At 41.4% G+C, this 72,089-nt stretch overlaps 1 protein-coding gene across 1 annotated transcript; it reads right to left on the bottom strand.

Moving 5' to 3' along the window:
- Positions 1–14,689: 14,689 nt before the first annotated feature.
- On the bottom strand, positions 14,690–69,572 carry Nox3 (NADPH oxidase 3). The gene is made up of 14 exons (XM_015498693.1): positions 69,524–69,572; positions 68,839–68,934; positions 68,626–68,736; positions 67,617–67,701; positions 59,454–59,599; positions 56,897–57,078; positions 53,333–53,462; positions 48,284–48,376; positions 45,662–45,915; positions 40,060–40,222; positions 29,748–29,894; positions 26,298–26,422; positions 16,210–16,363; positions 14,690–14,895 (listed from the first exon to the last, which is right to left on the bottom strand). Exons 1-13 carry the CDS (start codon positions 69,569–69,571, stop codon positions 16,237–16,239), a joined length of 1,707 nt encoding a protein of 568 aa, XP_015354179.1. The 5' UTR covers position 69,572; the 3' UTR covers positions 14,690–14,895; positions 16,210–16,236.
- Positions 69,573–72,089: the final 2,517 nt, after the last annotated feature.

Here is a 72,089-nt window from a genome sequence, read left to right as displayed (position 1 = left end):
TAACAGTGGTTCTGCAACACATATTTTGTAATAGAAAACATCTCTCCTGATACTTGAAATTCTTAGGTGATGAAGAGTTCAAGAAGGTTCCTGAGAGGGCCTCTTCCAGGATATAGATATTACAACAGTGAGATGTACGTTAGCATTTCTCCAAACCATCAAAAAATTAATTATTACGGGACCTGCTAACTCCACGCTTGTGGCCCAGAAGGCTTTGTTCTCCCTCTTTTTCAGTTGAAGGATAGATGCCCAGGAGACCTGGTGGCAATTTCACCCTTCACTTGGCTTCGCTCAGAGTGTGCTCCAACCTGGAAATTTCTTGACTGTCAGACTCACAGAAGACCTGTTTGCCCAGTTCTATAAACTTGATATCTAGCAGCACACAGTTTATCAAGCTTTTTAAAAACATGCAGAACTGAAATCTCAAATCAACTGTGTTTTACTAAAATACAGGCACATCTCAATCATTTCTGAATGACTCACGGGGCGGAGCGTGTGTTGGTTTACACGGAAGACCTGGGGAAGAGTTCAGCTCACTAGAAAAACCAGGCTTAGATATTAGGGTTTGAGGAAATTAAAAGATAATGTCTTCTTATCCAACCCTTGTCTAAGTTCTAAACTAAATGATAAGCAGGAGAGAGAGAGAGAGAGAGAGAGAGAGAGAGAGAGAGATGGGAGATGGAAGGGAAAGTGTTAATTTTATTGCAAAACTGGAAAACATGTGAGAGAGTGGACTTCCACTTTGAACCTCAGAATCAGACAAATTGACCTGCCAGTCACAGGCAGAGCCAAGGCCCTGGCTGTCGGGACGGAACATTTGCCATTAGGTGTTGGCATGTGGCAACAGACCCAGAGGTCCTGACCTGCCTTGGCAGGGCCCCGGCTGCCTATGTCTGGCGCTTGCTCCCAAATTTGCCCATAAGTGATCCTCTTTCTACAGGAAGGGCGGGCGAGGAGGCAAAAAGTTTCCAGAGGGACCTGTCGCTTGTTGCTCCTTCCTGTGGGAGCATGAGGCCAGGGTCAGGAGCCTCACCCTCCTGTAGCACAGCTTGCTGGCCGGCGCTGAGCAGCTGTGGTTTTGCATTGACCACATTGCTTGCCACTCAGGTCTGGTCCCTGTGGAAGAGGCTGCGTTTAGAGCAACAAAAAACCTCAAAGAGAAGGTAGCAAAAACCCACATCATGGAGGGTACAGGCCCTAGCAATACTGGCTTCTCCAGGCTGGGGAGGCACTGGAGACGATACCCCACATTGGTCATCTCTGCTCTGGACTGTGGGTGGCAGCAGCCTTCATGGTAATGCCAGCGGGCATCAGTAGCAGGGATGACAGCTTGGAAATAATAAAAACAACCATAATGATAAAAGCCAATATTAACAAGCATTGACTGTGTGCCAGGCATTCTGATAAACAATCCACACGCATCATCTCATCCTTTTAAATTTTCTTGTTATGACTGAAAAGTAGATTCTGAAGAAGAATTACCCACCGACCCTTCACCTCACCTAGTAACTATTCACCTTTTGCTGTATTTGTGTCATTTTTATTTTCAGTGGAAATATTTTAAACCAAGTTATAGAGACCATGACAATTTACTCCTAAATATTTCAATACACACCTCTGAGAAATAAGGACACCTACTACATAATCATGCCATCATTATCCTTGACAAAATTAGGAATTCTCCAACATCATCTAGTACCCAGCTATATTCAAATTTCCCCAATTCTCTCCAACAAATGTCTTTTATAGCTCATTTGCTTAAGCCTGAATCAAATTAAATGTCACATTTGACTCTGATGTCTCTTAAATATCTTTTAATATGGAAAAATCTTCCTTCTTTTTATTTTTTAAGGTATCAACATTGCCTTAAAAAAATCATAACATTGGCTTTTGAAGAGACTAGAAACTATGTCCTTCCTAATGTCCCTCCTTCCATCTTTGTCTGATTGTTTTCTTGTGGTGTCATTTAACCCACCCTTATATCCCCTGTAATGAGGGGATAGATTAAGACTTGACATGTTGGAAAGAATACTTTATAGCATTTTGTACCTGTATTTCATCTGGTATCACGTTGGGAGGTACCTTACTTCTGGTTGTCTCACCATTAGTGACACTAGAATTGATGGCTGGTTAGGATGGTGAGGGCCTGGTCTCTCCAAGGGTGCACTGTATCAGCCACGCCCACCACCATGGTCATCATCTGCACGAGACTGTGGTGGGGCTGCAGCCTCCCACCTGGGTATTCAGGCTCACCCCTTGCTTGTCCTGACTCCTATCTCAGCGTTGGGAACGCCCATTTTTTCCTTACAGTACCCGGGATTGAACCCAGGGCTTCACTCAGGCTAAGCAAGTGCTTGACCACTGAGCCACAGCCCCAGTCCTTTCTGACATTTCATTTTGAAACAGGGTCTTGAAAAATAAATTCCCCAGGCTGACTCTGAACTTGTGATCTGCCTCTTCTCCTGAGTTTCTTGGGATTACAGGAGTGTGCCACTGTGCCTGGTTATGGCTGACCTTAGTGAGTGCCCCTTCTTACCACAGTGATCTGGTGTAAGGGGAGAAGGAAAACCACAGAACTAATCTGGAAATTCCCAGAATCACTAATAGGAAGGCAAGAGAGAAAAATAAAAAAAATATATTTTTGTAAACTGGCATTATACATTTGAGGATTTTTTGGCTTGTATATTCACTCAGGTTAAAACCCATGGTTAGGGGCTGGGGTTGTGTCTCAGCGGTAGAGCGCTCACCTAGCACGTGCGAGGCCCTGGGTTCGATCCTCAGCACTATATAAAAAATAAATAAGTAAATAAAGGTATTGTGTCAACCACAACTAAAAAATATTAAAAAAACAACAACAACAACAACATGGTTACATAAACCCAAATGTGTTTGTAGCCACTTTCCTTCCCACCAGGGACATAGGTGTGTGAGCGAGTTGCTAGTGCTAGTGGAAGGTTGGAAAGCGAAAGGTAGGGCCAGGGATATCATCCGTCAGACACTCCCTGTGCTGACTCTACGTTCGGTTAATTTCGCAGAGATTTGGGTCATGCGTTGTTGTTCTTTGTCTGCAAAGTGTCGTTTCCTTCTGAGTGTAAGCCCTGTGAGGACAGGTGTGGTCTTTTTGTCTTTTAGAAGCTCATCTTTGGAGCCAGGCCTAATTAGTCTTGAACATGGGTCATTGAGTAGATTCTCCACATGGCTGCGTGCCAGTCAGTCCACCTCTGAGTTTAAGTCTCCTGGTCAGGAAGGTAGGAGGCGAGTGAGACACACCTGGAAGATCTGCTCTAAGGATTCGTTCACTCCACAAGTATTTTCCAGCATGATCTATCTGCCAAGCCCTGTCTAGGCAGGAGGAATTCAGCGTCCACCCCAAGACCAAGTCCCTGATTGTGAAACTTTCATGAATCAAATGACGGAACAGGTAAGACACTGAGCAGAGTTCTAGCTCACGATGAGAGCTCAGAAAGGGTCATGTGCTTTGTTCCCCTTTGTACCACCGTCTGGGTCCAGTGCCGTCTTACAGCATCAAGGGGAGTCCAGGCAACCTGAGCTGACAGTGAAAGCATTTGTGGACTCACACCTAGGGCCGTGGGTGGGGTGCAAATGCACAGGTGCCCACTGGCTTTCCCTTCTGGGTCATGGCGGAGATTTGACAGGGAGAAAGTCACAGCAATAAGGAAATGGAAACTTCCTCATTGAGCATGTTCAGGGAAAATGTAAAAATACACATCACATACCATGCCAAAATAAAAATGTTTATATATGAATATATGTATATAAACACACATTCTAGAGAGAGAGTGAGTAGCTAGATTCCTAGAATATTTTGCTTAGAGTTTGGATCATTTCAGCAATTCATTTAAAATCTGCCCTCCTATTTCTAACAGTCCCTGTGTGTGTGTGTGTGTGTGTGTGTGTGTGTGCGTGTGTATTTCACCTGCCCCCTGTGGACTCTAAGCTCCCTGTGGACAGTGCTGCTGTTTATATGACGTCTTACCAGACACCGTGGTGGGGCATAATTAGTGCTCAAGGACTGCTAAGGCCAGCACCATAATAGAGGCTGCACCTTGCACCCCTCTGCAGACCCCAGGGTCTGGTCAGCCTTGCAGCGTCTCTGATGGACGCACACTTTCCACCTCAGACTAAGCCGGCATAGTTCTTTTCCACTCTGTATTTTGGTCACAGGTTGCTATTCCACACCTCCAAGCACTTTCTGCTAAAGAAGCTGACTGAGCAAACCCGGGAAGGTATTTTTCATTTCCTTTGATGGAGCATAATGCTTTCGTATATAAACACAATAACACAGTCATTACATATGCGCTTACATTATTGTAGTGGCTGTGCGTTCAGCAATCCTCCCAGCCAGGCAGGGAGCCCAATAGTTCTCTTTTCCATTCTGATCTAAATTATGTTCATAATAAAAGAGTTTTCAATCAAGGTAAATACAATTTCATCCTTGCCTAACATCTATATTCCTGTTCTCTCCTCCTTTTATTTTTTTATTTTTTTCCCCTAGAAATTCCTTTCCTTTTTATTCTAGGTCACTCACCCTGATATGCATGAGATTGTCCTCTGGTGGAATAACAGCCGTGCTCCTCAATGAGCTATAACAACGGCCCTAAATGCATCTCCTGTAACATACCTCTGTGATTTGCAAAAGTGGGAATAAATCAAAGCAGGGAAGAGATGCCACGTTAAGCCAGAAGCGAAATGTTGCATCATGTAGCAGGAGGCTGGGGGAGCGAGGCTGCTAGTCCTGGCAGCGCCGATATCTTTGTGCTTGTTACCTCCGCTGCAGCCCCATTAAAACAATCATTCTGAATCTGTGGGAAATTGTCACCTCTTTCTTTCCTGCCATGGCAGCTGGTATTGGAGGCTGCAGACGCTGCTCATTCCCTTCAAGGTTCTTAACACACATGCAAAAAAAAAAAAGAAAACGAAGCTTAATTTATTAAAAAAAAAAGTGTCAGTGTACCCTCAGGCTCAGCGCAGGCACCAGGGAAAAAAGAAAAGATAAATGCCTCTAGGTGAACTGGCAGCGACTGCAATTCTCCCCTCTCAGTGCAGCTCCACTGTATGCATCACATTAATCATGCAGGATGGGGAGGCATTTCAAAAACTTAAGCAATTTTAAAACAAAGACGCACCATTTTTAAAACACAATAACATGGCTTTATTTTGTGATTCTTTCTTTGCAATGGCGTTGAATCTGAAAAATGTGCTGCAGATGTGAGTATAAATAATTAATTCCCCGGGTGGGGGCAAGCAGGAGAGGCTGGAGGAAACAGAGCAGGCGGAAGAGGGGCCCCTGCTGCCTCCCTGTCCCCTCCATCACCCTCCCCAGACCGCAGAGCCAGGCCAGGTCTTCCTGGGCACAGAGAGGCTCAGCTTTGCCTGGCACCTGGAGGGATCCAGTCCACGGATGCACGGCCTTGAAACACCTCCATCCCCTGGAGTTCCAAGGTCGTGGTGCACACCCAGGAGCCCAGTGATGACCCTGCAGTCCTGGGGGCCCTCACCTGAAGCTGAGCGCTGCTGTGGTCGCTCTACCTTGCCCTGCTCATTCGAGTCTCCTGATGTCCAGCCCCATGGCAGTGCCCTGGCTCCTGTGTTGTGTGTTGCCCTTCCTCATAGTGAGGAGTGAGTGTGTGTGTGTGTGTTTGTGTGTGTGTGGTGAGGAAGGGCTGAGGTGCCAGGGACTGGGTCTTTTTCTTTTAATACTAGGAATTAAACCCAAAGGCACCTTTCCCTGAGCCACCATCACAGCCCTTTTTATTTTTATTTTGAGATAGGGTCTCACCAAGTGGTTTAGGTCCTCGCTAAATTGCTGAGGCTGGCCTCCAACTTGTGTTCCTCCTGCCTCAGCCTCCCGAGTCCCTGGGATTATAGGCGTGCACCAGTGTCCCTGCTGAGACTGGGTCTTTTTCAGTCAGGCTGTGGGAGTTTCCAAGACACCCATCCCTGAGAAACAAGTCAAGGTCCCTTGTCACAAACACAATGACAAGACGCACCATTTTAAAAACACTGTTTTTGATTTATTCACACTTTTGCAAATCACAGAGGTATGTTAAAAATACTCTCCCTGTTTCTAGAAAACCAAGTGTCCAAAATGTCACCTGTAATTGATGGCATAGATGACAGAATGTCATCAGGAGGGAACTGGGGAAACCCCAGGCATTGAGGAGAAGCTGTCTGTCCCAGTGATAACTTGGGGAATCGCCCCTCGCCTAACAGCAAAAATCTACTAGGAATTTTCCCCTTCAGATTTATTTTTTTTTCAGGTAACTTTCCTTTTATTTTTAATTTGAAAAATATTGTGTATATTTATGGGATAAAATGTGAGGTATACATTATAGAAAGATTCAGTCAAGTTCATTAATCTATCTACCACCAGCTTATCATTTTTGTGGTGAGACTCTTAAAAACCCATTCTCCTAGCAATTTTGAAATATAAAATACATTATTTTTAACTACAGCCATCACCGCAGTAGGATACATGACAAAGACTCATTCCTCCCATCTGACACTTTGTATCCTTTCATCATCTTTTCTTTCTCCATTCTTCTCCCTCCTCCACACCCTCTGTGGGTGGGTAACCACTATTGTACTCAGTGTCTATGAGATAAAATTCTTAAAATTTCACATTAGTGCCATTGTACTGGATTTGTCTTTCTGTGCCTGCCTTAGTTCACATTGTCTTCTAGTGCCCTTCATATTTTTACAAATGACAGAAACTTCCTTTTTAATGGCTATATAACATTCCATTGTGTATACATATATATACACAATGGAATGCTTTCCTTTATTTATCCACATTTTTTTATCCATCCATTGATGGATTGTTTCTGTATCTTGGCTATTGAGGTAATGGTGAGGTAAACGTGAGTACAGGTGTATCTTTAACATACTGATCCCAATTGCACTGGATATATACTTGAAGTGGGATTGCTGGGTCATATACTCGTATTTCCAGTTGTTTTGAGGAACTTCTATATGGTTTCTATAATGGCTGCACTAATTTACATTCCTACCTTCAGTATGTAATGGATCCCTTTTCTCCACAACTTCACCAATACTTGTTAGTATTTGTCTTTTTTAATAACAGCAATTCTGACATAGCTTTAGGATGTTTCATTTCCATTTTTATGACCACAAAATATTTTAAAATTTATTTTAATTTCTTCTTAATTACTCAAAAGTATTTTGTTTAATTTCTACTTATTTGTGAGTTTTCCAAGATTCCTTCTGTTATTAATTTCAAGTTTCATGCCATCATGGTCAGAAAAGATAGATACATAATATTGGTTCAGGCTCTTAAATTTGTTAAGATGTGTTATATGGCCTAACATGATCTATCCTGAAGAATCCAAGAATGTTCTCATATTATTAAATATATCAGGTATATACAAAACTCCATCTTATGTACTACAAATTAAAAAGCCAGTTTAAGAAATAAATATTGAGGACACTATTTCAGTCTCTTTTTAAAAATACCTTATATACAAACAGAGATATGAAAAATTGTGGTATATATGTGTATTAAGAATTGTAATGCAAAAAAGTACATGTATAATGGCATAAATTTATATGAACATACTTTATGTACAGAGATACAAAATATGAAATATTGTGCTCTATATGTGTAATAGGGATTGTAATTAATTCCACTGTTGTCGTGTATTAAAAAAATAATAAAATCAGTTAAAAAATAAAAAAAATAAAAATATCTGATTCCAGTCTCTCTTTGCTCTCATCATAAATAATTTGGGGCTTAATTTCTGGAGAGTTCTGTCCACTTATAATATGTGTGGACATATTGTGATTGTGTGTATGTGTGTGTGTGTGTGTGTATATAAATAATATTGTTTTGCTTGCCTTGCAATTTTATTTAGTGGTTCCACTCTATACGTATTCTTCCACAATTTTCCCCTTAATATTATTATAAAGTGGATCCGTGTTGTTTTAATTCTGGGATCAGCCAACTGTGGCCTGTGGGCCAATCCACCTGCTGGTTTGTTTTTATACAATTCAGAATAAGCTAGGAATGATTTACATTATAAAAGCTTTGGTTACAAAATAAAGTCAAAGAAGTAAGTGTGAGGGAAGCCATATGTGTCCAAGAAAGTCTTCAACATTAATTATCTGGACCTTTATAGAAAAATCTGATGCCTCCTTCTCTTCCATCTTGTTAATCTTGTTAATCGGTCCCTTGGTTTGTGCCATTTCACCTGGCACAAGCCAACAAGTGTGACTTTTTCTTTTCAGTTAATATAATTTAAGTTCTAAAACTTGCATTTGGTTCCTTTTATATCTTCTGTTTCTCTGCTGAGAATATTTTTGTCGTGTGTTTCATGAGTGATTTTAATTGTCTGGTGGAATGTTTTTTTATAATAGCTATTTTTAAAAGTCTTTGTCCAACATTTGTGTCATCTTGGTGTTGGCATCTGTTGACTTTCTCCTTTTGAGTTGAGCTTTCCTTGTTCTATGTGTGACAAAACTCTTGGATTACATCCTGTGCATTTTGAGTACAATGCTGCGACACTCCGTTTCTCATTTAGATCTCCTATTTTAGCAGGCCCTTAGCAGGTTTAGGTTCAGAATACACATCTTGGCCCACTTTTGTGGTCTGTGGCTCAAATATCAACTTAGTTTTCAAAGGCTCTGCAGTGCTATTTTGGTATGCTCTACTTGTGTGTAACCCAGAGGCCAATTTGAAACCTGGGCTGTATTGTTCACCAGAGTTCAACGCTCCAATCATTGGCTGTGTTGATTCTGGTTGGTTTCACACACTGGCCCCTTGGGAAACCACCTAGGACTTCATACGCAGATTTAAAGAATTCTTTTCTTCACTTCTCTTGTCTCTGTAGCCCCCAGCCCCAGCACACACACTCTTTGGCCTCTGACAGATATTTCCAAAGTGCAAGACAGGAATAATTGACAGGTCTTTACCCATAGTCGCCCAGGGCAGAGACAGGGTAGAGAACGGCAGCATCTCTGTTCATCTTAGCAGGCGGCAGGTTTAATAGAGTTTATAGTCATTTTCTTTGATGAGATTTCACATATTTTGTTAAAATTATTTATTGGCACCTTATATTTTTAATGCTGTTCTTACACTTTAAGCATTTTTTAAAAAGTCAATTTGACTTTGGAGGTAAGTTGACTGAATATTTGAAGGGTGTGGCACAAGATTATTATGTAAGTATGTAATGATGGTGTTCCTTTCCGTAGTTAGGGATTTACCTAAGGAAATCACTAAACGGAGACGGCAGCATTATTGAGCTGTTCTCTTTAAGACCAATGGGACTTTTGGAAGTAATTTGAAGGTGTGTGAAATTGATAAAGACTTCTTAAAGCAACTTTTCTTTTGTTCAGTTTGGGAAGAAGGACTGGGAAAAAGTAACTGGGAGGGCTGTGGATTTTCTTATGGAAATTAATAGGGGGAACCGCTTAAGATTGCAGAATAGGAAAACACGGAGAGAAAACAAAATCCAACATGATAATAGCTGGTGGGTGTGTAAGAAGCTGCTTCAGGTTGTTCGGTTGTGAGTGACCTCTGTGGATGAAACATGCTGACCCAGGCGCCTGAGTCAGGCCCACCTCCTAGAGCAGGGAAGGTCTGGTAGCCTGGTGAGCAGCGCTTTTGTGGCAATAGTGTGCGTGGACTTTGCTTGTGAGTATGCAGTTACCCTGAAGGTGGATTGGACAAAAGCGATGGTGTTAACTTAGAAATTTCTATTGTTCCTATTGGAGCCCACAAAAGCAAAATCTAGCCAGGCGTGGTGGCACACACTTGTAATCACAGTGGCCCCAGAAGTTGAGGCAGGAGGATCTCAAATTCAAAGCCAGCCTCAGCAACTTAGCTAAGCTCCAAACTCCTTGGAGAGATTCTGTCTCAAAATAAAATGTAAAAAAGGGGCCAAGGAGGACTAAGCGGTTAAGCATCCCTGGGTTCAATCCTCGTAACAACAACTACAAGAAAGCAAAATCCACGATTTTCTGAAATGTTTATTAGAAAAGGTGCAACAAATGAAATTATGGAGCAGTAATTTAGTGCAGGCTTTGGAGTGTGATGAGGTTTCAATGTCTTCAGCTGAGGCATTTTGGTAGCTGATGGTGCAACAGCAGAAGACAAGTGGAGGGGGAGCAGGATTGTGAGGTGGCCCAGGGTTTGGGTTTGGATATGTAAACTTGGGGCTGCTGCTGCTTCTTCCAATGGTGAAGTAGGAGGTGAAATACCAGACTGGAAGGCAGGGGAGAAGGCTAGGTTAGAGTTTCAATTTGGGGTCTTATCTGGAAACAGATGATGTTTGAAGCGACAGGATTACCCAGCTCGGGAGGCTAAGGCAGGAGGATTGCGAGTTCAAAGGCAGCCTCAGCAACAGTGAGGCTCTAAGCCACTCAGTGACACCCTGTCTCTAAATAAAATACAAAATAGGGCTGGGGATGTGGTCGAGTGCCCCCAAGTTCAATCCTTAGCATAAAAAAAAATAGTTGTCTTTCTCTGCTGGAAGAGAATTTCAGTGTTGCACTTTGTTGGGGGAAAGATTCGAAGTTTCAAAGTCTGGGAGCCTCTCCTCAAGGAAATATATGATGTACCCTCCCTTATCCCATTAATGGAGTCAACCAAGGCACAGGGCAGTCAATATGATCCCAGAAGATTGAATGGGGCTTATAAATCTGACATAGGCTCTGAACCACTAAACCAAGTTCCTCTTAAACAGCACTCCATGCAGTTGGTGTTCTCTCAATCTATAGAAAGACGGATAACACACGAGACACCCAGGCCAAAACCACGGTCCACACCAAAGCTTGTAGGTGAATGTCTATAGCAGCAGTATTCATAACGGCCCCAAAGTGGGAGCAACTCAAAGGCCATCGACCGGTGAATGGAAATGAACTGTGGCGTATTCCTACAACGGAATATTGTTTGACACCAACATAGGAACAAGGCCCCGGTGCTTGCAGCAACACGGATGGATTTTGAAAACATGCTAAGAGGAAGAAACAAGTCGTGAAAGACTACATATGGTAGAATTCCATTTATGTGAAATGTCCAGAAAGGGCCAGTCTACTCAGATGGCGAGCAGATTAGTGGTTGTCTGAGGCTGAGGCACTGGGGGACTGGGGGGACTGTCTGCTGATGGATAAAGGCTTCCTTGTTGGAATGATGAAACCATTCTAAAATTGATGATGGTAATGGTTAGACAACTCTACAGATGTACCAAAAACGATTGAATGGTATACTTCAAATGGGTCAATTTTATAAATTATATGTCAATAAAGCTTTATAGTTAGAAAGGTAACAGACAGCAGGGGTCGGGTGGGGTGGGGAGAACAACATCAACAAAAAAGATAAAAAGAAAGAAAACATGGTCTTAGAGATCGTGTGTGTGTGTGTGTGTGTGTGTGTGTGTGTGTAAACAACCCACAATAACCCACAATTTATTCATAAAACCTATAAAATGCTTGGGCAATTAACTAACATAAGGTTAAAAAAAAAGCACCAGGGATACATAGCAACTGTGAAAAGGTACTACAGGATGAAAGGGGAAAAGCCACGCAGAGAAGAGGGTCCCCCAGCTGGCAGAAGCCGTCACTCAGCCATCCCTCCCTATTTGTTTGTATTATGGAGAACTTCATGAGAACATTAGCGAGAGAAAGAAGATAAAAGGACCAAACAAATACAGGACCAAAACGAAACACTGAGAGATCCAAAGGGACATTACAGGTCTAAGGTCATACATCAAGGCTCAAAGCAGCATCTTTATAGAATGAATTAAAAAACTTATCAACATAAGGAAAAGAATAGACATTTCTAAAAGCTCAATTTCAAGTCCAAATCCCTCCTTCATATGAAATTCCCAAGTTTAAGTAACTATGAAAACTGAGTAGTTTTTTTTTTTTAATTTATTCTTTTGGTAACCCACTTGGAGGCATAACATGTCCTGAACAGATGTGAAGTTATTTATAAGCTTTGTTTTTTCAATGTAACTTGGATATTCATATTCATAGTTTTCTTTGAAAAAACATTAATGCTTCTGAACACTGCCCAGACTCCATTGGGAATATTACATAACATGTGGAATATGCATTTGTTATTTTCTAAAATATGAAATCATTTTGAATTCCAAAATATATCTTGTTCCAAGGATTTCAGAAGGGATTATGAGTCAGTAACCAATTAGGAGAAATGACCGTCTTAAGAAAATGGGGCGGGGGGGAAACTTAATTAAAAAAACTAACAGGTCAGAGAAAAGAAAAACCAGTGATCAACTGTAAGAACAATTGATGTGTATACCATGTCAAAATACACTTTACTGTTAGGTATAACTAAACAGAACAAATATAAAAAATAATTGATGCTTCTGAAATAAGGAAACAAAGAGCTATAAATGTATTCAAAGACCTAATGCAAGAAAATTTTTCTGAAGTGCACAAAATAATGTTGTTCAAAAATCACACGGGAATATGAATAAAATTCATGAGAAATATTCAATTACAGAAGAGTTATGAGCCCAAAAGATAAGGGAAGAATTATTTAGGCATCCAGGAAAAAGAAAAGTAATTTATTTACAAAGGGAAGAGGATGAAGTTGGCCTCATACTTCACTGCAGCAGTATTCAATGACATTAGAAGTACTTTGTCATTGAACCGTACAAAGTTCTGAAAGGAAGAGAATATGGTCCACAAATACTAAATACTGCCAGATTATCACTTGGCAAAAAAATGTGGCAGACTGACATTCTCATGTATGAGTTAAAGCAGAGGAAGTAACAAGAACTTCTTCCAACACTGCTTGACCTCCCACAGATCAGAAGCTTGGGTTCAATAAAAACTGAAGACTAGAGAAGCTGTGTTAGAGGGGGTGGTGGTGAGCAATGAATCCATTTCAAATTATCTTTTTCCCCCCAGTGATGGAGATCAAACCTAGAGCTTCCATCTTGCCGGGTAAGCACTTAACCACTGAGTCACATCCCCAACCCTGAAGTTCTCTCTTTTAATTAACTTACAGAACCTAACAAAGGCTATACTTAATCAATAGTTCTTTCACTCTCCTGAACAATGTGTGGACCTTGGGGTGCCCTAGTTCCGGTGCCACCCTCCATCTCTCATATTATTCTTGTCTAGTACTTTAGTTCTACTTTTAAAAATGTTCCTTCTAAAGTAACCACTCATTTTCTCTTGCCATCAATGCTTAGAGATTTTGACAAAAGATTTTTCAATTTCTTTGCTGATCACTGCTTATTGTATTCCATTAATTGAATTTCCTTTTCTTAAATAGATCCTTTTGTAGTTATTTCAGAGAGGGAGGTAAATTTTAGGTTTTTGATGTTTGGAAATATCTAGATTTTTGCCTTGACCTTTGAATACTAATTTCACCGAGCCCCAAATTCTCCACTGATAGTTACGTTCCCTCAGCACTTTGAAGATAGTATTTTGTTATCACCTGGTGTCCGGTGATGCTTTGGGAAGGTCAATGTCAAAGTTACTGTTGGTCACTTGTAGATACAGCCTCTCCTCTCTGGTTGCTCTAGGGTCTTCTGTTTCAAGATGACTCTTCTCATGGAATTTCTTCCTTTCTTCTTCCCCCCTCACCCCCACCATCATCTTCTTTTTCTTTCCTTTCCTTTGTTTCCATTCTTCTCTTTTTCCATTTTTAAAATTTATTTTTTGCTTGTCTTTGTTATGCCCTCTCCAAAATAAACTTTGAAATATCTTCCATTTAGAGAGAGAGAGAGAGAGAGAGAGAGAGAGGTTTAAAATCCAGAATTTCTTTCAGCCTACCAATTTGGAACAATTTAACATCTTAGTATATTTAATGTTCACATTTGGAAATCTGCTACTTCTACTCACTTGAAAATGTCTCTCTGTAATTGTTTATTCATTTGTCAAACAATCTCGCATAATTTTTGTTAAGTGAATTTATAGGTTTGCTACATTTTTTGTTTCTATTTTGAAGTGAGAATTTCCTTTTTAAAACCTACATTTTCTATTTGGTTATTACTAAACTAAATAAATCTACTGGTTACTATTATTATTTTTCTCCTGGATAGGTCAGATTCTATATAGTATGTCACGTGAGTAACATAAAGATTGAATAGCATCTCCAGAAGTCAAAAGATGAGGTAAATCTATTTTTAAGGACAAGAATATTTTATTTTATTAGACAAAAACTGGATGATCAAAAAGTACATTTGATTTTCAAGAAGGCAAGGGAAGAAAAGTAATAACTAGATATGAACAAGAGAAAAAATTTTGATGTATAAGTTTTTCTGCTAGACATTAGATCTGACTACAGAAATTTCTAGTTTAAAGTCTGAATCAAACTAAAATGGCGGAAACAATTACACAAATGACTGAGTATATTAAACTTAGTAGAGTTTGAATGATTTGCATCAAGTGACACTTAAAAATACTGAGAAATTCCAATGCAGGGTACTAGAAATCATTTTAGAGACATAATTGAATATATTCATCTTTTTTTTCTTTAGGGTAAATTTAAAATATACCTCAGAAATTATAGAATTAGTATCAAATGTTGAGAATAATGTAAAACAAATGATTAGGTCATCTTTTAGAAAAACTTGGAAGAGTGTATGTGGCTGCCTGATTTTGTAAAAGCAAATCATGTCAGACCAGTTTAGTTCTGTTTTATGACAGGATAACAGTCTACAAACATAATAGGCATTTGAAAAACATAATTCCTTTTAATTTCAGTAAATGTTTTCTTCTATTGTATATGACATATTATTCATAGGCTAAGAAAATATGGCTTGGTGTAGTGTTCTCAGTGGCTAGCTATCATTAACCAGTTTCCAACTGGATGCTGACATTAACAGGTGCTCACAGGAATTCCTGGTGGATTTCTTTGAAGGCAATAACTTGGTTGTAAACCTAAACAAAAGATTTGAGATGTTACTAATTAAACCTGTAGGTACTACTAAGCTACATACTGTTTTTGGTCTCTGGGTCTAAACTTCAGAACAATCTTGAAATATTAGAAGGAAAACTTCAGAAACATTAACCAACAACTAAGTAAGAAAACTAAGATGTGAGGAATGTCTTGGAATCCTTTGGGGGTGAAACAGCTGCATGGTATGAAAAACTGGCCAGATGGAATTTAAAATTAAAATGAAGATCCCAGTTATCTTGTGGGGCAGAAGTTGAGTTGGGATGTAAGAGTCAGGATCACTGTAGACAGAAATGTGATAATAATGAAAAGTATTTGTTAAAAGAGAACAAGAAAGAAATAAGGAAGGAGGGGAGGAAGGGAACGAGGGAGGAGGCAAACACAGAGTTTAATGTCCTGTATGTGGCCTATAAGATCCATGAAAGTCACTTCTGCCCAGGACTGGTCATGCAGTTATTAGAACATAATGTCTCATTTTCGTCCACACTTTTAGAGTGGATGTAAGTGATTTTGAAGAAGAGCAATGAGAAGAATTGAAGAGCTAGAATGTACATCCTGGGCTGAAAGGCTAAAAATTTAGAGTTGTTTGGATTAGATAAGGGATAGCCAGGGAATAGCTTCGTTATCATTTTCACGTAAACGGTTTTGTAGAAGATAACCCCCATTGGTGACTTCTCTGGTCCTCACAGGATGAAAAAGAGCACAAAGATGCTTAATTTCAAATCTGAAAAGAGCGGATTTGGACCTAAACGCAGATGTCAGTCATCAGGGTAAAGTAACTTTGAAATGGTTTCTAAAGGAGGTTCAGGCCAAGTAGCAACGTGTCTCCAGACTGGATATAATGTTAAGTGTGACATCGAGTCTGAGAAAGATGACCTGAGTCATAGGGTAAGCTATATCCCACAGGCCAAGTTGGACCCACCACCTGATTTTTGTTTGTATGTGGTGCTGAGGATCGAACCCGGGCCGCACGCATGCCAGGCGAGCGCGCTACTGCTTGAGCCACATCCCCAGCCCTCAACCACCTGATTTTTGGATGATCCATTAGCTAACTATGACTTTTACATTTGAAAGTAGTTGAAAATAAAAATTTTGTAACAAAAGAAAATTACGTAAAATTCACCTTCGGTGTCCGTGAATAAAGTTGTACTGGAACACAACCACACCCATCCCTTGGTGTTCTTGTTGGTGGCTCCTTGGGCCCCTAACCATGGCAGAACTGAGTAGCTGAGATTGAGACGGTAGGTCCACAAAGCCTGGCTATTTGGGACCCTGACCTAGATGATCACAGCACTTGCACAATGTGTAGATTTTACCTCCAACATCTAGAAGCTTTCCTTGTTGTAAAAAAAATGAACACCTCTGGGGTCAGCTGATGAATACAGGCAGCACATCCTTTGAAGGGTTTTTGACAGGGCTTTGGGTCCACAGAAGAACACACCGATGCTGCTGCTGGAGGGGTAGGAAAAGGGAGCAGTGTTACCCAGGGCGAGGCCAAGACAATTGCAGAGCTCGGAGGGGCTGTGGATGTAGGCTGCTTATTCATTTACTGACCTGCATCCATCTACCTCCTTTTTCCTTAGATTCCCTCTTCCTATTTTCAGCACCTTGCTCCCTCCCAGATTCAGGGGTTCACCCAGATGGCTGTGCAGGAGGTTTTGAGAGAGAGAGGGTGTCACCTGGATTTTTGATCAGGTGACCTTGATTAGCATCTTCTTGGATCCATGGCTAGAATATAAGCTTCCTGAGAGCAGAAACCTGATCTGGTATGATCCCAGCCCTCAGGACAGTGCCCAGCATATAAGACAGTCAACACATCTTTGTTGAAGAAGAAGGTCAAGTTGAGTATGATTTCTATGCTCTTGGGCAAGACCTGAGATGTTATTTTCCATAGATATAAAACCAAGACAATAATTACATGATATGTTTTATTTACATTATATGTTTTATGGAAAGCAAAATGAGATAATGCATCCAAAATGGTTTTAAAAGGGTGAGTTAGTACTAACATTCTGCTCAACCCTGCCTTTTTTATAGATAATAAAATTTATACAGAAGTAATAGCAACTTGATTTATTTCTTCTGTTGGAATTACTTTAATTTTCCAAGAAGTCCAAAACAAAGAGATGGAAGGAAAAAAGACATTGCTGAAAATGTGGTCAACAAACGCAGTCCTCTACAATTATGACATCTTGGATAACATGGCTGAGGAGATATTTTTACATATGGTGACTATTCCAGGGCGGCTCAAATCCCTTGTGACATCACAGCGCCAGCCTTCAGCTTGTCTCTGGAAGTTGTGATGTTTGTGGGTCTAGAGGGAGTTACAGAGATGATGTCTTTTTTTCCCTTGTTTTGAATATTATTATGCCCTGTAGCATTTTTCCAGTCTTTGGCATGAGCCAAATTAGTTACTCTAGTCCAGATCAAAAATTCTCCAACTTTACCATGCTTCAAGTCATCTAGGAAGATGGTTAGAATGCAGATTCCTTGGCTCCAAGGAATGCATGGTTAACATGGAGCCTGGGTAATATTGACACACAATGTCCTGGGAGCTCCCTTTGAGGAACTGTCTTAGGAACATTCTTCAGACCCAGGACCAGTGCACTCTCCGGTCGTATTCCTTCAGATCTGGCTTTTGTTGGGGAATGCCTACATAGCCTAGTTCATCTTAGCTGACACAGAAGCAGGGTTCTCTGCCGTATCAGAGCCACCTTTTAATTATGTGTTCCAGAACTGTAATAACCATGGTGGAAGTCGATGGTTTAATGATATTTTAGACTAGCTTCAAAAGAACTTATCAAATGGCTTCATTTGTAAATGACAATATGTTTAAAATGTGTAAGTACGACTCTCAAAGATATCATTCCCCACAGCTAAATTTGACAAAGTAATTTTTCAGAAAATATTCCCTAGCCTGAAAAATATGACTTAATGAAGCAATTTACAGGGGGTTGCAGAGCGAAAGGACAGGGTCAGGGTGCTGTTGGTTCCACCACTTGGCTGCTGGGTGACTTTGGGCATATTAATTATCTTCTCAAAGCCCCCATCACCTCATCTGTAAATTGAGGAGCATAAATCTAGTTTCCAGCTCCTGGAATCTCTTCTGCTCTCGTAGCATCGCTGTGAAGACCAGGTTGGCTGCTGCAGGTCCAGCTTTTGGCCTCAAGTGTGGCATGTGGTGATTTCTCAGTGACTCTTAGCTTATCTTCGTCATTATGACACACTGTGTCTGCAGGACTCTGCCTACTCCACGTAGCTGAACAGGAGTGGGAGGGAGGGAGGGAGGGAGGTATTAACTCGGAGGCGATGATAGACTTACTTGAATCAGCACTATGTCTTTTGAGCTCTGGAATGAAACATTTTGAGTGATGCATGAGTCAGGTAAAACCCTTTCCAATGAGAAGTCACAGCTCTGCTTTGTGTCTGATGCCCAGAGGGACCCTTGCATCCATTTTTCAAAGATGCTGTTATGGGTGGTGATATTTTTCCATTAGTGTAGATGTCACCAAAGAGATTGCCCACTGGCCCACTCCCAACAGGCTAAGATGTCCTTTCGTTTACAGCCACAGTCACTGTTTGCAGGAGCCAATGGTGCTCTTTGATGCTCTGCCTTTAAAACTCCATTTCAAAGGCTTCTGATTGCTGGCTGCCAGGTGTACCACTGGGTCCCCAGCGGTTCACAGCTCCCCTGCCCCTTTGAAGTGATGGCTATTACACTGCACAGCTAAGTGCATACTTTTCTGTACTCAGGGTCCATAACTGTCATGGCTATGCGATTGCCAAAAAGTCTTACAAAGGCCATTCATTATCTATCTTTGCTTTGACCAAAAGGTCAGCCCTTCACCAGCTGGCTGCACATCACTGTCCCCAAGCAAGGCATTCTGTTGCCTGCCTGCTGTTGCCCTCTTGGCATTTACAATTCCAAGTATGAAGATTTCTTGTCACGAATGCCTACCGTGAACCACGGGGCTGAGATTCCGTGAAAAGCGGTTAAGGCGTAGACGTGGCAGTTTTAATTTTTTTATTTTTCTTTTATGAGGCAATGGACAAATGCAAAGGAACCCTAATGGGGTTGGTAAAGAAAAAAAAAATTCTTCTATAAAATTTAATTACCCACAATTGCTCAGAATTAAAAAAAAAGATTCTCTGCAAAAGAAGTATAAAACCACGAGACACTATTTATTCTTGGGTTTACAGCTGCAAGCCGTGGAGTTTGCACAGGCGAGAGGAGCTGGATCAGGGACAATGTTAATGGCATTGATCAGTCTGGGCTGCTGACTTTGATGAGAAAAGGACACATTTCACATGGGCTGCAAAGATGGTTAACATTCACAGCATTATTTTTAGCTCTGATAAACAGTAAGGAAAATCCTCCTTTCTCCTTCTATATTTGCTAAATAACTACTGTGCTCTTCTCTGTGGAGCTGGTGTATTTTTCAAAACAGGGCAGCGATACCATGCATGAAAGGCATCCAAAATATCACCCGCCAGGAGATTTCAGCCAGCAGATATATGGGAGTGTGGGTGCGCCTGGGAGTAATCCCACCACCTTGCAGGATTCCCAGGTTCTGCTGCCGTGAGCTCTTCTCTCTTTAAATTGTGTGTTTGTTTTTATGTGTTGGCTTTTATGCTTGGTAAGTTATAACCCTGTAGGGGCAGACCCTAAACCCCATTTTAAAAAAATCAAATTACTTTATACCCTGAGTGCATTCTGCAAATAAAATCGATAAACAGAAGGTTCCCGTGGATTTATGGAGACTTAGAAGGCACCGAGAGCTATAGACCCTGTTTCACACAATGGACACAACTTCTGGTTAATCTTTCCTAGTGAGTGTTTTTCATTAGAAAACCCTCCAAATGATTTATCACATAATTATAGTTTATACAACACCTTCTTTTTCATAAGCACAGATGATAATTGTGCTGGCCAGCTTTTTTTTTTTTTTAAACCTATCTTCCAGTCCGTTGTAGCTGCTGGCTGCATGACTTTCCTCTGTGTGTTAATTACTGGGCTGTTCATGACTTGCTGCAGACCCACCTAACAGTGCTCTGGTGTGACTCTTCTGCCCACTTCCCACCAGCTTCATCTTCTTTGGCAGGCTGAGATGTCTGGCTAGGACTCTGGTCCTAGCTTTCTCCTCCATCTCTCCATCTCTCCTCTTGCTCATGCTGGCTACTGCCAGGCTCTGAGGTGTATGGATAAAACTGCTGCCCTTGAGGGACTTAGGATCTTATAAGGGAGAAAAATAAAAGCAGCTAACTTGGAAGCTTTGGATTTCTGAAACTGGTAGAGCCATTTCCCCCCAATCCTATTCTCCTCCTCTACCCCAACAAAGCACTAAAATATATACACTTCATGCATAAATAACCTGCTGCCACAGCTCATAATTTGATAGATAACATCATCAAAGCAGCTTTGCAAAGCAATAAAGAAACCACCTTCTACTTTCTTACTCTCCTCCCTAATCCCCCCAACCACACGTAGAGTAATTCTAGTAATTTTTGTTGTATTTTCACTTGGTTCTAATCAGAGAGGCAGATGCCCTCTGGTGGGAAGGTACTATTTAAATATGCTGACAGTATTCGCATCCTCAGTTTACAGTGGCTTTATTTTTCTCACAAAGCTATAATTTATCATGTGTTGGATTTTCATGTAAGTCTACTTCTTTGAGTGTTCTGAATATTTTAGTCATATAATGAATGTTTAAGATATCCTGTTAGATAAAAGACCTTGTGTGCTAGCCTCTGAATGCTAATGTCTTAAAAATATCATTGAAAAACATTTTGCACATATGCACGTACAAATGAGAATTGAAGGGTGTGCACACAAGCAAATGTGGTTCCAGATGGACACATTTACTCCATTTAGTATAAAGGTATTTTTACATTTCTGAAAACAATGGGTGGTCTAAAATACATTCATGCCATGTGGATCCGAAGCCCCCAATCATGTGGCAAGTTGACACCTCTTTTCATTGTTGGGTTGGGTCGAACTGCTTTAAAAAGGGATGTCATATGCTTATTCTTCCCGTCAAGATAAAAGAAACACTTCTGAAGTTTCCAAAAGTGGCCAGAGCTTTAAAGTTGTTATGATAATTAATTACATAAAGTTTACACCTAGGAGGCACGGCCAAGTTATTAGCAGATAAGTCAAAAGCAGCAAACTATAAATATTATCTGAAGCGTAAGATCAAACGCGGAAGCCCTATGGAAAAAGCTCATATTCAATTAATTAAAAACAGCTGATCCAGAAATTCAGAAGGTTGAGCACATACACAAAATGTGCGTTTGACAAAGGAGTAGCTTGATGTGACAAAGCTATATTTATTTTCATTCTGTCTACCTTCTTGGCAATGATCAGCTGACTCCTGAATACTCGTCTGTAGCTTGGGAACATATTGAGGGTGTTGACCAAAACAATGAAATTTAGCTTCCCCTTGGTAAAAGACACATTTCTATAGATTAATAAGACATAGATGTCAGTGCATTATTTAATTAGCCTACTATATTTTAATTAGGAGAATGATTTTCATTGTTTTTGTTTAGAGTGCTTTTTTGTGTTTGTCTAATTGAAGCAATAAACAACAATTATCACAGGCATGTGAGTTTGGTAATAGCAATAAAAGACATTATTTTATACATATACTTACTATTTGCTGATTGCCTTTTAAAGCTATTCTTTTGTTTTTGCAAATTCAGCTGATATAATTACCAATATTAATGACAAATAAAAACAATAGATACGCTTTCCTTTTTTCTATTTCCAGCCTTTGATCTATTTTTAATTTCTCTCCCCTCTTCCTTATTTGTATTCGTTTTGATGCCATCAATTTGTTTCTCTATTACTGTTATTTTTGCAATTTTCTGTTTCCTTTAGAGCTTGCCCAACTCTCTTTGATCTGCTTCCCTTCAAGCTTTATTTTTGGTGCTGTTTTTCATGTTCTATAAAAAATACTTTTGCCCCTCTTCCCTTTATTCTTTTGATTTAACTCCTTCTCAGAACAAGAACCAACTCTAGCTTTGAGTGAACAGGTAAATGTCTTTTCAAGAGCAAGTCCTGAGAATCCTCGGCTTTGCACTGATGAATAGACATGGTGGAGAGCCTACTTCAAAGGCCCTCGAGAACAAAGGACCTTTCTGAGACCACTAGCAAATCTACCAATTCCTTCTGAACCCTCTTTGCCAAAAGATAGGAGCTAACACAGGACAAGCCTGTCTGCAGGAGTGGCCAAGTGGGCTTAGGAACAAACATATCCTTGACATAATAAGGGGAAAACATACTGTTTATCTCTTTAATAAGCATCCTGAGGAAAATTAATGTGACTTTGTCCTTTGTGCAGAACAGTAATTGGATTGTGTGTTTCATTTCTATCTGGACAAAGGCCAGGATATTGAAATACTTTTCAATATTAGATTTTCTTGTTTAAAAATTAGATTTTATTGGCATTCTCTTTCCGAGATTTCTTCATTAAAAGCTTCATTAAACATAAATCTCCTTTTACACAGCAGAAAACAAAAATTATTGCAACGAGGTCATTTTGAACGTCTTCTAGAAGGGCGGGGACAGCTTCCTTGCTGGAGACTCCTCTCTCCCAGGGACAAAGTAACAACTGACTTTGTGGGCATGAGTCTGATATTTGTCATATTGAGGTTTGAAACTATATAACAAGTTGCTGTGTTCTAGAGTCTTAGGCTATTCCAAATATGGTATTTTAAGAAAATCTAGTTGGATGTGGTGAAGCATACCTGTAATCCCAGTGGCTCAGGAAACTGAGGCAGGAGGATTGCAAGTTCAAAGCCAGCCTCAACAACTTAGTGAGGTCCTAAACAACTCAGTGAGACCCTGTCCTAAATAAAATACAAAAAAAAGGTGTGTGTGTGGGATGCTGTGGTTAAGGGCCCCGAAATTCAATCCCAGTACCAAAAAAAAAAAAAAAAATTGGGCTAGGAAGTATGCTGTAGAGGCTTGATTCAACGACATGCAAACCTGGGGGCCTCTTCTCTCCTGAAAGATGCAAAGTCATCCGTGGGGGAGAGAGAGTTTGAAAAGCTAATGTGCTGAAAAATGCAACTGGACATCAAATACATTTCTGCACTTCGATTCCAGCTTCTAGAAAGAAATGAACACACTCCTGACAAGGCAAGTGGGGAGAGGGACAGCCACAGTTTTCCCAGCTTAAAACTGTTTTTGCTGCTCACTCCCTGCAAAAATTGGACAGACTCACTTCTCAGCCCTGCAAAGCATAATTTTCTGGGCAGAGTTTGTGCAAACCCAGTCTTACCCTCAGTCTCCTGACGCACCGTGTTTCTGGCTCACACTTTCTGAGGGGAGAGAGATAATGAAATGGTTTGGTTTGAAAGGCCTTCCCCACTGGGCTGCAGACTTCATGTGTAACAGAAATAAACAAATGCGCTGTGGGATGTCAGTAGGAGAGGAGCCTAATAAAGAGCCGGACTATCTATAAGAGCTTACAAGATATATAGATCCCTGTTTAACGCCTGCAAAGTGGGAAAATTCCTTTTGTGATAATTGAAAACTGAGTGCAAAACATTGGTCAAAAATAAACTTTCACCAAAAGGTGAAAGTAGGAATAACCCACCCCCCAACCCCAAAACCCTAGTGATCATATATGAGCTTTGGACCTCTTAATTTCTACCTCTAAGTATTTTAAGGAATCTGTAGATGAAATTAACTTGTTTCTGCACTGGACAAGAACTGGATGGGGGTAAGGTGACCGGTGGTGACTCTCAGGGCTCAAAGAGACTTGGGCTCCAGGATCCAGGAACAGGTGTTGAGAAAGGAGCCCAGAGGAACTGGATTCAGAGGATCTAGAAGGTAGGATGGGTTGGCAAAACCTGCTGGAGAGAAGGTGGCGCTCCAGCCCTGGAGTCTAGGCCAGGTGTCCACAAAAGCCAAGGCTAGAGGCAAAGGGGAACAAGTGGACTCGTGGATGAGGGGCCTGGAAAGAGCCTCCAAGGCCACTTGCCACAGGTTGGCAGCTCTTCTGGGGCATCTAAGGCTGAGCCCCTGGAGTAAAAGTGAGACTTTGAAATTGATTGTGCAGCTGGTCCACTTCCACCCCAACCTTGAAGCTAAAAGTTGTTGTTTTTTGTTTTTAACTTTCTTGTTGGAAATCTGTTGCTCTCAGATGACTCAAGGTCAGGAGGAAATTTCCACAGACATTCCCTCAGCCTGTTTTTTACCCAGGGCTGTGGGCTCAGGAGCCTCCTCAATGAATACTCTTGTCTTGGGTGCAGGCTTTCTCAGGCAGGCTGTCCAGGAAGCAGGGCTCAGGGAGAGCTGGGGCAGCTGAAGTCAGAGTGACTTCACACAGAAGGAGGACACTGGAACTGTATGCCTAGGAACCCCGAGGGCCTCTGGTTACTTCTTCCACGCTTCTCTCTTCACAAAGCTCCTTCAATAATGATCCAAAGAAGTCTCACAATGTAGTGACAAATAATAAAGAGTGAAATGGATAGTTCTGGCACAAACAGACTACATGCAAAAAAATAAAAATGTAAGAAGGAGCTGAACTGACCTAAATAATATTCACCAAAAAAAAAAAATTCTATGGAGCAGAAATAAATACTAGGAAGCTACAAAAAGGTTAATAAAGCATAACTCCTATGAAAGAAGACCAGAGAGCAGAAATGTAAGGAAGCTGCATGGAGAAGTCACAGGTGATAGAGATGTAGTCAGAAGAACCCTAGGATGTTTTAATTTACTTCTGATAAAGTGGACAGAAAGAAGGTTGGGCTATGGAAGACCTAAGTAGCATGGTTAATAAGGTAGATAAGAATAAGATTTATTCAACTTTGGGACCTGCACAGGAGAAGGCTTTTCCCTACCCTCCAAATGTTGTGGGTTTTGGAACTCTTGTTGATCTCTCTCTACTGCATTGGTCATCTCATTTGGTGTTATGGCCTCCAACCCAGCTCCTGCCCTGAAATCATGATGCGTACTCACTGCCTACTTGACGCCAGTATGTGTAACAGGAATCTTCAGCTGAACATGTCAAAGAAAAAAGTCCTGAAAGCCTCTGACTGACAACCAGAACGCTTACAGTGCCATCCAGGTAGAAATGGGGACTTCATCCTGGTTTGGCTCATGCCTCATATCCAACCCATCAGCAAATCAGGTCAGCTCCCTTTGCAACCTGCCCAGGATGTAAGGGCCTCTCAACACCTCCACTGCCACGCCCCGCCTCCACCAAGCTACCTCCACTGCCCACTGCCTGCCTCTCCACTTCTGTCCAAGGCCCTACTATTCCTTAAAGCAGCCAGAGAGATCTCATGTCACTCCTGGGTTCAAACCTCTAAAAGGCTTCTCCTCTGTGAATAAAATTCAAAGTCTATGATGATCTGCAACTGTCCTTTCTCCTAAATGCAACCCCCGGTTACTCTCCCTCTCATGTCCTCTGTCCCAAACTACTGGCCTCCTGGATCATGGCGTCTCCTGCCTCGGGACTTTGCTTGTTCCCAGATGCCCACTTGTTACACTCCCTCACTTCCTTCAGTTTTGCCTCAGATAGAGAAAATGTTCTGCCTTGATGACAATATTAGAATCTACTGACGTTCAAGAGCCATAGATGATGAGGGTTCACTTAGGGAGTTAGAAGAGCAATGATCACTGTTTGTGTTACTGCTTTATACTTAACTTCTTAACATACTGTATAATTTTAAAAATATGAAGACAACACCATGAATATTATCATCTATATTTTACAGTGGGGCACAAAACCTCAACCAAGCTGGCTTGTCCAAGCTCACCTACCTAGAAACTTCTAGAACCAGGAAATATAGGCTTCACTCCAGAGCAAGTGCTCTTTCTTCTTTACATTACAATTTATTATATAATGATAATAATAACATTAATCCTTGAAACAATAATAGTAATATCAGCAGCGGCAGCTAAGCTCATGGAGCACTGTGTAGTGAGCACTATTTTAGGCACCTTACATTCATTCATTCACTCCACACCTAGGTTCTTGGGCTCCAGTTCCTGAGTCCTTAACCACTACCTTAACTCCCTGCTCAGTCTTAGAACATGTTCTCTCTGCTTTTGCTAGACATGCTAGATACGCTGTACGGTTGGACATAAGTGAATTCTCCAGTTGGGTAATTAGAGATAACTGTGCTCACCAAAGTTTTCTTGAAGGCATATGTTGTTTAAGAAATATCATCTTTAAATTGAGGTTAAGTGTGAAAATTTTCAACATAATCAATAATTGTCAGAGGCTGTAAGCCAGTTAAGCAGAAGTTTGTGGTTCTCTAAAGGAGATGTGCAGTACCGACTTCAGATTCACTTCCCGAGTCAGCAGTAACTTGCATTTCTCCGGGGAGGCTCCCAGCAGGCAGAGGAAAGAGAGCTCGCCTTACTCACCTGGGGTGGTGGTAGGCTATCTGCTTGAACTCGTTGTTCCAGTTGGGTCTCCCGTAGAAGGTTTTCTGCTTTAAGCCTGTAATCACATCGGTGTTCTCATCCCAATGTAAAGCTATGTGAATAGCCTAAAATAAGAATTGTGGTATCAGATGACATTTAGAACAAAAAGTAGGAGCCTCCTATAAATAAAGGATCATTAAGCTCATGTGTAGATTTGATACAAAAAGCCTTTTTTACAGGACTGGAAATGCTTATCATTATTAGCAGATACCATTGATGTTGCATTTTAGGACAGGTATCATATTTCATGTATCTTTGCATTGAACCTACTGAAACGGTACATAGTAGGTATGCAATAATATTAGCCTAAGAAGGATATTTTTCTTTGAAAGGATGAGAGCCATACAGCAAATGTGGCTAAGGGAAAGCAACACTAAATGATTTCCCTTTTTTTTCTGCCAGACTTCTTAAAAATTAATCTCCACCTGCTGTCCCGTTTTGCTTCATATTAAATCCTGAGGATTTGAGAAGGGCATTGCCAGATTAACGTGCCATGAAATGTCCAGGAAGAAGATGGGTCTCACGGTCAGATCTGCCTACTGGGTTGAAACAGTTTGATGTACAGTCGTTCCTTGAAATCCTTGGGGGACTGGTTCCAGGACTGCCCCTTCCCTGCAGATACCAAAGACTGAGGATGATGAAACCCTTTATAGAAAATGGCACAGTATTTGCATATAACCTATGCAGATTCTCTAGTATTCTTTGCATCATCTCTTGATTACTTATATATAGTATCTACTAGGTTGAAATCTGCACTTACAGTTGTGGAACCTATGAATAGGGAAAGCTGATCTTATACTGAGAGCCTTCAAATACTGGGAGGCTGTTGAGGCTGGCAGATAGGACATGGAGGCCAGAGCACAGAAAGGGGCATGGTGGGAGCTCTGTGCCCAAGCACTTGCCTTCGAATTCAGCGAATCCACTACTGCATCATGTCAGCCAATGAATAAGCAAGCGATTGAGGTGTATGGTTCCCTCGTGAGAGTGTTTTCAGTGGCTGTCATTGTTTTAGCTCCTGCTGAATTCTGGTAGCTACCCCGTCCTTTCCTCATGGGTGTGTGACCTGCACTACCCTTAGACCCATCACAAACCTTTGTGCTCACTTGTCTACACTTTGGTGCTTGATTGGCTTCACCTTCTGACTCTTCCTAATCCTGAAAGTCTGGGTAACAGACAACTCATGCCCAAGTTCCCACTGCACGGCCTTTTTCCTTGTCTGAGAAAGAGACCTGGGCCATCGAGGTTCTGCTGGGAATAACGGAAGTGGCCCCAACAGGCCAGCAGATAATGGCAAACTGGAATTTCAGAACTCCAAGCTACAGGAGGTTTCCATCAAGCAAGTTTGACTCCAGGTAGCAAGACCACTAATGGAGAAGAGTTTGGGATTAGCATTCCAGGCAAACAGAGAATGGGGAAGAAAATGGCAGAGGTTTCTGAGTGACCTGTCAGGGAGGGGGACCATTAAGAACAAAAACATGGTTGTTTTGAAACATCAATGGCAGGATGTGCAGCCACATGTTCTGCAGCCCTGGCACCAGAGGAAACAGATGGGGCTTGATGGAGCTAGGTCAGGTTGGGAAGGGCCTTCAGCACTTGCTAAGAAGTTTGGACATTATTTCGTGAAGGCCTTACTTCTCTTTGTAGTGCCGCCAATCACTGATGTTCAAACATTTGGAATTATATTTGTTCCATATTTCTCAGCCCAATGTTCAATTAATCTCCAAACTCTTTTGATTTGCCCTTCATAATACTTCTTCCATCTGTCCCTTCTGTTCTTGTCATTTTGCCACTTTGAGGTTGTTGAATTCAGTCTAACAATTGGCTATTTCTATAACAGCCTCTTGATGCTTGATTTACTGACAGAATGCACCAATTATTTTTTCCTTAAATGTTGAGATTAGTGATTTCTTGCCTGAAACTTGGGAGTCTAAAGGATGTCCAACATGTCATGGGAAAAATTTAAGAAAATATCTATTTTAATTTACTTTTATTTAGGAAAAAATATATACTCTATTCTACTCTTGGAAGTGGCAGAGATAGGAAGGAGAGTGCAGGGTTGCATTGGCACCAAATTGACTTCAGATCTCAGCTGGGAGAACCCAAGTCTCATAACTCCCAAAAGACAGGAGATGTCTAAGCAGACACTGGGGATCAATTTTCTTTAGAAGTAGAAGATAAGGCATAGTTTTGGAAAAGAAAAGTCAAAAGCTGTCTCTATACTTCACCAAATGGATCATCAGTCAAAGATCCCACTTGAATAAGGGAAATGTTTGTTTAGAAAACATAATTAACACTATATAATTCATTAAGATGTTTTAATCTTAGTTTCCAAGAAACTCGCATTTCAAATTATCCCAGAGGATTAAATATTTAAGAAGGACTGTAAATAAGACCATAAAAATTCATAAAGCTACTGAAATCCAAGGAAAGTCTATTCATTTGCAGAAGGACAAAGCCAAATTATAGCAATGTTCTACAAGTGTGTGTGTGTTTGTGTGTGTGTGTGTGTGTGCATGCTTGTACTGACACACACAGAGCATTGATTTATAAATTTAGTGATTAATCAAAACTCATTGGCTCAGACTCACTTCCTTGGAGGTAAACATCAATGATAGTTGCAACTGAGATGCTGATTAGAATATATATTTTATAGCCTAGTAATCACTTTATTGTAAACTCTAATATTTGAGGAGTTGAACTGGATTCACATGTACTTGTCATCATTCAATATTATAACATTGACCTATTACTGTGGTCCATGTTTTAATATACATTATTTTCGGTAAACTCAGACTCAGTATTTCATTAATACCATGGATTGCAGAACATCTGCCTAAGCAAAGATCATCTTCATCTCAGGTAAACAGACACATACATACACCCACAGTTTCTAAGAACACCTTAAAGAAAAGAAATCTCCAGATAAACCATGCATCCCTTATTATTTTCTGTAGTTACTCAGATACTTTTCAATGAAAAAGGTTCAATATAAATACCTGGGAATCTTTTCTGTTTAATTCTGAACAGCTCAAAGAATGGAATTAAAATCAATTATGAACTCAACAGATGATATAACCAATCAATATTTGCTTGATGTCACTCTTAAAGTGACAAATGCAAACTTCTTTGGGATTTCCAATCTGGATTGTCCTCTGCTGTCCAACCTGTTTATCTTCTTTTCTATTCCACGGTAAGATAACTATAGGTCCTTTTATTGCTACGATTTATAGTTCTTTTTAATCTGTTTTTATTTTACTCTCCTTTCCTTTTTAGGAACATAAAGATAATTCTTTCATGCTGCCAGATAACTAGATAGCTCATTACTGAAACTGTTCCTTTTGTGTTAAGCAAGCCAGGTAATGATGCTCATTCTCAAAATCTTATCGATACCTGATTTTCATCCCAGCCAGTAAGAAATATATGATAACTCAGAAAGTGGGCTCTCCCCTGCTCGCTCATCCGTGTTTCCAGTGAGAGTAAGAGATCAGCAAACCATTCAAATGCCCTTGCATCCCGGCAAATCCAGTAGAAATACACCTGTCAGGAGAGAAGGCAGAACTGAGCCATCTCTTTTTTCATAATGTGCTGATAATCACAGACTACTTTATCTCCATTAAATTATTTGAGCCCAAATGGGCACTTCTGCAAAAATAACATGCTTTTCTTTGCCAGTGAACAAACTGTCACACTGTGATTTCTTTTGAAAAAATTCACATTGTGTTTGAAAAGGCCCAGAGTGAATTCAGAGTCAGGAGCCCGTGGGCTGTGCCAGTTCCTCTGGATGAGGATCAACTCACCACATTTCTGGCTGTGTTTCTTCTGAACAAGATTAATAATCATAACTAGCTGTGCCTTTCACTGCTCCCCAAAGGGGATAAGCCGTTAGACCAACCCCCTTCATCTTTACTTATGACCTAAGCTCGGGATTTCAACTCTCTTCTCCAGAGACCCCGAAGGCTTGGGCACTAATCCACTTCACCAGCCGAGGCCTCTGGAGAATGGAGATTATGGTAATTGTGGAATCAAGCCACACAGGCCAGAAATCTCTGCTCAGTGAGACATATCAGTGTCCAGAAAGGCTGGTGCGTGGGGGCTGTGCCTGTGTGTCAACTGCTGTAGTGAAATTATGTCCAGGGAGATGACTTTAAAAAAAAAAAAATCAACAGCTCACTGGATTGAGCAAATGGCAAGTGACAAGGAGAGTTTTCTAAAACAAAGGCTTAGTTTTTGGGCTGTGAGTTTCAGAAAAATGCATCTAGAAGAAACCATGGGAGAAAAATCTGTTAATTCTCTGCATTTTCCTCATACTCCTACCCATTGCTGATACTACTCTTTCCTGCACCAAGAGATATCCCAGGAGGTATCTCCAGGCCTTAACAACATCTGTGGGGCTGGACTCGACCCCAGGCACTGCCAGGTGTGTCTCCAAAGGCCAGTGTTCTCCCTCTGTGCCAGCCTGCCTGCAAGCTCACAATCATGCCATCAGATTTATAGATGAGATTTAACTAATAGATCAAATACACGAGGAAAAGGAAATTGCGGAATGTGTACAAGGCTAGACATCTCATCAATCCTCTTCAGATTTTTACAGAAATCTACAATATTAATAGGAAGAGCAAAAGCTGGCAGAGTAAGACCCTTCCACTCAAGAATTAGAGACATGTTTGTTGGGCAGCTCCTGCTCAGAAGACACTTAAAATATTAATCCCAGGACAAATGATTCCTCAGTCCCTAAACACAAAGGATCCTCCTTCCTGCACCCTGATGAAAAAGAAAAAAAAAAAAAAAAGAGGATTGCCTCTCTCTTCCTGGCTCCCACCACTTCCTGGAGATTAAAATACACAGTCCTGCAGAACCCAGCCAATGACTCCCTCTGGTGAATGCCCTGAGAATCCCCACTAACGGGGTGTCTGTCATCCACTCGATCACAGACTCAACAGATACATACTGAATGCTCACTAGTGTCCAGGCCATTCTGTGTTCTGGAACAATCAAGATGAGCAAGAGAGAGACACACAAAATCCCTGACCTCATGCGGGGGGAGTCTACATGTTAGAGGGAGAAGAAAGATGACAGGTAAATATGCAAAACAGAATATGCCAGATGATGATAAGTGCTGTGGGGACACACAGGAAGACCAGGAAGGGTTGTGACATCAAGCCCAATGGCCAAGGGAGGTCTCGCTGGAAGGGGGCTTTGAGCAAAGATCTGAGGAGGTAAGAGAGTCAAATGGGGGATCTGAGGATGGTGGGGCAGAAGTGTAGAGGCCCTGAGACCTCTCAAGGAAGAGCCAGGGGGCTGCAGTGGAGGGCAAGCAGCAGGGGAGGAGAGAGAACAGGGGCTGTTCTATGGTTCTGGGGCCATGTTGACTTGAGTGGGCCAGGAAGGCCCTGCAGGGCCTCGCAGAGGAATGCCACCATCCCCGGCCTGTGGAAGGGTCTCCCTGGCTGCTGTGTCGAGAGAAGACTGGGGACTGTGGGAAGCAGTGGGGGCAGAATGGAGGCTGTTTGGGAGTCTGATCTGATGTCCTGTTGGTGATGAAATCTGCGACCTTCATCTTCCCTCCATGAGACAGTACATCTAAACTATTCCTGAGTACCTTTGCCCCTACTTTAACTTGCTTTGCTCTCAGGGGAAATGGAAAACCTGTTGACTGAATTGGACGCCTGCTCCACCGTGCACCCCCACCCCTTCCTGACCGGTCAGTTGTCTTCCCTCAGAATGAAGGGGGCATTTGGCACAGGCGAAACGCCATTGATTTCCTTCCTATTATTTCGCACCCGTGAAGGGGCGTACGTAAAATGCATTCACACCTGGACAATAAGCCATTCCAACGGTCCTTACTTGAAACATTCCCACATCTTCACTTTACCCAAACTCTAATCTTTGCCTTTTCAAATAGAAATTATTTCTGTCCTTGCTCTCTGTGGCACAGCTGTGTGTCTGTGTTCTTAGGTTTTGCCGAGCCTTTTATTCTTTTTGCTTCCTTCTAATGGCTTTGTGTCTTTCCCCTCCATAATTGACTTATAGGTGACACTGGCAGCTTTGGTACAAGAGACTTATGAAGGAAAAATGGATAGGCCCAGAAGAAGTGCTTCAGGCACAAAGAGGGGGGAAAAAAAAGAGACTTTGAACGGAAGAAAAGGGGTATTTGCTTTGACTCTTTTTCATCCTTCTAATGGTAGGTGACACTTGCTGTGAAGGGACATAAGAGTTCCACCTCTGCATTTTGCCCACTAGAAAGGACCTGGTCAATAGTAGAACAAGTGTCCAAACAATGGGCTACAACTCTGTGATCTGTGCTTTCCGACCCTCACCCCACCTCAGTCTCCAAAAATAAAACTAACCCTAACATCAGTTCACTGTGTAAAGCAGGGCTTTCAGAACTCTGTCGCTGATATCAGAGACCAAAAATACGAAGATTCCTTTAAAAGATGCTACTAAACAGAAAGCCATCCTCAGTGAAGTAATGAAAGTTCTAAACTTTCAAGGTAGCCCAAGTTTCCCTCATTCCTATGGACATAGTGCTTGCCTAGGTGTTTTAGGTGGCCCCTCTGGGACTCTGCAAGGGCTTCTCTGTGCATATGGCCTGGCACAGTCCTTCACTGTCACATTATTCCCATGGACTGTCGACCTGACCCAACTCCCCCGTGTCCATCACATGTGAGCTACACCCAAAGAGCTGAGCTCTCTCCTATCTCAGTTCCGTAGCTCCCAAGCCTGGGCTTCTTTTAAAGAATTCCTTAGGAAGGTATGTGGACTAATTCCAAGTGATCTGGAGCTGGTAGGAAATGGACCTGTGCTAATTTTTGATAATCAACATCAAAAAATGAAAACAAGAGGAACTGCCAATTTATCTTTGCCAGTGGAGCTCATAGATTCTCCAATCAAAGGTTGAATCTTTCAGGCTATTTCATGTCAAAAGTCCCTGCCCAAACCTGGATAGGCACCTGCAATCACAGGCAGAGCACAGCTCTGCAAATATAACTTGTAGTTCTTTAGATCCAAAATTGATTTTCTGAGGATGAATGGGGAAAAAAGTATTTATCTATTCATTTATTTATGGCTCAGGACCACTGCAAAAAAGGAAAGTGTCCATAAGGAATGAAATACAACACAGTCTTTAAACGCCGTGAGCCCTTGGGTTCTATAACCTGTCCTGGACCCCTGGGAGGTGGAACTGGGACAGGCTATTTAACTTGAGACTAGGCTACCATGTGTGTAAGATGTCCATACACCGACCGAGGAGAGCTCATGAGGTCATTGTGAGGACAAGGACATGGCCCATGGAAGCAGGTAGCACAATGTCGGATGAATGAAGTGCTCAGAAGATGTTCACTGCGACTGCTGCTCCCGTCATTGAGAAAAGCAAACAGATTGAGGATGGTGTGTTTATGTTATAGAGTTGAGAGGGACATTTGCCTTACATGGAACTGCATTCTCCTGGGTCACTCCTGAATTGTAGAGTTAATGATTACTGAGAGCAGATAAAGCTAAACTTTTTTTTTTTTTTGGATGGTACTGGGGAACCTCTTCTTTTGAGCTACATCCCTAGTCCCTTTTTGTTATTTAAAAAAAATTTTTTTAATATTTATTTTTCAGTTTTCGGTGGACACAACATTTTTATTTTATTATTATTATTTATCTTGACACAGGGTCTTACTAAGTTGCCAAGGCTAACCTTGAACTTGCCATCCTATTTGAACGCCCCCATCCCGCCCCCATTGGAGTTGGCAAACTTTATTTCTAGCACCAGTCTTGGAATTGGAATTTCAGCATTGATCATGATGACTTAGCTCTTAAAGAGGAGCCCTCCTCTAGGGGAAGTGCACCCACCCCTGGCTCCAGGTGTGCTAAACACATGTTGGAGGTGTTTATAGGTCCACAGAGTGCCGGCCAGTGGGGAACAGTGTGGGCCACCTCCTGCAGGGCAGCACACACCTCTGTCTCCCACTCTGGACAACAAATCTACACTAGAGCCCAAGCTAGGACGCTGACAGAGACTCTGCATAGAGGAAATCATGACCACTGTCCAAAAAAAAAAAAAAAAAAAAAAAAAAAAGAGCTTCTCTTTCTGAAATGGTTCAGATTGCAAATGGTATTTAGAAAATATATACTATCTCCTCAATAAGTGATGCTATTATATTCTGGTTTCTATTTTGTTGTTACTGTCAAAGTAATCCTGGATGAATACAATAGCATACAAGAAAAAAATACACGACGAATATATTTCTTCTTACTGATCTCCCTAATATGTAAAATTTCTAATTTTAAAGCAATAAAATCATAATTTTTTTCCCTAAAAAATCACTGTGAGACTGAGACCAGGCTTGGTCAAGAGTTTTTTCATGCTTAAGATGTTTTTCTTAAAACCATTACCCTAAATGTTAACTATTTCATGACTATGTTACCGCTTTGCCCTGTGGTCCAGGGCTGAACATTTGTTCTTTAACCCTTGTTGGACAACAGAATCTCTCATGAATAGCAAAGTGATTAAACAGATCGTGGGCTTGTCATAACGTGGAATATTCTGAAGGCACCACATAAAATGAAATAGATCATCAGGCTTTGACATTGACGTTGCTTCTGGCCACGTTCTAGTGGAAACTCGGAACGAAACAAATGGTATATATCCCCTCTCTCTACAGAGCACACACACATTTATGTGACAATGACCCCTCTGCATATAGGTGTAGGGCTGTGTACTTGCATGGGACCAAGAAGAATAGAATGAAACCCACTCACTCAGTGCTCAGTGGGGAGCTGAGTGGGGCATGGTTAATGTGGACAGGGAGGTGAAGGAATGGGAGATTTTTGAGAGACTTTTACGTGAATCTTTTACAAGGAGACTGTAGTCAGGTATGGCCTGTGTGGTTAATAAACCAAGGTGCTGAAAATATTAACACTGGACACCTCCCACGGGGCGATGGTAAGGCCCGATGGGGTGCTGAGGTCTTCTGGGGTTGCCTGATCAAAGAGGGGAGCCCACGCGTCTTCAGGGAGAGCAAACGGGCCTACTCCACCCTGCTCAATTGATCGCAGCTCTCAGTGGTTAGGAGAGATGATCAATTCAGGAGTAGCCCGAGCTCCAGTGTGAGAGAAAGCGAAAGTAAATAATTTCTCAAACTAAACAGACTAAATTAAATGCATTTTTCATTCATTAGAAAAGAGAGCAGGTCCTCCTTTGTTTTATTAATATCTTTAAGCAGAGTATGGATTTTTGTCTTTCTTGGCCTCTTTCTCTTGTTCCCACTGGCCCATGCTGTCTTTTTATTTGAATTATCTGTTTATTATATTAGGTTAAGAACCCAAAGGCCATTTTGCCTGGGACACACTATAAATACCCATTATCACCGTTATCTATTATTGAACTGATGAAGAGAGACAATTTATGGAGAAATTAGATTATCTCAGTTTTTTTTTATAATCTATTTTATTTTTTTTTATAATCTATTTTACTATAGATTACATATATAGTAAAGAAAATGAACCAAACCTTCCAGTTGGTAGTTCCTGCAGTTCCATCTACCTGGCTGTGATATTAGGGGGAACCAAAATGTGTAAGCCAATATATTTATGTCAGCATGCTTCCCCCCCTCCCCATTCTCACACACCTATTTCATTCATCATCTTGACAGTTTGCACAAGCAAACTGTCCTAATTTTTTTCAAGAGCTCTTTTCACAAATTGAGTGTGATGTAGAATTAATCATACCCGTTAGGCAGGATTGGAGGACTTTCATCCCTGCAGGGCATTCCTACCCCTCAGCCCTCAGAGGGCTTCCTTCCACTTCTGCTGCCCGCCCTCATCCCACAGGGCCTAGGGTTCTCATCTGCTTTCAATCCAGAGAAGTTTGCTCTTACTTCTGGGTTGAAAATACCCTTTTAATGTGCTGCAACGTTCCCTGCTTTCTTCCCAGCCAAATCTCCTACACTTAACTGTTCTTTTGTCTTCTTAGGAAGCCTCTCCTTGACCATGTCTCTCCCTTCCTATACTGCCCTCATATCTCTAAGAAGAAAAGATGGAAACAAAGAAATGTTAAAACATCAGCTTCAAATAGAAAGTGCTGCTTATGACCCCAAAGGAGCCGCTGGTGCCTTACAGTTAAGTGCCTGCATTTCATTCAGTTTTATAGAACTGTAGGGTGAGAAGGGTACAGGAGAGGGGTCCAATAGAGAAAACTGGTACAATTTATTTATTTATTTATTTTGCTGTAGGCTTAGGACTTGGGACTTTTATATATGAATCTATGCATTTATGCCAACTAGTATTTTACATACACGGAGGAGAAAAATTCTTTTTAATTGCAGTTAAGCACTTATGCTTAAAATTCCATCTCTGAACCCCTATTCTGTTTTTTTCTTCTTTCTTGTTACAAGAGAACAATGTGAAAACTGTAGCCCAGACCTGAAATGGTGAAGATGCTGTTAGATAAATATGTACTTCTTTGCTTAGCTGCACTTTGAAAATTATATAGCGGCTGACAGTTCAGTGGAAAGAGTAGTATTTATATCTCGAAAGTGCACAGCAGCCCTGACAAATATGAGTTACATAACCCTAATGATAGCTGTTCTCACACACACCAAGTTGCTTCAAAGGAGAGAAAGTTCCAAACTTGTTCTCATGCACACCAGCTCTCAGGAATTGCATCTTAAGTGTAATTCTCAGCCTCGACTTTCAAGAGCATGAAACCCTCACTTCTTTCATGAAGGAGCTTTGAAGTGGAAATCAGAAACACATGCTCTGGTCTTGACTCAGTGGCCCACCAGCTCCTACATAACCACAAATAAGAATGTCCAGAGGAGTCACATTCAAGGAGCTCACAGCCTGCTGGGGAGATAAAATATTTTGTGGATCTTAACGCAGGAAAGGAAGATAGGTGATGGAACAGGAGGAGAGCAAGGAGGGTAATGGAGGAGGGGAGAAGGGAGAGGCTATTATAGCTCAGGTGTGAGTTAGGTTGTTGTAAGTTGTGTGTGACAGACATCTTGTGTCAGTCTGAGAGAGCCCGGCACATAGTAGGTGTTGAATAAATTCTGATTGAGTAAGTGAAAGTGAGACATATGATCAATACCGTCTCTGTGTGACCCCCAAGTGTGACAGAAAATGAATAATGGGCCACCCCTTTCAGTGGGTGTTACTTGGCAGACAGAAGGAGGAAAGGAAGCACTTGAGAGGCCTGACAAATTGTCACAGACCATAACAAAGCTCTGCCGTGAATTCCAGATGTACTCCACAGTAGCTGTTATGCTCTCTTGGTGAAGTTCCTGGGGTGGGAAGTGGGAAAGGGGCTTTGGCACAGGAGGGACCTAGATTCAGATGTCAGTTCTGATACTTGTTAGTGCTCTGTGCTTCAGACTCTTCATGGGTAAACTGAGAAAATTACTTATCTGAACAAATTATATAACAACTCGCTAAGATGATTCTATCATTCTTATTAGCTTTGTGATTAGCTTCCATTTTTTTCTCATCTGCAAAATGGGAATTAAAGTGGCAGGTACCTTGAAGAGATGGTGGGAGAAACTGTATGCAAAATGCTCTGCTAGGTAGTAAATGCCTGATCCATCTGGGCTGGTAGAGGTAGCATACCAACAATCAGTTTATATCTTGGCAGGTATGAATCAAGTTTACATGATTTTATACACATCTACCCAGTGATTCTGTAGTCCACATTACTTATTTGTCTTAAGTGTTATTAAAACTCCTAGTTGGATATGGACTCTTATTTCTCCATTGCGTGGAGGAGAAAATCCAGTTCCAAGAGGTGGATGATGAACTGAAGGCGATACTTCAGTGACAGCAGAGTCAGGCAGATTCCCGGATCCAAGTCCAGGAGCAGATTCTCTAAGAGCCCCACAGCCTTCCTACCTCAGTGTCCTAGGGCTTCAGGGGGTGTTGGTATCATGTCCACCATGTGTTGGTCATGTCATGGAAAGAACCAGATGGAATCCTGACTCTGCCTTTTGGTACCTGTGTGTTTCCAGGAAAGTCACTTTAAATATTTCTAAGCATTGGTTTGCTTATCTAGAAAACAGGATTTGTATTATTTATCTCATATATAAGATCAAGTGAGATCAAACCAAATGAAAAAACAAATGTCAAGCACTTGTCATTAGAAACATCATGAAAGAACTCGTATCCTGTGTCTTACTTGGGAAAGCCCTGGCACGAGAGATCTTTGAGTCTGGTATTGCCCTCAGGGCTCACAGAATGCTGTTCTAACAGGTGTCAGGTGGACAAAGGCATTAGGTGGACAAAGGTATTGTGGGCCAATACGCTTGGGAATATCAGGTGAAACGAGACTGAATAAGGTTCTTTTCTGCGGAACTGAAGTTCTGTAGAACTTCCATAGGGTAGTAGATGACATGAATCCCCTAGAGTGAGATGAACTAGGAGCATTTCTTAGGTTTATCTAACCATGGGACCCTCTTTAGCAGACCAAGTCATGTGACTGGTGTTCCACAGAAGCACAAGGTTGTGCTGGTTGAATCCAGCATCTTCCTTTGATGGATACAGGAGCTACAGCCAAAGGCTCACTCAGAGGATCAGCAGCAGGACCAGGACCCGCCCAGCTCGTCTGACGTCACGGTTTGCCCTGTATTCCCACCCCTGGGTGTAAAACAGTTCCTTTTTGCAGCTGCTCCAGTGCCTGTTGCTGGTCCTAAGGGGGTGATTGAGGCTCAAAAAATGATACTCCAAAGGATGGCTTTGGCATGCTCAGTGCTTTGAACTCAAGGAGAGCCAAGGTCTCTGGCCTCCTCCTGCTCCCCGCTCCTGTCTCTCATCCCTCTTTCCTTACAGTTCCCTTGGACCTTCTAGAATACTAAGCTACAGGAAGAAAAACTGAAGTCAACACCACACTCCCTGCCCACGTGAACTTTGTTCCAGGCACTTGTCTTTGGGCCCATTCCTCTCCCCTAAAAAATCATTTATTCTTCCTCTGAAACTGTCTACAGTGCCCACTCCCCTCTCCACTATAAAGAAAGTATTTAAGCTGTAACCATCTGGTCCTGCTTTGAATTTCATGCTTTGTGCGACTCCTACTTGCCTGCATGAGAATAAACTTGCACCTTTTCTCCTGTTAATCTGTCTCTTGTCAGTTGGTTTTATGGATTCAGATTATTAAACTTCAGGACCTGGAAAGGAAGCTCCTTTCACCTCTGCAAGATCAAGGTATGGAATGAAGTCTCTAGGTAGGACAGGGGAAGAAAGAAATCCTGAAGAAATCTGGTCATAGCACATATAAGAATTGACAGGATCAGGGTTGGGGACTGAGTAGCAACAGCAGTGGAACAGGCCAACGAATCCCAAGAGTGGCCGTGAGAATAAGAGACAACAGTGTGTTTGCAAACAGTATTCATCTAAAGGGGCAAAGGGGAAGGCTGCCCACTAATGTCACCAACGGCAGCCCAGTCACATAGCCAGTTGCAGCCTGTCCATATTTTATTGAGATGAGCAATTACATGTCCTGTAATGGCAATGAAGCAATAAAATTTATGTCTTGTCATCTTTAACAAGATTAGACATAACCCTTCTCATAAACGCAATACCGAATGGAGATTTTTAAGAACATAAGTATAGTTAAGGATCCTTGAGTTTATCCCTCATAGTTAATTAAAATCCTCCCCAAGAATTGGCAGTTGATAGATAGGACGTTGAACCTTTGAATCCAGGGAAGGGTGAACTTTGGATTCTTCCATACCTTGCTCAGCCTCGGCTGGCTCTGTGACTCACAACATTTGTACCATATGGATTTCAGAAGAGACGCGAAGGGAGTGACTCCGATTCCTGCCGCAATGCACACGCTCACAGGGTAGTGAAACACGTCCGTCAGAGCGGCTCCAAATGGCCCGTCCACTGCCAGCCTGGAATCACAGAGTGCAGTGCATTTGACCTTGAGAATACCTTGTTCTTGACACAAAACCAGCCACGCCAGTGCTTTCAAAGGTCCTATTTTGTGCTCAAAATCGCCCCATTCAGAGAGCACAGGTTCAGCATGAGGATTGGGGGCTTGCCTCAGGGGGAGAAACCAGTTAGTCCTGCCCAGGTGCCATCTGGCATCCCCTGCATTAGCGCACACCTCTTCCACCTGGTGAGCTCTGCTTATAGTTCCGAGATGTTTGCTTTGACTCCGAGCATCATGGAGCCCCATGGAAGAAAAGAGAAGGATGGAGGTGGTTTATAAGGCTTTTCTTACTTTTCCTAAGGTAATTCTCTCTGCTTACATTGATTTGGTTACATTGTTTTGTCTGTTTGTATCATCTAGTCTAACAGAAGTCTTTCATTTGGAATAAATTTACTTTTGAAATAATTTGTCTGTTAGGGAGAACTTCTGAAAATCACTATCTTGGGTAATGCTAACTCCAAATCTGTGATAATTAGGCCAGGGGCAGCAAAGATGCTTTGTCTTTGCTTAGCAAATTTTTCTTTATAAGCATAAAGTATATTCATGGAATAAGTAAGATGGTCTTTAACACTGTCCTACATGGACTGGCTCCTTGGATTTATCTCACGGCTCATCACTAGTTCCCCCCGTTGGCTTTTCTTCTATTTCCCTAAATAGACAGGGCTGCCTTCTGCATGTGTTATCTTTTCACCTGGAATACTCTGCCCAGTTCTCCCCATCCCTTTACTTGGTTAAGAGTTACCCTTTCATGAGGTCCCATCCCCAATCATTGTTCACCTGGGGAGTCCCTCTTGTGTCCTAGACTAGATTAACCCCCTTCATATAGTTTAAGCGCCATGTACCCTCGCTTCTCATAGTTAGGATCTTTTCCGTGTGTGTGTGTGTGTGTGTGTGTGTGTGCACGCGTGTACTTGCATGCATGTGTGACTTAATTCCATCTTGAATTCTGGACCCTCAGGTCTATGGAGGTAGGAACCAGGTCTCTCTTTGTTCAGGCATCTCTTTGGGATAGAGGTGCTACATCTCAGCATCTCTCATGCTATCTGGCATGGACCGTTTAATAACATTTGCTGAATCAATTGTACAGGGAATGCTTAAAATATTTCAGTCAGCAGAATGTATTAAATGACCCCAACTATTCCAAAAGTACACATTTACATATGAACAAAGATATGCTAATTAAAAGGTTTCTAAGTTATTCCTAACCATTCCCTAAGGAGAGTCTGTGGAAGGCACCCCAGGTTGGCCCGTTTGGGCTTTGTTATGTGTTCATGAAAGTTCAATTGGATTTATTTAAAAATTTTCCATATTCTAGACTTCCTAATAATTCAAATTAAGTCTCTTCAAGTTAATCTTAATTAATAAGGCTTTATTACATATTGATATATGGAAATGGAAGAATAAAAATAAAATGTCATTAACGGGAAAATGTTAGTATCTTAGCCCACGGTAGATTATTTTACAAATAATTAAAGAAAATTATTTTATAAATAATTAGAAAAAACTGCCTACAGATTACATTGTCTTATTGTTATTATTTTTATAATTAGTAATACTTGGGATTTATTTGATACCGATTTTAAAAAGATATCAATTATACCCAAAGAAGAAGTATGTCCTAAACTCCACAGAAACACATGATAAATTTCTGCATATTTAGAATTGAGAATCCTCCCTCCTGTCTCTGAGAGGTCACGTTCGGATGTTACAGTCCAGGATACCTTGATGCCTTTGGGGACACTTCTAAGTTTGGGGCAATTTTTCTCCTGTCGTACTGAGATCTGTCTTCTGATGTCTCTCGTCTTTTGCCTTCCTGAGAAACACGTACCAGGTCTTTCTCCTTTCCTGTACCTCAGGCCTTTCAGCAGTTGAACACAGCTGTCATGACAACCATTATTTTTTTAGAGGCCCAAATCTCCTCGTTGCTCCAGACCCGTTGCAATTTCAGAATTGGCTTCCTTTGCCCTAATTCTTGTTTTCAAGTTCACTCCGATATCCCTCCTTGATTCCAAATTCTGGTTTCGAATAATGTGCAACAGGAAAAGAGTCATCTTCCTGGCCTCTGTGTCCTGCTGGGTCCTTGCTGTGTATGGTCTGCAGCAAGCCCCCTGCCACCATCAGCCTCCATCCCCTGCCTTTGAAGTCTTCCCATCCAACCATTACTTTCATGGTCATCTCTGTGGTGCTCTTGCTTCCTACTTTGCAAATATTAATCATAGCTAATTTTTTTGAGCACTTACCATGTGCTGCCATGAATCATGACAAAGCTTTTATAAAGAACCCCATGGCTAATTCTAAACCAAGCCTTGAGTACTGCTTTTATCATCTTCACGGTAAGATGAGGAAACCGAGGCAGGGAGCTCCACACATTCTCCAGGATCATGCACAAAGCTGGACTTGAACCCAGGCCCTCTGAGGCTGGAGCCCTGGTTCTGGGGAACAGGTGAAACGGCTGGGAACTCCAGCATCAACTCTGAGGAATCCTCCCTTTTACTTCAGGAGGCGTGGCCTCCTCGGCCCCACATTGTCCCCCTTTCCTGGGCTGAGGGGAAGGAGCGCTCTGCTCTTGCTAGCCTTGATTCTCCTCCTGTGTCCCCACTCACCCTTTTCCTCTCGCTTTCGTGGGCTGGGTGAAGACCTTTCAGGGTCCAAGCACTGAACAGACGGGCGCTTTCCCCGTTATGGTGCAAAATTAAAACAAGGTTAAACCATAACCTGGGCCAAGGTCGTCCAATAAGATTTGGATTCTTTGTGTCTTGAAGATCTGAACGAATTCTAGTTTTGGGGGGCACTTTATTGCTCATACATAGGCCTGCACCTATGAAAGGCAGAGGGCAAACCAGTTTAACAAGTGACAGGAGGCTGCACTGTTCACGAGCACTCATTTAGTTATTGGATAAACACTCATTGGGTTCTTACTTAATAGAGCTAGTTTTAGGAACCAGCAATGTTAAAGTGAACCAAACATATAACTCCCTCTCTCCACAGAGCCTACGCTGCAGAATGGGGAGAGACAGCAACGAGCAAACCAGCCCCTGTTTAGTGTGCCATGTGGAGGTAAGTACTGTGGAGAGAAAGAAAGGGTTGGTTTCTATGGGGAGGCAAAGAAGGGCCTCCTTGGAAGGAGATCTGAATGGAGACCTGGAGGGAGCACCAAGCAGAGATCTGGGAACAGGGTGCCCATGGAGGGAACAGCTGGGGCCAAGGCCCTGAAAGCAAGTAAAAATCAACAGGACTAGCCCGCCACAAATGGATACATCCAGAGAACGTGGATCACAGACCCAGTGGAATACTATTCAGTCTTAAAAAATGAAATTTCCTCATTGTGACAACATGGAGGAGACTGGAGGACATTCTATTAAATTAAATATTTAATCTATTTCAATATGTTTTGTAATATATGTGTATTACATATATATAATTACAGCTAGTGGGGTATGTTCACAAGGTCTGTATTGTATAACAAGGTGACTGTAGTTGATACAGATGATATGTTGAAATCTTGAGAACTGCAAAAGAGCGGATGTTAGGTGCTTTTCTCACAAACATGTTGACTCTGTGAGGCAATACAACTGACGATTAGCTAGATTTAACATAATGTGTGGGTCTCTCTCTTCCTCTAGATCTATCTATCTGCACACATAATGAATATGTACTTAAAAAATTGTGTGGTATGTAATAGGTATATATCTTTATAAGTAATTTTATCCATCAATTGAAACACAACCATAAAAATGAAAGAAGATTGGAAGGGCTAAATCAATGAAGGGATGGGAAGTGGAGCAGAGAGCTCAGGAGACCCCAGGGGACCAGATCATGCCGGGCCTGGTTCTGGACCATGCGCTCCATAGACGGAAAGCACATTCAGACAGAAAAGATACTGAGGAGTACACACTGGGCGCTTACTGGAGGATTGGCTTAACAGCCAGCTGGTTAGCAAAGGGAAGGGTGGCTGACAGACCAAAGAGCCGCTGCACACAGCCCAGAAGCCAGGCTACGAAGGTGCCATCTTGAGGGTGTCCGTCCTGGCGATGTAGAAGAGGGCAGGGACTAGGAAGCTGTCAGACACCTCTGCGTGTGTTTTTATTCCTGATTTTAGGCATTTGCACTGCATCCTGAACCTTATAATTCTGTTGTGTTGCCAAGTTTCCATCCTATAAAAGCAGTCTTAGCTGAAGAGTGAGGCGATGTCACCTGATTTGGGGCTCTGGCCTGAGCAGGTGGTGGTCATGCCAGGCTTGATATTACATCTTCTTGAGCACCGATATTTGAAATGGAGGATGCAACTTTTCCTACCAATTGGACAGAAACCAACCCAGTGGGACATACTTGGTTCTCTAAACCATGGGAAGGGGACTGAAAACTAATTAGATTCCGTGCCTTAAGTTATAATGGCACTTAGTCTGTCACCAAGAAATACGTAAATTAAATAATCTAAAGAACTCATTGCATCAGAACTCATTTTTTAAAAAAAGTTCTTTTATCTTTCCTCTGTTCCCTCTGTGGGTCAGGTGCTGTTCTAGGCAGCGGAGAAGCAAAGAGGAAAGACAGTGTGCTGCCCTCACAAACTTCATTCTAAGCGTTGTAGATATTTTCTACCCAGGTTCCTAGGTAGCAGCTGCTGTTCCTCAAGGATGGCAGAATTAGGAATATCCTTTGAAATACCAAATTCTTTCGAAATATTTTTATCATCTTTTTTTTTTTTGTGTCCCTGTTTCTCTAGGGCCCTAAACATGGACTTCACAGGATTTGGGTGCAGCAGAACTAGGCCTTCTGCCGTTGTTTACTACAAAGAGCTAAGGAGCTGTAACTTACATTGGGACTTCTGTCATGTGCTTGGGACTTTTTGAGTAGGGTGTTATTGTGGATTGAATTGTGTCCCCTTGTTGATATACTGAATATTAGAATGTGTCTGTATTTGGAAATAGGACTGCAGAGGAAAAGAATCAAGTTTAGATGACACCAGATGGGAGCAGTGTAGGCCCTGAAATCCAATAGACTGGAACACAGCATCCTTCTTCCAAAGACCAACCTTCACAAATATCTGAAAAGCTCAGACTGTGATAAAAAAAAAAAAAAGTTCACAGAGTTGTCTCACCCATGGCAGGTTGTATATAATTAGCCAAGAGATGCTTTTGGAACTGGGAAGGCAAACTGTTCCTTCTTCCTGGATCATTGCCTACTTTTGTTGAACATTTGTTTTTTACAGAAATGTACTAGCTTCTCCTGGAAGTCTCCTAAATGACACTTTTTAATGTAGATTCTCAAATTTTAAAAAATGGACTCAAACTTACAACCTGGCTTAAAGATACCGCTGAATTTGGTAGCATGTTGATGCTTTAAGATTCTTTACTGTGCAATGTTATGACTTAGACATAAAAGAGACATTGGCTCTGACCTTGGCAGGCTGTGGGACTCCTTGAGGGCCTGTCCCTCTGCACCAAAGGCCTTAAATAAAGCTCCCGTCCAGTCTCCGGCTACCCGGATATGCACACTGAAGAAGTCCTCCTGGGGGGCGGAGGTGAGGGTGAAGGGGTGCCATTCCAGAGGGGATATGGACGGGCACTGGATCAAGATGTACTGCCCTGGTGCCATTTTAAAGCCACGTTTTTTCATGTGAAGTTCTAGGACTGCAGACGGGTGACTTACCACCTAAAATAGAGCAAGACCGTAGACAGTTGTCAGCCGTTTTATTCAGGTGAAGTCAATAAGAAAAGGGCTTTCATTTCATGAAAGTTTTCAAAATTTTAAATCGGCCTTTTTAAAGATATAAAATTCAATGATACCTCTGCTTTCTGGGTTTGAACTTGAGCAAGAATGAAGTTCGTTCTTCACAGTGCTGTGGCTGACATTTGGGTAGCTGCATCCACGTGCAACTTCATGCCCGGCACATGACTCTGTGTCTCAAGTGACCAGGCATCCCCCAGCACAGTTATCCAGTTTGAAGAAATATCAGCAAGTATAATCTGCATATCATTTAACTGTGCTTCAAGTTATTAAAATGCTCAACAAAAGCATTATTTCCATGCTTTTAAAAATCTAGGAAGAGTTTATTACCTTTGTCAATGACCTATATGAATAAAACTGGATCTTTCTTCATGCTGAATGAGAAACAACCTTCCAGCTCTGAAATATTTATTTGTTAGGTCTTCTTTTGTTTTGACTAAACCTTGTCCAGTATCCTACCACTATCCTGAGTTTCAGATGCCAAAAAGCATTGCACAAGGACTTAGGACCTTCAGTGAGAATCTATAACTCATTGCTTATTCAAGGAAAGAGCACATTTTCTGCTTTGGATTTCCATCTTGTGTTTTGAAAAATCTCTCTAGCTCTTTTTTTTTTTTTTTTCCTGGCAAGAGGCATAAAGGAACAAAACCTAGTATCTAGACCCTGGGACAGTACTTTTCCATTAAGAAGAACATCTCAGTCTTTTACTCATTAGTTCTAGTTCTCTCCCTTCCAATGTTTGTTCTGATGCTTCGGTTAAATGGTCTCCCTAGTAACGGCTCTAGGTTTCCACCAGTTTTACAGCCTGGCTTTTGATGCGGCCTGACATCCTTTGGTGCTTTAACATAACAGCAACATTGAAACAGCTTAAAGCAGGAACAGGAGGCAATTTCTATATCTCTGCTTTCTTGAAGACTGTGAAGGGGATGTAGTATTCTGTTAAAGTTATACTAGCAGAGTGCTATAAGTTCTGTTAGCAGAGAATTTTTTTAGGCATTTAAAAAACTAGGGATGGTAAAGATATTTATAAAGCAACATCAAGGTGAAGGCTTTCTCTCCAGGCTTTACCTAGCACTATCATTAATTCGGTGGTTCCTATTTTATCCTAAACTCATTTCTATACTTAAAAGCTCAAATACATCAACTAATTGATGTACTTGAAAGTCTGAACTTAGAGATAATATTAAGATGGCCAATGCATGCATATGTAAATAAATATTATTTATATCTTCAGAAGAACTGGTAAATTAAAAAAGAGGAAGAGGATTAATATTTGTGAATGGTATTGCATTCAGAAATTCCTATAATTTTTCCCGATCAAAATGAAAACAAAAGTTTTTATTTTACTAATTATAAAAGGAATATATTCTGGTATTAAAAAATTAAGCAATCTAAAATTAATACAAAGAGCCCTCGCTTAAAAATCTACTATTCCAAAGTAACACTATTGACATTTTGTTGATATTTGTATATTTAGATTTATCATTTTTTTTTTGGCAACAAAAGGCATGGAAAACTTACCATATAAAATCAAATGTATACATAATCAGTTTTATGATTATTATATGGTAAATTAATCAGTTCTCCATTGAAATTTTGTATATTACTTACACATTTCACTATGATAAAGAATGTTGCAGTGAGAAAATAAAAACACTTAGGGTTGGGGTAGAGTGCTTGATACTTTGTCTCCTGGACAAGATTATTGGTCTCTTTCTATCTTGCTCTGCATAAAGAGTTGTGAGCCAGGATACTAAGACTGGGAACACTACCATGGTGCACTCCACTCACCCGGGCAGAGCACTGTATAGGTCCTTCCTCTTTATTTTGAACCACCAGGTGCCCCTTCTTACCCTGAAGCTTCTTTTCCCTGTCCACTGCTCAGCAGTCCCAGGTGGGATTGTGCAGGCTTGAAAATGTTTATATGTTATTTGTATGTTTGCAAAATCTGTGTCTTTATATGGTGCATGAAGTTACTCTAGTGGAATACATACTCAACCCTTCTGTGTTCCCACCTAGAGAGAGACTGGAATAAGGAGAAATAAGACAATTCCAGTGCTGTACTCTAAACCTTTATTGGAATTCTGCATACCAGTCTGGAGCCCTGATCCCTGTCTTCAGTAAAATTAGTCACACTAAAAGATGCTCAGGGTATAAGCAATTATTAGAACAGAAGATGAGCCTCTAAATTACAGACAGTTCTGCAATAAAAATGGCAAATTAAAAACTTGGGCTAATAAAAAATTTTCATCTACACTCAGGCCTTTATTCAGACATAAAGCTCCACGCATACCTTGGTAATGACAACTTCTTGTTGAGATCGCCAGAACCTAATTATTCTTTCACATGCATACAAGACCACAGGGCCCAAAACCCATTTCCAAGCCTGCAGAGAGCAGAGAGAAAGAGAAAGGAAATGAAAACAGAATCCAAATATTTTCAATTTGAACCAAATCAATATATAATATGATGGGGTTAGACATTTTCCTTTAACTTTGGCCCAGTTATCAACAACAAAGATGTCTCCCTGTATTAAATACTACAGCATTCAATTATTCCTTGAGGTCTACAAGCTTATTTAAGAGATTAAACTCTCCTATATTGGTTTTTATGCTTACTTGATCAATGATGTCTTTATGTAATTAGAAATAATTGAATTTGCAAAGAAATAAGGAAGCAGATTGATGTTTATGTTACATATGATAGGGTCATAAATGCTCCCAAACTCAGCCAAAGTCAAAGGCTTACAAAGCAGCATTACTCAGCCAACACAGGGCATGAAAAATTAAATGAAAAATCTCAAATAGTAATTTGAACATTGCATTACTACTCTGGGGTCTGTCTGAATATAACACACACACACACACACACACACACACACCCCACACACAAACCAATATCCTCTGGAATAAAATATGAAGCTAGTTTCTTAGCCTCTTAAATCTTAGTTATATAAGATATATAGAATCAGAACAAAAGAGTCATCAGTTTCTGGAGACCCAGAACAGTGAACATTCTGAATGAATCAGATACTCTGTTAACCTTTCATGAGCACAGTCTGCATTATAGATGATCGATTTACCAGCAGGCTATTCGGGTACTAGGTGTCGTGCACAACACAGTGTCTTCACCTAAGAAAGGGGTAGGAATGGGATCTTAAAATTGATGAAGGCTTGTATTAGGTTGGAAATGGAGTCATCCCATGAGACATATGGTATTATCTTTTACAGTAGAGAAATTAAAGCTCCATAAGACCAAACAACCATCCAAGGTCATCAGGCAATAAGGTGTCCATTCAAAATGTGAACTCAGATGTGCCTAACCATCCAGTCTCGGTTCTTGCTGGGACCCTGGGCTGCCTCTTCCAGTATCTACCATGTAATGAAGATGAAAACAGCCTTCTTTCTATCCAACACTACAAATGGTCCTGAGGCTTGCTCTGCAAAACATTAGAAACCAACCCATGAACTCATTGAATTTCAAGATGTCAAGGTTCTTATAAATCTAGCCAAATTCTTTTGTAAAAGAAGAAAATTCAGGGTCCCTGGGAATGGGAAGGAGTCACCTAAGGAGGCAGAGCCAGACCTCAAGCCATGGAAAATGACCCCATGTTTCCTCTTTGGTACTCTAAATCCGCACCCCTACATATGATAGGGTTATAAATGCTCCCAAACTCAGCCAAAGTCAAGAAAAGCAGCATTACTCAGCCTTACTCTCTTGGGAGCAGGAAGGGCCTTGCTTTCTTTTGAACTCAAGTGTTCTCTAAATCCTCACCAATGCACTCATTAATGACTCACTATTTACGTATCAGTTATTCTGCTCTGTCTCTTGGGTTGACATATCACAAACCCTTTAGCATTATTTTATTTCTTTTGAGTTATCTTTCTTGTTGTATTTCTTTCTTTTTTGGTTATTTCTGGCTCTGTTTGCATGGTGTCTCTTCTCTCCTGCACCAACCCTATTGGCTGCTTTCCTGATGGCCTCTTGTGTGCCTCATAAAGGATGCATGTATGCAGGTAACAGAGCAATTTGACCCACTTATTCTTTTCTGCCCCCGTGGGGTTCAGCCACATGTTCAGATTAGCAGAGAGAACAAAACTCTTTGTGCACCTGGACTGGGGGGAGGTGGGAAAGATGATCAGGACAAGGCAAGAGATAGGAAGTGGCAGAAGGACAGGTTTGAATGGAGGAAATACAACCTTGGGTTCCTTATGCTTGAATGAACCAGGAAGTGCTTACAGAACAGCTTTGGGTATTTACAGAAATTGCAAGAATGCAATTCTTTCTATGTGGGGTTAGAGAGGTATTTGGAAAATACATATTCTTTATGTATTTGTACAAATAATCTTCTATACACATTTTAGAATGTTTAGACACACATCCATCACTTGGGTAGTGTCAAATTAACCATAGCCTCTGATATTTCCAAGGTGATGAAATGGGATGGGTTATTTTTCCTTTAATGATTAGTCAGGAAGGAGAATACAAGCTATCAATCCATCTCATTACTAGTAAAGGCACTGCTCTGGGAGGAGATAGCCCAGTTTCCTTCCCAGTGAGACTCCTGGAACCCCTGGAAGTGAAAGAGTGAGGATGAGATGCAGCCAGAGAAGAGCCTTAGGGAACTGGCTGGCCTTGGTGACCAGGACAGGCAAAGCAGAGTGAAGACAGGGGGCCCCACACTCCTGAGCCAGAGGGATGGATGGTGAGGTGGCGCCTGGCTCTGCGCTTGGAACTACACCTCCCCATCCTGTGCCTCGGGCTTTATGATGCTCAAATTTTCTGTTTCATAAAACAGGGAATGGTTGGAGAAATTTTTTTTTTTAAATCTAAGCTCCCTCAAAGCTTTGGCTTTATTCACAGAGATAAATGTGATGCTGAAGTTATGTACTTGTACACAGCATCAGAGACCTGACCGATAGATCTTGGGGAAAGGTCAGAGATCCAAGCAATCATTGTAGGGTGCAGAGAGGAAAAGTCACAGCCACAGGGTCAGGAGCTCCCATTCCATGATGTAGCTTTGCTGGGAATGTCCTTCGTGACCAGAAGGGAGACCAGAGGGGAGAAAAGGAAACTCCTTGGACCCCAATTTTTCCCATCTATGAAATAAAGGAGCAGAATTATGCAGCATCTGAGTTTCTTTAATGTTAAAATACTGTGTGGATTCTCAGCATTATTTTTTTCTTCTTCAGAAATACTCAGAAAGTCATGGTACAGTGAGTATTTTATGATAGAAATAAAACTATGTTGATTTAAAAGCAGCAGTAATGAAACTTGTTTCCTTCGCTTTCACTCCTGGTTTTTCATTCCTATCAGAAAATAAGAACATGCTGGCTTTTATTTTATTTTATGTGTGTGTTTATGAATAGCCTCTTTTTCTAGACAATAAGATCTCCCCGGGGCAGGAACCACAGCTCTGATTCCTGTGTCTAGTGAAATGCAAGCACTCAAGAGCCACGTGTAAGAGTTCCCTGAATTAACTCCCCCTCACCACTAATATCATTCCCTCGTAATTAAAAAAGTCAACCTGAAGATTATTACTGGTTGATATTGTGGTTAAATGAAGTGAGGTGCTTCCTGGGCTAAGGAGGACCCGGCATTTTTTGATATGGGATTGAATGAGCCGTCCTGGAATCTGGAGTGCCCTTGTGCGGGTAGTTTGGGGTAGAAAGGAGGAGTCAGACACATGGGAGGGGAATGCCAGGTGTAACTGGTTCCTCTGGTCACTTCAGTTTATACGAGGGAATGAAGGGAATGTACAAAGCATTCTTTGTCCCCACGTAGGGATCGGTGTACCACAGAAGGTGAACTGGCAAATACTCTACTGATAAAAACACTGTGAGAACCCACTGAAATAAGAGAGGAAAAAGAAAGAAATGGAGTCTTGCAAAGACCGGGTAAGGCGTGATGCAGTGAAGCACAGAAGCCCTTCCTTGTCCTTGGGATGACTTTCGGTTTCAGTCTATGAGACATCAGAGAGAATATTGTACAGTTCAGCCAAGCGGTAATTGCACAGCCCACACACACTTTGAATCAGGATCCATTAAAAGTAATGGGAAAGAGTGACACCCTGAGTTTGGGTGTGCAAGGAGGTGTAGCAGGGGAGAGTCAACGGAGAGATGGTAAGTTCCCCCCTCTTAATGATAATTAATGTCAGCATACACTGCTGGGAGCAGGCCCTGGTCTGCATTCATGAGGTGTGGGAGAGTATTGATTTTTTTATGGAGATGCTGTAGCTGAAAATTTTAGAGAGGCATTCATGTTCCTCATTAATATGCAGGCTGAATCGTGGCTACTGAGAGTTGAGTTTAAGAGAGAGACAATCTATACTGGCCATTAAAAGAACCACAGTCTAACGGGCACATCTATTTCAGTTGTCTCAGTTTTAAACATTCCTCCCAGTAGTTTTACCCTTAAAACCTGGTGCTTAATTTAATATTTTGAGGGTTTAACAAAAAGCTATTATTTATATTCTTCTGATGTTGATGACTTAATTTCCTAAATCCCTATCATTCGCATATTAGTATATTCTGTTTATACTACCTATTTTTGGACACTTTTTTCCTCCTAGTTTTAATCTACTGGCTTTAATTATTTTCCCTCATGCATCACCCAGCTGTCCCAAAGGTTTGCACCATTTTAAGACCCTGGATGCGACCAAATAGGATTATTATTTCTATTTACTTATGCTACCAACTATAATGACTGCAACATACTCAGAAATCTTACTTTTGAGATCTATGGACATTATCATCTACTCAAATTAATTAAGTGTATTCTTGGATAACAGTGCTATCATTTCATCCATGAGAGCCTAATTAGAAAAAGAAGGAAATGCATTGGACGCCCCTATTTTTCAATCCCAAAAGCTGTAGGAAGGAAAAAATAAAGGAAGGGAGCAAGGAAGAAAGCAAGCAGGCAACATTATAAAGAGGGTATGGTTCTCACTTGGCCGTGGCTGAGAAGTGATGCTGTTAATTCTCAGAGTGGAGAAGGCAGCTATGCAGGGATACAGGCAGCCGAGGAAGCAGGAGAGCAGAAGGTAGTTAGGCACACGCTAACTCCTCCAGAGCCGTTACTGTGCTATTATGGATCCCCACAATGTCTGACATCCATATTTAAATATAAGTAGAAGAACACATTTCAAAGCCGAACAGGGTGCTTTTGGCAGTAAACCTCTTTTAAAATTATCCTTAACTGGATTTCTCCATTAGTACACTTAATAAAGAGCGGGCTTTCTCTAGTGGTGACATGGGCTGTTCTTTTTTTCAGGCATATAAAAGCTCTAGTTATCTTAACTGTGGGGACAGTTATTTTTAAAAGCTCCTGGGTTCATTCTTACCGAAGGTTCCTTGCCAGAAAATTGAGGCACAGGGCACAGGGCAGTCGCCCGCCATTCAGCATAGCGGTCTCTACAGAAGGTGATATTGTGCAGCAAGAGACTCTCCGGAGTTTGACCTCGAATAATTTGACTTATATATAAAAAAAAAAAGCACACACACAAAAATGTCAAACTGATTTTGTGCAGTTTTGTTATACCACAAGATTTATGTATTTTACAGCACGCTCTGGAACAACAATTCTATTGCTTAAAGTTTGGGCTGTCACTCATTTTCCTCAGCATCTTTAAAAATAGGCATTTAAAAAGCTTTGGATAACTTTGAAGATCCCAGAAAAGAAGTGCCCCTCTGTGGTATCCTGTGCTAAATTGAAAGTGTCTATATTAGAGAATTCATAATGAAGGAAATTGTTTGAACACATCCTTTTGTAGACTGTTGAATTTAATTAGGTTTCATCTCGTCCTGATTGCTGATTTGGGCTAATTGGCTAACTTTGTACTATTTGGTTCTTTTGCAGATTGATTTAACTTCTACCCTTCTTAGTTTGTTTCTGAGAGCTTAGAACTTTTCAAGTAAAGAAGACAAAAGAAGTGCCCTGAATAATGGTTACTTTTCCCCCCAGTGACCACTAGCAGGCTTAGTGTTTGACAGAGTCAAAATAGGTCACTATGAAGTATGTCTTTGAGACTGTATTGATAAATTTAAGAGTGCAAAGTGAAGGCAGCCTTCATGAATGAAGTGCTGGATGAAGAATCCTGTAATTCTGTTCTATTATATTTGTCACAAATGTACTACCAAGTGACCTTTGACAAACTGCTTTGGTTCTAGCTCCTGGGGTCACACACTGGCGTACTGACGGTGAAAAGCACCAGACTTTGAGGTCACATAATTTGGGGGTTGTGTAGTGCCTCAGTGTTTATGAAAAAGATGCACCGATTTATTTTGCCAATAAAAAATAGACTCTTGGACTGAGAGATTTTAGTATGTCACACAAATACATGTCCTGGACAGCCTTTGGCATTACAAGGCATGGGAGGAGGAAGCAATAATGCCTTTGGAAAGAGCTTGGGGTCAGTTAGAACTGATGTGTTGGTCTCTGTCTGGGTCTGTTTTATGGACGTCATCCAAACCTGATAGCACACCTTCGAGTTGATGAGCAAAGCTTTGATCTCCAGGTGCAAATAATGTCCAGACATAGCAAGGGTGAACACTGAATGGGAGCCAGAAGAGGGGCACTGTGAATGTCACTGCATCCATTGTCAGGCCTTAGACAATGTTTCCTAGACTAGGCCCCAGAGGGTTCTACAAATGAAGTTATCCTTAACATTTAAAAAATGTTTTTGAACATCTCCATCTATGCCATCCCATAATAGGTAGATTAGTGGGCTTTAACACATTCCAGTAATCCTACTTTTACTTGGCATTGTGTATAGAATCTGCAAATTACTTTTGCTGTAAACAGTAGCTGTAGAACACTTCAAGCTGAGAAGATTAAATGAAGCCCTTATCCCCAAATAAGCCTTTCAACTAGGTAAAAATGACTAAAAAATTTCATCTTGAAATGTTATTTGGATATCAAAAAAGTATCTCCAATGAAACACTGCCCACTGAAGTCCACTGCTTCTACAGTGCACCAGGGTGTGGACCAGGGAACACGGATTAGAGGGGTGACTTCTGGGAAGAGGATTTCTACACACCCATGGATATGGACAGAAAGAGCCTCACAAGGTGCCGCGGGGGTAAGAGCTGGGCATCGGAAGAAGGCAGAATTTGTCAATTCATCCATTCTCTGGATGGAACACTGGGCCACACCCTCCACTCTGTCTGCCCCAAGTACAAATAAATAGGAAGGTTGAGATGTGCACACTCCCAAGAGCCAACTGCAGACACTTTAAAGCTGAAACAAAATAGAAAGTCTTTAACCTGTTACCAGCATAAAAACGGAAGGTTGACCAGGATATAAGGATTAGCAGTGGGAAGGGCACTCTGTTAGTGTAAAATACACCCCCAGGGGTACCCCTCCTTTAACAATGTGTGCACAGTGTGTGCACAATGTGTGCATGTCAGATAAGCAGCTGGACACGGCAGCTTGCAATGAGGCATAGGCAGCGTGAAAGTGTCACCCCTTGGAGAAGTGGGGCTTGGGCAGGAAGGAGCATCTCCTATAGGGAGGGAGTTTGGAGGGGACAGCTGACTTGCTAAGGTGCGAATCTAAAAGAGTTGTCTCGGGCACCCAAGGGGACCACCGAGTCGCCAAGGCGCTGCCCTCCCAGGCCAGGCGGGTGGGGTTGCACACCTGCACTTCTGCGTCTGCGCAGAAGCTGAGCCATTGGCGTCCAGGCCCCTCGTGTGCGCGCTCTGCAGGGCCGAGTGAAAGAAGGTGTTCAGCTAGTCGGGACCCGAGGAAGAGCCAAGAGGTGTTTGCACCACCACCCGCCACGTGTTTCTGGAGGACGAAGATATGCCTTAAAAAATCGAGGGTCCATTCCTTCTTCAAGGGCTTCTTAAAAGTAGAGGGTTGTGGCCCCGGGGTAGAGCACTTTCCTACCATGTGTGAGGCACTGGGTTCGATTCTCAGCACCACATATAAATAAATAAATTAAATAAAGGCCCATCAACAGCTAAAAAATATTTTAAAAATAGAAGTTTAATTCCCTAAGGATTGGTGCCCTAGGTCTGACTCTGCCATTCATTCACCTGGGACCTTGAGTGCCATTGGACTCCTTCTTATGAAAGGGGGCACCCTCACCTTTTCTACTTTCAAGATTGTGGTCAGGGTCAAATTGATCCTGCAGATGGATATCCAATGGGGGAAAAACACCAGTCGATGAAATGAATAAAAAGGGCAAGCTCATTTGTAGACAGCAATTAGTGAATTCAGGTCATTAAGGAACTGACACGTGCAGGTGGGTACATTGTGCACCCTTGAATACTTCAGGTGCTGGTCCAGCTTCTCTGTGAGGGTTAACACTCTGCAGGTGCTGAATGCCAGAATAAATCTCATAGGATGTCTGTGCAAAGAGGTATCTGAGAGGTCACATGGGGAAACTAAGACTCAGAAAACTCAAAACACTTGTGCCCAGTCACTCTGCTAAATAGGGGTAGAGTTGATCTCTGGAGCCCAGGTCTGGCTGGTCATCTCAAATGCTCTGTGCTCTCCTGCATACTGGTCTGCCTAGTTGATGGATTTGGCTAAGCAGAAGTGAAATCCAGATGTCAAAAAGTATATCTCCTGACTAATCCCACATAAATTGGATTGCAGAAACAGGTACAGAATGAAACATAGATCTGCTGTCATCCAGCATTCATTAGAATTTCTGAATCTTATAAACATGTCAAGACTCACTAACCGAGTGAGCTTGGAAAAATAAATAAAATACTTCTCTACCTAGGTGACTTATTTTCAGTATCACAAAGAGAAGTTTGCCACAGTGGGCATGCATTTTCACACTTAATAGGCGTCCTGTTGTCACCACACATTGTGTTCCTTTATTAGAAGGACTTTCAAAGATTTTGACATTCATGGAGATAATAATCTGAACATGCTGAACATAATTTGGACTTACCCTGCCCCGTGGACAGCCAGGCTGATGAAGAAGATGGTGAAAAGATGGTGCGTGTACCAGAACAGCTCATAGGAGAACTGCCTGATGAACTCTGTTGAAGAGGTCATGATCAAGACCAAAGCCAGAGAGAGCACCAGGCCCGTAATGCCTGCTATTGTCGACAGCAGCTCAGTGGTTGTGTTCTAACAGAAACGGATGCCGCGACATTAATATCTCATACACTTCGTAGTTTTTAGAGTCAACACTTGAAGGTTCAAGCAAAGAGCCATTCACAATGTTTTGCTTAGAAGCATATTAGCTGGATAAGATCTGGGAACAACTCAAGAAGTGAGTTCCCTCACCCTTCCTTCTTCCCCTGTGCTTAGCTCGAATTTTATGAAGTGCCATGTCATTAACTACATTTTTTTCCCATTTATATAAATTAATTTTCATCTCCAACTTACTGTATTGGGTAGACATTAGCATAAAATACAAAGAGTGCATTTTAAGATATAATATAGCAAGTCAATCCATGTTGTTAAGTTTTTAATTTTCAAAATAAAAAATGTGGATCACCATGCTTAATTGCATTTTAACATTAATAAACACATTTTTTTTTTTGAGAAGTCCCTTAGGGGCATTTCTAATACAGCAGCTGCACACTCTGTTCCCCTGGTAGTTCTTCCTAGCTCTTGCTTTTTAATTGGAAAGACCATGACTTGCATTTCTTTCACGCCACCTTAGGGGGCCTGAAATAAGGCTTGGTAAATCCTAGGTGATCAATAAAGGTACAGCTATTCTTTTCTGGTGGATACTCCCAAAAGGCCTGAATTCTGACCCAAGAGTGCAAGGGACAGTTAAATAGCCTTTTAGAATATGAAGCAGAAGGCGTTTGGTTTTCATTGCGAGTTTCCCATATTCCTGCCCAGTCATTAGTATTCATACATTGTGCTACTATCGCTGAGCCGACCACGAGCTCAATAAACTCACACTATATCTTTTGTCAGTAAAACCTCATTAATTTGGGCTGCTTTGAGATCCGAAGGTAATTTGGACAGGGACTTCTCCATTGTTTATTTTTTCCTCACAAGGCAAAGAGTGAAAATAAAATGGAAAGGGGTCTGTCTAAAACATTTAAAGGAGGTTTTTTGCAGGTATACTTGAAATCCATTTCCAGCATATGCTGTGCTAATTTCAGATCATCCTTCTTTGACTATTAAGGCAAATTTCCTCTTTTCTTGCAGCACGTTTATAGACTGGTTTGAGTTGCAATGAATCCTCTAAAGCAGTCCCACTCCTTTTCTTCCCAATTGCTGTGTGTAACTGATATCATCTCTCTCCAAACACCCCAACTTAGAGGGCTTTCTGAGCTTAGTCAGTGCCTACATAGTATATTGCTTAAAAAATGTAAAAGTAATTGTGTTAATTATTTTGTTCAATTGCTTTAAAAGTTACTTATCATGTATTCTATTCATTATGTGATCTCTTTAAAATGTTGATAATTATTCTTATATTTGTGTAGCACTGGATTTTCTGGAGCTTTAGTGGGGAAATGGGTTAGCATCCCATTTCCCCACTAAAGGTGGGTGCACAGTGATGGGAGAGGTCTGCCCACGTGCTTAGGTGAAATTTGTGCTTCTAATTGCTGTCAAGTGAGCAAAGGAACTCAACTTGATCAACGGCTTGATATTGAATTATCATCTTAGGGTAATTAGGAGTTTAACATGGGAGAATCACTCCCAAAACAGATTTTGAATTTTCCTCCCTTCAGTAAAGCTGTATGAGTGAAATGGTCACTCATGGAGATGGCCCACATAACAACAGAGAGATTTCTACTGCTGCGTTGTGTTGCCTTCAAAGCCGTTTTCTTGGAAAATATAGACTTTTTAACACGGTCACCATGTTGGACACATATTGCAATATAGTAGTACGTGGAAAAAGTTGGGGTCAACCACAAAGGAAGAGGTCTGGAGGAAGAGGATTGTCCTTTCCTCTAAGGGTAATGGTTGTGTCTACATTTGGGGTTTCCTTTTTTCCTCCCCACAGGTGCTGCCACTCTGTGCATATAGGTCATTAGCATCAGTGGGGTCACTAGCCTTGCAGGTCTCGTTATGAAATTAGCTTCTTTACCTAGTGCCTGTTTTCATGTGGGCCAAAATATGAGGTGCAGGAGAAGGGATCCAGAAAACAATTTGCAAATTGAAAATGAAGACATCCAATTTATAATCTCTGCATTTAGATGGGATTCACATTCTTTATGAGTCTAACATCAGTGGAAAAAAAACTGATCATGAGCTGCTTTTGAATTTTAAAATATTAGGTTTTTACATTAGGTGACTACATTCTTAAGTACCACCTATGTATTTTCACTACAAATTAATTAATAATTTCGCTTTGCTCATAACCTCCCAGGAACATTAATGGTTGAAAAAAATAAGTTTAAAAAGGTGAAAATGATAATAACGTTTGGCATAAACATCTTCTCTCCAGCTCTTGTATTAAAAGCTAATGAAATATATTTTTCCTGATAAAGGGATGAGATAAGGAAGGATTTTTCAAAAGGGAAACTGGAACTCACTGTGTGGAAGGTCCGGACAGGGTTGAGGTAGCTCTCATTTGGGGTGTTTCCAAGCTTGGAAAGTGCTGCCAGGAGTCCCTCCGCATCCTCCGACTGGCTCAAGTGGTAGCGCTCAAGGTTGAACAAATGGGCCACAATGTGGATGGCTGAGGATGAGGAGATGACATAGGACATGCAACATATGGATTTTGTCCTTTGTAGTTACTCAGAAATGCGATGCCACTGTGATCAAGTTTCTCTGTTCTGGTTTTCAAACTCCCCAAGGAAAATTGATTTACTTAGGCATCTTTCCCAGTGTCTTGAATAGAGTGGATCAAATGCTTCTGAAAATGGTGTGTGATTCACCACATTCGTTTCAATTATGTTGAGAAAGAAAGCAATTCTCAATTCAACATAACAATTTTAAACATACAGTCTCTAGAAGTGGAATAGGTCTTATGATATCACAACATAATTATATATAAGATATAATTCTTAAAGAAGACATGTGCATGTAGATAAAAGTATGAAATTTCTTAAGAAGGCAGAAAGCATTCCTCTGGAATTCCTCATACACTCTGATATATTTAATGATATACATGAATGACACCAGGATATATTGATTTTGTTCTCTTTCAGACATTATATTGTCCATTCCTTCCTGTATATATTTTAGCATTTACGTATAGGTATACATATCCACATGTCTCGTGTATTTGAATGTGTTAGTCCTACTGTATTGAAATATACCAGTATTTATGGAACTAAAATACCCTCTCCATATTCTTGAAAAGTAAATTCTGTGCTTTCTAATTTTGAGAATGGGTGAATAAGATCAGGGACATAGATTATCTAGATGGCTGAGGATTCTGGGTCTGATGTTCCTCCACATGTCTTGTGAAATCTTCTGGGCAGCCAGCAATCACAGTGTCTAGACAACTGCATGCTTTTGCTCTGGAACCCTAGTTGGGGAGCTGGTTGATACCTGCCTTTGTGATCAGACTCAGTTGAGGACTCATTTCCTGGGATTGGAATATAGGCAATTCCCCAGTTGATATCTCCTCTCTCTCTCTTCTATTATAGTCTATACCAGTTGTGGGTGAATTATGAGATTCTCCATGGTGGTCCACTGTAGGTGGAGGTGCGTCAGAGAAGGGGCAAACGCGACCAGCAGAAACTTCTAGAATATTGGTGTCATTTTGGTCCCTGTGGTCCTAATCACATATTTATTTAGAAATGCCATTTTCTATTTAGAAGAGATTTTCTGTTACCCTAGTCCTTTTTATCAGAACTATTGCCTTTTCTGCCTTGCAAAGTTTTACTCATGCTTTAAGACCTAATTCAGAAAGTTGTTTTCTGTTATAACTTCTCCACTTCCATAGGCACAGCTGATATTTTGATTACACGATTTCTCAGAAATGATTGTTGTGTTTATTTATGTTTGTGTCCCCAAGGGACTTTGACTCTTCGAGACTTAGTCCTCCTTAAAACTTTTGTGTGTGGCCCATTGCTTAGCACCAGCAAGTACTTAATAATTATTTTCTAAGTGGCTGTGACATTACAGAAAGGTAGAAGGGATAAAGAAAGAGTCAGGAAATCAATGGTTTCAACGTTGACTAGAGACGTATATCTGCTGGCATATATTTCTAGCACATTTTTCTTCAGGCTTTAATAAGTTGAAAATCAAATCAAACATACTTTTAGTTGAGACTCACCAAAGAAAGCAAGGCATATGATAGTGCTTCTGCATCTACGATGTTTGTTGCCTGTTTGTGAATTCAGTGAGGTTTGCATTGAAGAGAGTATATTTTCTCCTATGTGCTGCTATGGTTTGGGGGTAGTTTGGGGAAAGGTGTGTGTATTAGAAGCATGGTCTCCAGTGTGACAATGTGGAGAGGGCCCTTTAAGAGGTGGGGCCTAGTGGAGGTCTTACTGGTGGCTCCCTGTGTCTGGCTTGCTGTCTCACTATTGCTGGCTCGCTCTCTCTCTGTGTGCTCCAGCCCTGGTGCCTCTGCCAGGAGGTGATGCAGCAATAGGGCTCTTGCCAGAGCTAGCACCATGTTGTTTGGAATTTATACCTCCAAAATGGTGAGCCAGTGCGTCTCTTTTCTTTATAAAGCACCCAGCCTTACTGTTTCTTTACAATAATGGATAATAGACTAATACATGAGCTTTGTTGACATGTGGCCATGGCTAGGAGAGAGCTGCCTCGTTTAGCCTCAACAGCCACAAAGCCAGAAAAGCTCCTCCAGCAGCCATCTCTTCCAAAATGCTGTACATACACTGGGAACTGTTTGCCAATTTGAACACACACATTGTCCGGCACTTCTAATTACTATTTTCTGATAATAACCTCAGAGTTGTTAAAAACAGGTGGGATTTCTCATATTTGAATGTCTACTCTACACCAGGTGTTGTTAGAAATGCATAGGCATATCATCCGATTAACCCTCAGGGATTAGTCTTAGTCCTATTGTATAGACCAGTGTTCAGAAAGTTCATGGCAAAGGTGAGATAAAACCCTGTTTATGTGACTTCAGGGCCCCATCTTTTGACATATAGGCTTTACTGCTTTTTGGACTAAAAATATATTGCTCTGACTTACTTTTTTCTCAGAACGGGGCTCTCCCACAAGTTTAGGTAAAGCTCTGTGAATGGCTTACTGATGCCCCTAATCTACCATTCTTAATTAAGGCTGATGACCCATGGTGACATTTGGTGTCCTTATTGTGAGCTAGTGTAACTGCCCCTTTGCCTACCACTTGAGATACCCGGGTGCTCCTCCTATTTCTGATTCTCCCAGCAGACACTAAGGCACTGCAGAGAAACTAGAGCTGTTCCCATTTTATAGAAATAGAAACCAAACTTCAGATTAAAATAAAATAAGTGACCAGTGTACTATTGCATAATCCACAGGGGACAGTCATAAAGAGAATATGGAATAAATTCTCTTATATTCTTCTGTTTTTATAGCATTCCTCCCCCATGTAATGAGCTGTTGATCACAATCTGTTTTCTATTAGATTGATTTCCACATGAGGATTTGACACTGTTAAACTAAATTTAAGTGTGTGGATTGAATGAACAAAGATATTGAACTATTTATTTATTCTTATTGCCAGGTGTCTCCTAACAGAGCTGAAGAATCTAATGAAGTAGGATAAGAGAGCCCAGGACACTTTTCAAGAGGTGGCTTCTGAGGGAATAGGCTGAAAACCACTCTCCTCGGTATTTTTCACATATTTGAAATTCGTATCTTCAGTGTTTCTTTGCTTCAGCGCCTCCATTTTGTTTTTGCTTTACAAGGCAGAAGATGAAAGGTGGGATATTTTATCTGTCTCAGGAACTCTCAGAGTGAAAACTGCGTATGCCCATTTTTGTTTATCTAAACATTTCATTTTCCTTTTAGATCAGATCCTAATGTTATTGTGATCTTGGCTCAGAAATAAAGGTAGGCCAGCTACTCAATCCAGGGCTGCCGGGACTTCAGTTCTTGTTCTTTTTTCAGACATTGTATTTTCTGTTCTCTCTTTTGTACATTTTACTCTTTTAAAATACGAATAACCATGCTACCTATGTTATGGTGGCAGTTGCTCAAAAGATGTGATAAAATGTTGGTATGGCTTGACTTTTCTCTCTCAGCCGTCAGGATCATTTCACATATTAGATTTGTTGTTCGCATGCAGCACAAAGAACATGGAGGTGTTACCTAATTTCATTAAGCCCCGTTTTTTTTTTTAATCTGTAAAGTGGGTGGATTGGAGGAAACTACAGTATATTTTAACTTCCTTCCAGCTATATAGCTCTGTATCTTTCTCTGAAGTTAATCAGGGATGTTTAAGATCCAAAAAGGATCTTCAGACTACTATTAGAGTAATAATGCAAATGTGAAATTCATGTTTTATATAGTTTTCAAAGTCAGCGCTGGTTTAGATGGGACTCGTCAGTCTTGCAGTAAATCCAGTGGAATCAACTACTCAGGGGAGCTCTTTCTGTTGTCCCTGTGGACTTTCCATAGTACACACTGCTCTACCCTCCTTGGAAGAGCCAAGATGCAGAGGCCAGGACTGTAGCTCAGTGGTGGAACACCTGGCCTGGCATGGGACAGGCCCTGGGTTTGATCCCCAGTGTAAAAAACAAAAACAAAAACAAAAAACAAAACAAAACAAAACAACCCCAGAAAACAAAAGCAAAAACTGAGATGCATAACCCACCCAAATGCTCCAGGCTAAAAGGTGCTATAACTGGGTCTTTCTACAATTTTATTTTCTCACCAAAGTACTTTTAAAAGAGAGTAGCAATCTTGGAAATACTACACATGCACATTTAATTGGTGTGTGAACTTCTGAGTTCAAATAAGGAGCTTTTACTGAACAGTGAACAAAAAAAAAATCATAAAGGCTACAATTAGAGCCAGCTGCCCTGAGATAGTTCTTTTTCCTTCTTTCTTTCCTTCTTATTTTTCTGAAGATCAAAGGACACATAATAGAGGGGAATTTTGGAAGTGTGGTCAGTTCTAGCTGTCTCTCTGCCTGCCCGTCAGTGATAACAGTCATTTTGGAGTTAGTCACCTCCTAATTAAGCAGCCTTTGGAAACAGGGACCAGGACAAATCCTGAATGCACTTCTGCAGCCAGAATTTGGCCAAGACTTTGGAATTTGCGGTCTGATTTCTGCAGGAAGACCCACTGATTCTGGCACCCTGTGCCTGCTGTGTTTGTGAATTGAATTAGATCCTGTTGGGCAGGACTGGAGGTGGAGCGTCTTTGGGGCTCCCAGTCCCTCCAGCAGAACTGGTTAGTAGCAATTCTTTGGGGGTCGGGCCCTGAAGAGCTGGGGCTGTTGGTGCTCTTCTCTTCCTCAGGGGCCTCCAAATCTTTGCTTTCTCCAGAACCTTTACTCTGAGCTCTCTGCTCTCAAGTTGCCCCTGTTCTGTTTATTGATGTTTGTAAACTAATTTTAGCAACTCATCAGAAACTGCACCCAGGGTAATTGTGCACCCCTGAAACCTGGCAGACACAAGCCGTGGAATTTGCTGGAAAGAGCTGCCTAGGTCACTGTTTACAGCCTCCTTTGATGGGAGCTCAGGCTCAAAGTGCTACTTTTCAATTGGAGGGGTCTTCAAGGTCTACCGTGGACCAGGGAATCCAGAAAGATCCACATTAATAAGAACGGAGAGGCTGTGAAAGTACGATTTTTATACCAGTGGGGTTATAGGTGCCTGAGCATGATTTATTAGTGTTTGAAGAATGCTCCGGCAGCTCTTATCATAGGCAGGCAAGCAGGGAGGCAGGAAGCCAGACGAAGAAGGGCTCCTGTCACTGCATTTTCGGTGATGCCCTTGATTATAGAGACCATTGTTTCTCCCCTTCCCTCCTCCTCCCTAGCCTACTTCCACCAGTCTCTAATTACATCCTTTAATGATCTGACCAATTAAAGCCTGCAGTTCAACTTGGAGGGGAACAGATGAGAAATTAGAGTCTGGCACGCAAACTTCAATGTGGATGCACTTCTCCCAAGGTTACACACCTCTATTAAGCCAGTCGACTATTTGAAAAGCAGCATAATGGGCGAGGCTAATAAAATAAGCGCAGGGACATTGCAGCTGCTCTCCTGTGAATGCATCAGAAGGACAAAATGTGGAAAGCAAGGTGTAGCTATGAAACCAGGGTTTAGCTTGTCTTTTTTTTTTTTCCTCCCTAAAAGCACAGTTGCCAGCCGCGTTGCGTAGTTGATGTGAAATGTAATAATTGCTTTGTCAGGCTTTGGGAGAAGCGGAGAGCTTTCTTTCCACCTTCCTGCCTTTGCCTGGGAAGCAAACCACAACAGCGCGCTGGTTGCCATGGAGGTGTGGACGAGGGGGGCGCGTGGCTCTCAGATGCAGCTTTGACTCTGCTGGGAGAGCCTGGGGGATGTTTGGGAGCCTGGCAGAGCACTGGTGGTTCAAGAGGAAGTGGGCTGGGAAGAATGCTTGATGCTCTCCAGGGATTTGTGAGGGAAGAGGGAGAAAGAACGTCCTGCTGTCCATAGTTGCAGCAGAATGTGAACTTCTTGTCTTGAACAATGGGTGTCATTGTGAGCCACTTCATGCCCCCTTCTCTGTGTTTCATCCACCCAAAGCTGCTCCTGGCTCTCTGAGCAACTCTTGTACTTGGGTCTTATACCTTTCCCAGTAGTTCCTTCAACCTCATGTCTATTGCCAAATCCCACTTATCCTCAGTTTGACCACATCTGTTGAGGATGTGCTATGTGACAGGGACCGCGGAAGTCAACGTGCATAAGGCACATCAGAGTCTGAGGATTGTCGCTCTGAGGTAGGAAGTGTGACCTCAGTCTAGAGGGGAGAGGGCCAGCCCTGAGTAAGTAGACCAGGATATGGTGATATGTGCATGCACTTCTCCCAGGGTTACACACATCCTCCAGTGAGGATGAAGAAGGAGAGATGGAGCACTTCAGGTAAAGGGAATGCCATGAGCAGAGGTCCAGAATGCTCTGAAGGGCAAAGTCCAGTGGGGTATGGTAGGGACCCAGATGGGGCCGTAGAATCCGACTGCCAGGCTGCTGAGCTTGGGTTTGATCTTATCTGCAGTAGCAGCAAGTGCCAGTCCTGGCAATAATCTGCACATCTCATTGAGATGCATGAATTGTTATTACCGTTCTTTTAATTCCGTAGAAGACATAAAAAGTTTAATCTGAGATCATACAACCAACCATTAGCCCGGGCTTTCAATAGCTTGATCATGGGGTTCTAGTGCTGCTGCTGGTTCTAGTGACTGAAGGATGCTCCATGGTAAAAGAGCCCTGGCCACCCTTGTTTCAGAAGGCTGCAGCTGCTGTCAGGGTGTCCTGCACACGGGAGACATTCGGTGCATATTCAGTGTACAAAAATGAGGACTCTTAAGGTTTTAAAGGAAGCCTAGAGATTCTTTGAATTCCTTTTCTGAGGAGCCTACCAAGCTTTCTGGCCTCTGCTTGGACACTGCCCACAACAGAGAACTCAATGCCCCGAGGGGGCTCTAAATATCATTTTAGATAAGTTTCAAGGTGTGGAAAAGACTTGCTTTCTAAGCTGAAATTTGCTTCCCTGCCTCCATTCCTCACGCATTCACTTATCCATCAAAAGTTGTAGGCTTTGGGTCACCAGGTGAATAAGCCTTGCTCTTTGCCCCCCATCCCTCAGTTGATTTTCTCTAGGACATGATGTCTTTGTACCCTTATCTCTTAACAAACCACAAAGACCCTCTGCAAAGCATTTCTCTGGGTTGGTTTAATCTGGCGTTGAAGACAATCAATGGGGAGAATCTTCCCCTGATGTCTCACTGCACACCCAAAGTTGTGTTAATTGGCACTCGGGCACCGTCTGTCATGTCTTGTTGCTTAATTAAATTCACATTTGTTTTGAGTGTTCCTTTTACTCTGCTATTTTTTATGCATGAGAGGATAAAAACAAATGAGGAAAACATTTTATAGTTAAATTAGTTTGAGGGAAATGGTCCTGAATCATAACTCTTTATTGTTCTGATGGCCTTTTATTCCAGTGTCTGTTTTCCAACAAAACCACAATGCGGTTGATGATTTCCCTGCTTTCTCTCTTCCTGACCAGGGTCTAACCTTGGCCTGGGCTGCTAATTTGTACCGGACAGCCGCCTTGCCTTCTTGAATTAGAAGTATAATAATAACAACAGGACTTTATATGCCAATAAAGATTCCCATCTCTTCAAGATATTTCACAAATCCACTGGCTCAGTACTCTTCAGACTGAACTCAGTACTCTCCTTCATATGACCTTCCTTTCTTTTTTTCTGTCTCTGATACCATTTGGTAGTCATTTTCCTATAACTCTGAGAGCTTGAGCACAGGTCAATTTTATTTCTAATGTAAATTACATTGAATAACAAGTGTTCATTTGTCAAGTAGGTATTTGTCTCTGAATTATCAACAAGAGAAGCTACTTACAAATGAACAGGAAATCTCACCAACTTTCATAAATTTAAAGTTGTTGTATGGAACAATCTATATAAGAGTATAATCCAGAAATAAAAAAAAAAACCCATTCGTATATGGTTTATCTATCAGATGGATGGTAAAGATTTCTTTTACTTAAGGGTGAGACTTGATGGAGGGATTAAAATCAGGTTTGACATTAGGTATTATAAAATCCATTTTGCAATTAATAAGTACTTACTTGCATTAACAGCTATCCCATAGGCAACCAGTTTGTGGAATTTGAGGTTTTTGTCTAATTGCCTCCTCCAGGGTCCTTTGCAGCACTAGATAAAAACAAATAAGTAAAAGCCCAATTCAGGGGAAGGTCCCAGTGACAACCTTGTCTTAAGAGTTAAGAGAGCAGGACTCAGTTCTGCTGCTAAATTTCTCAGGGTGAGACTACAGGACGTGAAAGTTAGCAGCAATTAGTCATACAGCAAAACAAAAGATTATTATTTGCTTTCTTGAAATTTCAACTCAATAAAAATTATTGAGTTGGTAGTTTTCTGGCTATAATTAACAACTCTCAAATAAGGGTTCTCTATGCATGCTTGAATGCAGTTTCTTTATTTAGAAACTGGAGGTGATGGCCTTCCTCCTCATCCATGGGGTTTAAGTAATCTATAAATTATTCCTCACTATGCAGAAGGGCACTATATTCATGTATATCCAATATTCATAAAATGATTACGAAAATAAATTGATCATGATGTAAAGGTTATCAAAGGCCTCATTTTCCGTATGTTATTCTGTTTCAGATGGAACACAGTTAAGGTACTCAGTGCAATGACACTACTGTAATTAGGAAATATCCCGATATGCCAGGGAGATGTTAAAATCTGTGTACTGAGATTCATGTACCATGATTGTGTTTGGGTGAGAACTCAAATGTCTCCTGGGTGGCTCATCTCAACTGTATATTTGTCCTCTTTCAGTCAGAAACGGTACCAGCCCAAGTTGTTGTAATGCTTCCATCTCCACGGAGCAAATGTACCCACAAGAGGTGGAGCTGCGAAGGAGGCCAATGGCAAAAGCCAAAGCCACATGAAACTGGTTTTCAGCTTTACCTCTTCTTTCCTCTCGTGCAGAGAAACAAACCTAAGCTTAAGGAGGATTCCTGGGTATGGCTAAGTACATGTTTGTCTTCAGTAGCCCTATGTTAGTTAAGTTGTAACAACTTAGATGATTTCAAATATTTTAGTACTTACGGTGCTTGCTCCTCTCATGAATGAAATCAGGTTCCGACTGACAGGTAACAGAATTAGCATGCAGTTAAAATTCAGACACAGTGCCGATGCTCGTGCCCACGCCAGAGTTGACTGTCCATAGGTGAAGACACAAAAAAGATACCATGAAGACGAGGGAGACTGGGACAACAGATGCTCTCTGGAGCAATAATGGCTAGGGCCAACTCTACTTACGCCCAGCATTGCTCGGGTGTAGTGGAAAGACTCCTCCTCTTCATACCAAAGGAAAGTATCGATAAACAGATACAAATTCACTCCCAGCCATAAGACCTAGAGTTGAACGAAAAGAGAACCCATCAATGCTATCTTCAACCTTTCCTCCACTTAGAATTACTCATTCTTTTGAAATGAAACAAAGAGCATCTCCATATTAATCAGAATTGCTCCACATATTTATTTCTCACAGGTCAGTTTTTTGCAGAGATCACAGTGATAAAGAATGATGAACTTGGTTTTAGACACCTAGGTCAACCTCCAGTAATTTAACGAAAACTACAAAACCTTCTTAGTCAACACAGCTTGGCAGACAACAAGGAGGAAATCTTTTAAGGTGCTCTAGAAACATTCCAATTTCATAGACTAATTCAAAGACTTCACTTGATTTAGAGAAACCCTCATACATTATGCGAAAACAAACCACTTGACTTTAAAAATAATTAAAAATGAACTCAGTCGGAAAACAACTTTGCACGATTCTATAAGGATAAATTAAATACATCTGCTGAATTTTTTCTAGCAAGTTTTAGTCTTTTTAACTGAAGTAATGTTTCAAGACTTCTAAGGTCTCTAGAAGTCCTCCCAACAATCAGTCTCTTGAGTATGTACATTTAAGGCAAACTGACAAAAAAATGACACTTACTACTATCGTGATGGACAGACTCTCATTCAAAATCCAGCAGCCCCTCATGGCCATTTTCCTCTTTGCCATTAGCCGGTGACTCCTTGCAGTCACCTGAGCCTGGACGTGTGTGCTGAAGAGGGTCACCCTTCTCAATCACTTTGCCTTTTTGTCTTGGGAAGCACCTACTGGATTCAAGGAATTTCTAATTAAGGACTGCCTGCCACAGGCAATCAGCACGCTGACATGCCTCCTGACCTGGGTAAATACAAGGCGGGTCTCTGTCTAGTGATTCCTTTCTTCAAAGATTTCATAAGAAAAGAAAGCTTGTTTTATTAAATTGTCCTCTTGTACTTTATACCCCATTCATTTTCTACACGATTGCAGTCTCCACGGCAATAAGTCCACATGTAAAACTAGGAAATAGCGCGGGGGCTGCAGGTGGCACACAGGGGAACGCTTTGACGTAGCTTCCTCTACTTTGTTTTTACTTCTTTGCTTCTTCCCCCCTCTTTCCAAAAAGGTCTCCAGAGAAGATATGGAGTGGGGGCTAAATATGATTAAATGGTGGAATATGATGGGGAAAAAAGATTCTAAGAAAAATCACAGATAGGAAAAGTCTTACAAATCTAAAAGTGTGATTATTATTAAAAAATGAGCTTTTTATGGGGGTGGGGTGGGGTGATTGATGGAATAGAACCCATTCCCTGCCCCCCCCCCCCTCAAGCCTACTTAGTGCACCAGGGAGGCAAGTGAGACTATCTTCTCATACTTGGACAATACCTGAAGTCGCTGCATTTGAGCCTGATCATGCTCTGATTTTGTGTGGTCAAAGTTATTATAATACAATGATTATGTGTCTATTCTGGTAGGCAGAGTTATCCCAATTGAAGCAATTCTCTGGCTAGTTCTGGCTCAAGTGTTTCATTTAAAAATTTCAGATAATTAAGATGAAAATAGGAGATTTGTATCATTGGGATAATTGCCAAAGCTTTCTGTGTTTTCCTAGGGTAGATCAATTTCATTGTCCTAAAATATATATTTTTTTTAAATTGTAAATCTTGTAAGGACAGTCACTGTGAATAATTTTGACCCGTATGTATACTAGCACTTAGTTAAGAACTTTTCAAGTTTTGTCTAATTAAATCATCCATTGCCTCTAGCAGGTAGACAGTATGAGCCCCATTACACTAATGTAGACAGAAGCTCCAATGAAACCACTTGCTGAAGGAGTGATGCGCTTGAATTCAATTCTCTCCGATTCTAGCTTTTTAAATTTTGTCCATTACCTTTTAATGCTTTATTTATAAACTCCTAGTATATGGATCTGTGCATAAAAGCTACCTAATAGATACACATTGCAGTCCTATAAATCAGAAGTAATGTAAGTTGTAGGAATTCATTTAATTTACAAATTTTGAATATGTTGTCATGTGTGATGAAGTTATTTCTATATAATGCAGTGAATGATCGAACAGTAAACATAAGTCATCTTATTAATCATATATTTTTTATCCTACATTTTGTGAGGCTTTGATATCTTGGAGCCTGCAGTGGTTGGAATGCGTCCCCAAACTTGTTGCCAACTTGATCCTCAGTGGGACGGTGTTGGGAGGTGGGGACTAATGCAAGGTAATGAGGTCAGGATCCGTTAATGGATTGGTGCCATTATTATGAGTGTGTGTTCCATATAAAAGGAAAAGTCAGGCCCTCATTTTGCACTCTCTCTCTCTCACCCTCTCTTTGCCCTTCCACCATGGCTGGAAGTTAACAGTTAGTCAATTCCAAGCTACTTGCCTGTGAACACTCCTTTAAAATCCAAAGTAACCAATACAATGCAGTGTTCATACCTCCCAGCCACCTCCTTTATCAGATGCTCACACACCAAGCCAACTTTTTCTCTCTCCTCAGTCATCCCAGGTCAGGTACTGGTGACAGCTAGCTGGTGACCACCTATTGCTCAGAGCCTCCTGCAGTTATTCAAACTATCCAATCCTAGGCCCACTCCAATGCTGATACACCTTGCTCCTTCTTCCTGTGGAAATCACAATAAAACTTTGGGTCCATAATTTCCCTCTGATTCTTCTAATTCCTGATCAGTCTGGTGCTTTCCTACATGGCCCTGAGTGACATGGGGTGGCCCTACTCTTGGGACTAATAAGTAATAAACACTTCTTTCAAAGTAGATGTCTTTATGTCTGTTGTCTTACCACACCTGAGTATAAGTCCCAGATACCTTTATGGGATTGAACTCGGGGGTGCTCGACCTCTGAGCCACATCCCCTGCCCTATTTTATTTAGAGACAGGGTCTCACTAAGTTGCTTAGGGCCTCACTATTGCTGAGGCTGGCTTTGAACTCATGATCCTCCTGCCTTAGCTTCCAGAGTCACTGGGATTATAGGTATGCACCACTGTGCTCGGCCGGTTACATTTTGAAACATCTTTATCTCTAAACATGGAGAGATTTAGAATCACAGTTTGAACATTTTGATGAAGAAGTGAACTTTCTCCTTGCCATCCAGCCCTGACTATGAGTTACTATTTTGAGCCTCAGTTTCTGCATTATTTAATGGTATTAATTATAAT

Source organism: Marmota marmota, unplaced genomic scaffold, assembly GCF_001458135.2.
Source record: "Marmota marmota marmota unplaced genomic scaffold, marMar, whole genome shotgun sequence".
Classification (NCBI taxonomy): domain Eukaryota; kingdom Metazoa; phylum Chordata; class Mammalia; order Rodentia; family Sciuridae; genus Marmota; species Marmota marmota.
The sequence above is the reverse complement of the archived record's forward strand: the minus strand, read 5'-3'. Positions and strand labels throughout refer to the sequence as shown.

Coding starts and splice junctions, on each gene's coding strand:
- Nox3 (XM_015498693.1), bottom strand. CDS start 69,571: ATGAGGGGCTGCTGGATTTTGAATGAGAGTCTGTCCATCACGATAGTA. Junction 48,377..53,332: donor TTTCTGGCAAGGAACCTTCG/GTAAGAATGAAC, acceptor TGCTCTCTGCAG/GCTTGGAAATGGGTTTTGGG. Junction 40,223..45,661: donor GAGTCCCACAGCCTGCCAAG/GTCAGAGCCAAT, acceptor CTGTGATTCCAG/GCTGGCAGTGGACGGGCCAT.